We start from the raw sequence: 72089 nt of genomic DNA on the forward strand, positions 1-72089 counted from the left end.
GGTGATGCCTGGCACCAAGTCGGCGTTCCTAAACATCCCGAAGGTGTTCTATAGGATTAGGTTCAGGACTCTGTGCAGGACAGTCCATTACAAGGATGTTATTGTCGTGTAACAACTCCGCCACAGGCCATGCATTATGAACAGGTGCTCGATCTTGTTGGAAGATGCAACCGACTTCCCCGAATTGGTCTTATACAGTGAAAAGCAGAAAGGTGCTTAAAACATCAATGTAGGCCTATGCTGTGATAGAGCACGCAAAACACAGAGTGTAAGCCCCTTCCATGAAAAACTCGACCACAACATAACACCATCGCCTCCGAATTTTACTGTCGGCAATACACACGCTGGCAGATGACGTTCACCGGGCATTCGCCATACCCACACCCTACCATCGGATCGCCACCGTGATTCGTCACTCCATACAACTTATTTCCACTGTTCAATCGTCCAATGTTTACGCTCCTTACACCAAACGAGGCGTCGTTTGGCAGTTTGCCGGCGTGATGTGTGGCTTATGAGCAGCGGCTCGATCATGAAATCGAAGTTTTCTCACCTCCCGTCGACGAACTGTCTGTCATAGTACTTGCAGAGGATCCTGATGCAGTTTGGAATTTGTCTGCCTGTCTGCCTATTACACATTACTACCCTCTCCAACTGTGGGCGGTCTCTTTCAGTCAACAGAAGTGGTCGGCCTGTACGCTTTTGTGCTGTACGTGTTCCTTCACGTTTCCACTTCACTGTCACATCGGGAATAGTGGACCTAGGGATGTTTAGGAGTGTGGAAATCTCGCTTACGGACGTATGACACAGATGACACAATCACCTGGCCACGTTCGAGGACACTGAGTGCCAAGGAGCGCCCCATTCTTCTCTCTCGCGATATTTAATGACTGCTGATGTCTCTGATATGGAGTAAGTGGCAGTAGGTGGCAGCATAATGCACCTAATGTGAAAAAAGTATGTTTTTGGGGATGTCCGGATACTTTTGATCACGTAGTGTATATCTGAGCATTGTGGGAACGTAAATGCTTCATCAAATTCAGTAGCAGTGTTTTTCAACAGTTCTCCCTTATCCATCCTATTCATTGCACCTAACTGTTTGTGTATGGACCCTACTACATCCTTTCTTTGACGTCGTTTTACAGTCGCAGCGAACGTGAGCAATAGAGTTGGTTACTAATAACCAGAGAAGGAAAGGAAAAAAAAAAACGAATAAACCGACGATCTGGAATAGTGAAGGCCAGATAAATGAAGTTCCACTGCACATAATAGTTCTCTCTCCACATTTAAGAAGTATACAAACGAAGGGCTTCTGCTAGTGTTCGCGAAGATATCAAGAAAGAGGATGACAATTATATAATCTTTCAAATTTAACTGACTCATTAGAAGTACGTGCTGGATAAGGACTCGAACCCGGAACCTTACTTACCCGTCTTCACAGGTTCAGATTTTCCAGTACCTCTCTACTACTTTCCAAACTTTCAGATGCGCTCCTGCATACCGCACAGAAGAATTGCTTAACCATAGCCCAGGGCACTCTTTCCGAAACGAATTTTCCACTCTGCAGCGGAATGTACATTTCGAAACCCTTGGACACTTGGTTGCAGCGTAAGAGATCCAGAATGAAAGTTCCAAGTTTATGCCCGCAAAATTTCCAGATTTGGACTGTACTCTTGACTTGTCGGCAGCGATGAGAAACTTCCAACTTTCCTTCACTCAGAGGCATCTTGTATAAGCGTTGGGTATTCAGGTGAACAGATGAGTCTTGAAATACAAGAGGTATTAATATGCAATCACGCGGCTTTCCCTTCCACAGCGACCATTCGCTTATGCTTCCGCCTGGCCTCCTAACAAGTCTGCTTTTTGCTTCTTCCTGAACAACATTCCCGCAGCCACGACTGTCGTGCCCACCTGTCGATGCTGAGACTCGTCTTGTAAACGCATTCTCCACCATATCCTGTCTGTGTGTCAGGTAATTTGTGTCCAGTTTAAAGGCGTAGGAGAGACATACTGTCCAACTGCAGGCTGTAGTCGAGTCCTGGAGGTACTTTGACGGAGGACTCAGTAGTCATGGCTCCAGTCGGAGAAATCAGCTGCTGTGACTACCATCCAGCACAATGCTGTAAGATGAGGTTTCTCAATTTCCAAATGAAATGTGTACTATGAACAAAATGTAACTTTGTCTCTTTCGAGGGGATGCTGGGAGCGTAACGGAGCGTAACTACGCTACCGCCGCCTAGTTTATGAACTGCTCCGGGGGCGAAAGAGAGATGTAGGGGAAACAAACTGTGCCAGTTTTTCGCAGGGCAGCAAGAACGCTGGAATGAACATTGCATTAAAGTGTATACTGCAGTGCGGCAGCATGTTGCATAGTTTAGTAGCTAAGGTTGGCAACCGGCGGAAACATTCCGTACTGGCCCGAAGTCACCCGATGCTCACAGATTACTTCGCTCCCAGCAAAGAGCGTTTTTCCTCTCCTTGCAACAACCATCAACTATAAAGAGGGTCCTGCAATCGTTAAACTGCGGATTGCGGAGGCATGTACATGTAATGAAGACTAAAAATATCTGGCAAACACCCGCGTATGTTCTACCAGAAAAAAACACAAATGCGAACTCCACTGGTAAAAAAAAAAAGTTTTAATAATACGGTTGTCACAAACTGTAACATTTCGGCTACAGTAGTCGGTTTGAAATACTTTGCGAACTATCGTCGTGCTGCTCAGTCACACCGTTTAGTAATTAGCACTTCTCTCATACGAAAGTCACTTTTCGGATATTCAGTTGTGCTCGTCGTAATTGGCACAGTTCCTACTAACACTGTCCGCGGTAGCGTTCTCGCTTCCCGAGCACGGGTGTCCCGGGTTCGAATTCCGGCGGGTCATGATTTTCGCTTGCCCCGAGATTACTGGGTGTCATCATCATCATCATCATCATCATCATCATTATTTATCCCCATTACGGTCGGAGGAAGGCAACGGCATACCACCTCCACAGGACCATGAGTAGTACGGCGGTGCGGGTCTCCCACATCATTCCCCTACGCTCTGTCAAGAAACATGGGACTTCTTTAATATTAAACTGCTGCCTATCTCTGTCAGCTGTGTACACGTAACCGTTCAGGGACGCAGTTGGTCGCTGACCTCACAACGCAATACACGGACGGAAGTATCTTCATTCATGAATTTTGATTGCACACAATCTTTAATTTCTCAGAAACAGAAAGTTCACCGACATTTTTTTTGGGGGGGGGGGGGTGAGGGGGGGGGGGCTGTTCACGAGTAACCTTACCGATTGTTGCTTCGGCGACACTACGCACGAATACGCAACGTATACTTTTTCATAATGGCTTGTAAGAACTTATACTGGCGAAGCTCTGGTCTGGCGTAACAATACATATGCGAGTACTGTTGTAAAATTTCTACCCATCTTTTTTGGAATCGCCATGCTTCCGACAATACTCCTGCCATCGTCAATGAAGATACACACTCGCCTCCCTAAAGAGGCAACCATCGCTTCTGAGGAGAGCAGCAATGCTGTTTACACAGTCCTCAGGAACTATCGTTCGTCACAATACAAAGAAGGGCTGCACGTTTGGTCTCAGGCTTGTTGTATGAAGTTAATTCCTTTACTGATGCCTTCCTTTCATTTTCATGACAACTACAAGAGATACGGAAATTATAAAATGACACTGAAATAGAGTAAGATTTCAGTCATGCTCTGTCCTTTTTTCCATGTACTTATAACCAATCGTTACGCACTTTCGCAAATTATGAACAAGAGCCTGTATGCCACACTCCTAACATCATGCACCAGCTAAGGCTGGCTTTGATGACAGCATCTCAGTCTGAAAAATGTTGGCCACATTGTCCATCTTCCATAAATCCAAAAAGGTGGTAGTCTGGAGATCTTATATCAGGACCATACTGCGGATGTGTTGGCCAAATATGGCTATGAGTTCCGTGATCACAGAATTATTGGCCGGCGTGGCGAGTTGCAAAAGCGGAAGTTTGTTTTACTTTCTGGCCTGACTCTGGAAATTCGGGCTTCGAGCCTACTCATTGTCGTCTTGCAGCGTTCTGAATTGACAGTTTCTAAGAGATCCAGAAGAACCACACTCTGGCTGGAATACTGTGCACATCACTTTACTTGTAGATGGAGATGTCTTGATCCACTTCTTTGATGGAGAATTCACATGTGGCCACTCCGTAGACTATCTTCTGTATTCCGGCTCTTAGTGGTGACACGACGACTCTTCTCCAGTGACTACGATATTACGAAAATCGTCACATTCAGCGTCTTGTTGATCCAGCAGCTGCCGAAAAATTTCCATTCCATTTTTTTTTTTTTTTTTTTGTAAGAATCCGTGGGGGCCCGTTTCCGGATAGACTGTGCGATAACTGAGGTTGCACAACAACAGGTGTGTCGCATTACAGCCACTAGTAAACTTTGCACACAACTGCACGGATCAGTTGATCGAGACGCTGGGTGTTGAATTAACTAACCTAATAAGACTATGGCGTAACTGGCTGTGGTACTGTGAAAGGCAGGTTGAGCTGTCTAATTGGAAAAGCTTTTACAATCTTCAGAGCTCTCGGGCACCTTTCCTTTTGCGAAGTCAGGTGCTTAAGTGCACCTTGCAAGTGTAGGTGACCGTGATGCATACAAGATGAATCACCTAAAATTTCCCCGCAAATATTGCGGAAATGGAAAAATGGTTCAAATGGCTCTGAGCACTATGGGACTCAACTGCTGAGGTCATAAGTCCCCTAGAACTTAGAACTACTTAAACCTAACTAACCTAAGGACAACACACACATCCATGCCCGAGGCAGGATTCGAACCTGCGACCGTAGCGGTCGCGCGGTTCCAGACTGTAACGCTAGAACCGCTCGGCCACCAGCGGCCGGCGCGGAAATGGAAAGTACTCTTGATATGTGGTTTTCAGAAAATTGATTAGTAGTCAGGACTGATATTGTTAACCAATCAGCAGATTGTAATAATACTTGGAAAGTGTATTTTTCGTGCAAACATATTTTTTTAAAATGTAACAATTCCAAATGACGTTACAAAATTAAAAAGTGGGGTAAATTAGAATGCCGGTGTTTGTTGCAGGATTCTTTTGCGGGTCGTTTACGAGATATCGTATTTGGAAAAGTTCCCACACGGATACTTTCACGACACTTGTGGTACCACACAGTAAACAACAACAAAAGTGCGTACACCAGTTACGCGGATTCTGACCAGTAACAGGACAATTGACCATCACAGGTTGTGTTCAAAATGACCACTGGCAGTGGCAATACACGCTTCCAGTCTGGTATGGATAGAGTGCTGCATGAGTGCTAGCATTTCAGTGGAGATGTCCGAGAAGGCTGCAGTAATAACGTCGTTGCACGTCATCGAGTGTAGCTGTTATGTGCTTGTAGACAGTGACTTTCAGTTTTTCCCATAAAGAAGAAGACTACAGGCGTCAAATCCAGGAAACTAGCCGGCCAAGGCACAGGTCCTCTGCGTCCAATCGAACGACTTGAAACAATTACATGCTGTAGTACTCAGTGCACTATCGGCAAGACAGCCATCACTTTGGTATCACAGGTTCCTTCTGGTTGCAGAGGAACGTCTGCTAGCGTCCGTGGAAGATAGTCTGTTAGGAGGCTGCCATACTCGTGCACATTCACTGTTCCGTGTATCAAAAACGGGATATGAGCTGATGGTTAATTATCCCACACCACACGTTCACACCCACGGACGTTGACGTTCCACCGGGCGAAGCCAACTGGAATTGTCAACAGACCAAAAGTGCATGTTTCGGCGTTTTACGTGGCCATGACTGGTAAATGTGGCTTCATCACTAAACGAGAGTCGTGATATAGCTGAAGTGTCCTGCCCATGTACGCAAGTTAACGCGATCCTCATAATCGTTTCCATGCAGCTTTTGGTGGAGAGAGAGATGTGGTAGGGGTGGAAGCTATGCCGATGGAGATTGCGTAACACACTTGCCTCACTCATGTCACTTCCTCGTGCAACTGCGCGGGAGTTCCAGTGCGACTCAGCTGGAACAGCAGCAAGAACATTAATTTCCCCCTCTTCTGTCACTTGTTCCCTTCTGTTACGTTGTCTAGGTGTCGCGCTACCACTTTCGCGTAACTGTTTGCAGAGGTTAATAGATAATTGCCGAGATGGTTGACGTCTATGGGATATCTTGCCGCATGCACGGTACAAGAACGAACTGCCTTTTCCTACACTCTCCGTAGAGCACATTTTTTGCGTAGGTAAATCCCATCGCAGAAGCAATGATGGAAATAAAAGAAAGGTTCAGGAGTGGAATTAAAATTCAAGATGAAAGGATATCAATGATACTATTCGCTGATGACATTGCGATCCTGAGTGAAAGTGAAGAGGAATTACATGATGGGCTCAATGGAACGAACAATCTAATGAGTACAGAATATGGATTGAGGCTAAATCGAAGAAAGACGAAAGTAATGAGAAGAAGCAGAAATGAGAACAGCGAAAAACTTCTGAGAATTGATACTCACGAAGTCATCGTTAAGGTATTTTGCTACCGAGGCAGCAAAATAATCAATGACGGACGGAGCAAGGAGGACATCTAAAGCAGACAAGCACTGGCGGAAACGGCATTCCTGGCGAAGAGAAGTTTACTGGTATCAAACATAGGCCTTAATTTGAGGAAGAAACTTCTGAAGACGTACATTTGGAGCACAGCATTGTGTGGTAGTGAAACGTGGACTGTGGAAAAACTGGGACAACAGACAATCGAAGCATTTGAGATGTGGTGCTATAGGCGAATGTTGAAAATTGGGTGGACAGGTAAGGTAAGGAATGAGGCGGCTCTGCGTAGAATCTGAGAGGAAAGTAATTTGTGGAAAAAGACTCGCAAGGAGAAGGGACAGATTGATAGCACATCTGTTAAAGACATCAGGGAATGACTTCCATGGTACTGGAGGGAGCTGTAGAGGGAAAAAACTGTAAAGGAAGACAGAGATTAGAATACATCCAGAAAATTATTGAGGACGCATAAATTCGTGGCGGGTCGCATCAAATGTCAGAAGACTGATAAACAAAAAGAAAAATCCCGTCGTCCATTCACCACTTACTGCTTGTACTGCCATACACTAACTGACCAGCAAGTCGCAGTACACTCAGGGGACACACAAGAGCACTGTAAGCAAACATAACAGCATCGTACCTAGCAACTACGCACGTAGAATAGCACAAACAAGTGATACTATGGAAACTTTTAAAAATACCATATCTCGGGAACAACTCGCACTAGAATCCGGCAAAAAACACCACTGCCGCTACTTTTAATACGTCAATTTCAATAGGCATTGTTCCCCAAAATTACTCTTATTGCGGAATTTTACGCGGGAGTTAGTCTGAGCGGTCCCAAGTTTGTCTAGTGCTTTACTTGTTTTAACGATATGTATCATCAGGGACGGTAAAACGCGAAGGATAACTATTACTCTAGCTGGGACGATGCATTGCTGCTGCATCGTGGTAACAGTGAGCCCGGGCCGGGGCGATTCTGTCGCTACTGGACTACTGCTTATTCTTCGTGTTACACCGTCCCTGCCAATACATATCGATAAAACGAATATCGCACTGGACTAATTTGGGACCAATCAATCGAATGACTACTCACAGGTCAAACACGATATAGTGTGTGTTGCAGGAGGTGGCTGATGGTGATGGTGCGGGATGGGACAGGGAATACCTGCTGCCGGCACATAGCTTACCCCTCTCGAATAGCACCATGGGAGCCGCAAGACGAATCACCATCAAGACATGCACTTACTCCATGAGACACTGCGGAAATATCTGGAACTGAATGCAGGGCATCGGCACAAAGACTAGCGATCTGGGATTCACCGTCAACATCTGACTGCCCATCGGCCGTAACTATAAAGGGAAAGCCACCAACGGCACGTTGCGTCGGGCGGTTAGCCATCAAAGTACTCCCTAGACTAGACGTTGCTTAAGTTGGACATTGGAACCTGCTTGCTTTTTTTCGGTAAGTAGGCGATACTTTTGTTGCTTGATTTCATAGGAGTGACACTTCGAACAGCTTTATAGAACATACGAATTCAGTACAACTGAATACTGACTTCACTGTGGAGATGGAAAGAGTGGTGGCATTACCTTCCTTGATGTGTTAGTCAAAGGAAGGTTGTTGATTTAGTTGGGACCCGCGTTTGTAAGAAGCCAACTCATACATTTTAGTCTGCAGGCTGGTAGTTGTCAACTTCTGGCTCAGCATCAATGGGTACTTGGGTCCTTAATTCATAGGACCCACATGTGTCAGCTGAGGTAGCCCACTTCGAAGTGGCTTTTCGCCAGAATGGTTACAGTGTAATACAGATCAGACGCGCGTTGTGCTGTTGACCCATTGTTGATTGTATGAGTGATGAAAATTGTGTGGCACCAAGTGTACAACCTTTGTGCTTTACGCAGGTAGCATTTTCAGTAGGATTGGTCATATTCTTCGAAAACCAGGTACCAAATGTGTTTTTCAAACACCATGCAATTGTGGAACACTTTTAGGATTCGCAAGGGATGATCCTGTCTCATGCAGTCGTGGCATGTCATATACACACATCAAAAAAAGCTTTGCATAACCCCGGTTCCCAGAACTCCTGAAGATAAACGTTGACTGTGGATATTGTATTACAGACGCAGCCGTTTTGACTGTTCAGAGAGGTCACTAAACTCCCCCAAAGATGTAAACAACCATGCGTGAACAGCGCCTGTTAGACGGAGGGGGTCGGACAGCCTATCAGTTCCAGTCATTCCAGCAGGAAGGAGGTAAATACCGCGGTTCTATCGCGTCCGCATTGTTACTTTGTGCCTGGAAAGGCTCTCAACAAGGGAAGTGTCCAGGCGTCTCGGAGTGAACCAAAGCGCTGTTGTTCGGACATGGAGGAGATACAGAGAGATAGGAATTGTTGATGACATGCCTCACTCAGGCCGCCCAAGGGCTAGTGCTGCAGTGGATGACTACTACCTACGGATTATGGCTCGGAGGAAACCTGACAGCAACGCCACCATGTTGAATAATGCTTTTCGGGCAGCCACTGAACGTCGTGTTACGACTCAAACTGCGCAATAGGCTGCATAATGTGCAACTTCACTCCCGACGTCCATGGCGAGGTCCATGTTTGCAACCACGACACCATGCAGAGCGGGACAGATGGGCCCAAAAACATGCCGAATGGACCGCTCAGGATGGGCATCACGTTCTCTTCACCGATGAGTGTCACATATGCCTTCAACCAGACAATCGTCGGTGACGCGTTTGGAGGCAACTCGGTCAGGCTGAACGCCTTCGACACGCTGTCCATCGAGTGAAGCAAGGTGGAGCTTCCCTGCTGTTTTGGGGTGGCATTGTGTGCGGCCAACGTACGCCACTGGTCGTTATAGAAGGCGCCGTAACGGCTGTACGATACGTGAATATCATCCTCCGACCGATAGTGCAACCATACCGGCAGTATATTGGCGAGGCATTCGTCTTCAAGGACGACAATTCGCCCCCCCTCCCCCTCACCACCCCACCACCACCGTGCACATCTTACGAATGACTTCCTTCAGAATAACGACATCGCTCGACTAGAGTGTTCTGCAGACATGAACCGTATCGAACACGCCTGGGATGGAATGAAAAGGGCTGTTTATGACGAACCACTCTGAAGGATCTACGCCTAATCAAAAAAATGTTCAAATGTGTGTGAAATATTATGGGCCTAAACTGCTAAGGTCATCAGTCCCCAAGTTTACACACTACTTAACCCAAATTATCCTAAGGACAAACACACACACACACCTGTGCCCAAGGGAGGACGCGAACCTCTACCGGGACCAGCCGCACAGTCCATGATACTCCTAATCGCCCTTGAGCAGTGGGCCAATCTGGACCAACAGTGCTTTGATGAACTTGTGGAAAGTATGCCACCACGAATACAGGCATGCATCAATGCAAGAGGACGTGCTACTGGATGTTAGAGGTACCAGTGTGTACAGCCATCTGGACCACCACCTCTGAAGGTATCGCTGTATGGTGGTACAACATGCAGTGTGTGGTTTTCATGAGCAACAAAAAGGGCGGAAATGATGTTTATGTTGATCTCTATTCCAATTTTCTGTACAGGTTCCGGAACTCTCAGAATCGAGGTGATGCAAAACTACTTTTGATGTGTGTACATCTCAGACCGTCAGGACAGTGGAGGATCGGTAAATATAGCATTAACTTCCTTGCAACGGCCGAGCAACTCTGCTGTAGCACAATATTGTTTTCGTACTGGTCATCCTATGGAATCTAACAACACAGAGATTCTGCTGTGTACTTGCAGATACAGTATAGCGTTATTAAGGAAGCAGTTACATTAAATTTGCGAGGGACCTAAAAAACCGAGGAGAATGTTTGCGCTTACATTCTGCTTGGAGTCCTGCTCTGTACCTAGGAAACCAATAGAGACAGAGAATTAATCCTGTATAGTCACCCTTCGGTGGTTATAAGTATTGATTAACGGTAACTTTCGACGGTATTCATCTGTGGTGGTGTGGTTGCGTTAGTTCACAGTGTGCGTGTGTGCTTGTGTGTGTGTGTGTTCAGGGGATATGGCGAATTGGTTTGCGTAGCCCCATATGCTGAAGGTTTAAATTTCGTTACCCAGAGAGCTTTCTTGTGGTTTTGTTTGTGTCTTGGAAATGACGGGGGATTTCACCTGTCGAAATATGGACGCTTGTCAAAGACGACGCCCGATTGCATTCCCGTAAGTTGTCTGGACCTTAACAAGGCCGAGTGCAGTGGTAAGTACCGGTCACTCTGTTGTTCGCGTCTCAGAGGCACGAGGAGTTCGACCTCTGCCGGCTCCTGGCAGTGCGCTGGAGGTGTCGCGCGCGCCGCCTCCCCCCGCTGCCTGGGGTAGCGCATCCTGTCTGCGCCGGCGTGCCCCTGACCTTGTTCTGAGTGCTGTTCGAGGCCAGCAGGAAGCTGAGCTGGCTGCAGCCGGCGTTTCCCCGCCCCGGGCGCTGCAGTGGACAGCCGACAGCTGTGCGTGCCTGCGTGCCGGGCTGCGGGTCAGTGGTGTCATTCAGAAACAGACTAAAGCTCTGTATTTCAATAACTTTGCACAGATGGATGTCCTCCAGCGATATTAGGGCCTTCATAATTCCACCCTGATCAGACAAACTAGCTCTGAAGTTCAAGACAGCCACACCGAGATGGGTGCTCATACACTAAGAAAAAAAACGCAACACAAGCAATGATTGATTTCGTAAATACAGTTCTCTAGGATCGAGCGGGTTAGCTCAGTTGTTTGCAAACTGGAATCACAGTCGGGAGGATGACTGTCCAAACCCGCGTCCGGCCATCATGATACAGATTTCCCATGACTTCCCTAAACGTTTAAGGAAAATTCCGAGATGGTTCCTTCGAAAGGACACGGCTGCTTTTCATTTACATTCTTTCCTAATCCGAGCTTGTGCCCCGTCTCTACTGACTTCGTTGTAGACGGGACGTTAAACAATAATCCCCTCCTCCTCCTACATTTGTCGAGGTAACAAAATGGTTCAAATGGCTCTGAGCACTATGGGACTTAACATCGGAGGTCATCAGTCCCCTAGAACTTAGAACTACTTAAACCTAACTAACCTAAGGACGTCAAACACCCCGAGGCAGGATTCGAACCTGCGACCGTAGCGGTCGCGCGGTTCCGGACTGAAGCGCCTAGAACTGCATGGCCACACCGGCCGGCTGTCGAGGTAACATATGTGAGTGATAAACATTGCAAGACCACAGATCAAATCAAGTGCGAGATGAGTCATTACAAATGTGAAAATGCTGGTTCGATAACAACCTCCAGAAAGTTGAATGCAAGCATGCGTACCTGCATGAGTTCTGTTGTGGATGTGCCGCTAGGACAATATTTCGAGACCAGGGATACTGTTACATTGTTCAGAACGCAGGAAAATTATTTTGTGAGATAGGCGTTTCATTTATTCTGTTTTAGATTTTGTCACAGATGCAGCTGCTGAAGACATCATTAAAGTTTAAGGAACTTTATCAGCTGTGACGGTGCGCGTGAAATTATGACCACTGTCCGGAAAAAAAAACCGCAGTGCCAAGGATGAGCTGTGCGTGTTCCCACATCTCAGAGATGATGTATATTCAAATTACGCGCCAGTAGCATAAGAGTAGCGCTAGCAGTGCCACTATGAGCATGGAAATCAAGCTTGGTTTAAATATACACTTTAGTGGTCGTGAGCGTTAGTTTCCTTTGAGATTGGATGTGGTGAATTGATGTTAGTCAACAGTGCTGTAAGGCGGCAAAGGCGCCATTGTCAACACATCACTGAGTTTAAACGAGGTCTTGTAATAGGGCTACAAGAAGTCGGATGGTATGGATCTCCCTGCGTGTTGCACTTCATCGGTCAATACAGGGATGGATAATGCTGATTGCGTTTGACGCTGGAATTGTCGTCCGATGATGCCCCATATGTGCTTTATTGGAGACAGATCTGGTGATGGAGCAGGTCAAGGCAACATGCCGACACTCTGTAAAGCATGTTGAGTTACAACAGCGGTATCTCGCGTGCGTTATCCTGTTGGAAAACACCCTCTGGAATGCTGTTCATGAATGGAAGCACAACACCACGAATCACGAGACCGACGTACAGTTTAGCAGTCAGGACCTGTGGTATCACCACCAAAGTGCTCTTGTTGTCTTATGAAACCGCAGCCCAGACCATAACGGCAACTGTGTAGCTCGCAGACAGATTGGTTGCAGGCCGTCAGCTGTCCTCCTTTTAACCAACACACTGCCATCACTAGCATCGAGGGAGGACCAGCTTTCACAGAAAACACGACAGACCTCCACCCATCCCTCCAATCAGTGCCCGTTTTATACAACTCGCAAATGGGTGATATGGAGTCATTGTAATGGACGCTGGCTAAAAACTGTCCTTGAAGTATCCGATTTGTAACAGTTCGTTTTGTCACTGTGATGCCAACTGCGGCTCAGATTGCTGCTGCAGATGCATTACGATGCCCCAGGGCCACTGCCGAACTAACTATTCTCTGATGGCTCAGGATGTGTACTGTCAATTGGTCCCTTCTTTTGGCTAACTCGTGCCGTAAACTTCTCTTCTCCCCGATTCAATTCAGTATCACCTCACTTGTTATTCACTTCACCTCATGTTTTATCCACTCTGCCCGTCCAATTTTCATCATTATTCCGAAGCATCAATTTCGCTACGTTCAGTAGGAAATGTGCGTGTTAATTTACTTACAGCATAGAAGCACGGCATAATTTCAGTAGCTGCTGCAGTATAGATAATCATGTTCAGCTGACCGATTCCCCGCCATTCCTTCAAAATTTATAAAAAAAATCACTTCTTGGTTTTTTATTTAGCGGATGGGATATTTTAAAGTTAAATTTATTCTTTATTTTAGAAAATATAGTAAGCTGTTCATAGGTAAAGGCACCAGCCAGATAGTCACTTCTGACGTTGCGGTTGATATTGGAAGCAATATTTCATAGGACTTTTCGACCTGGAAAAACCGTTCGACAATGTAAAATGGTGCAAAGTTCCCGAAATTCTGAGAGAAATAGGGGCAACCTGTGGGGCATGGTGGAAAATATACATTATGTACAAGGCCAAAGAGGGGACAGTAAGAGTATAATGTAAGACTATAATGTAAGACTATACAATGTACACATCGAAGATGCAATGATAGAGATAAAAGAATGGTTCAAGATGGAATGTTAAGATTCGTAGATGACATTGCTGTCTTCATTGAAAGTAAAGAATTATTACAGTATCTGTTGAATGGAATGAAGAGTATAATGGGTATGAAATATGGATTAAGAGTAAATTGAAGACAGATGAAAGTAACGAGACGTAGGGGAAGTGAGAACAGCGAGAATCTTAACATCAGAATTGATGACGAAGTAGATGAAGTTAAGAAACTCTGCTACCTAAGCAGCAAAACAGCTGATGCCGGATGGAGCAAAGAGGGCATAAAAAACAGACTTGCACTAGCAAAAAGAGAATTTCTGGCCAAGAAAAGTCTACTAGTATCAAACATAGGTCTTAATGTGAGGAAGACTGGCGTAACTCGCGAATTTTTTAATGGATCTTTTATCACCTGTATCTTCTCTGGTATTGGAATAAGCCCCTACTACCGTTAAACGCTTTGCTATATTGAAAATTATAGCCCAAACATAGTGAGCACATCATGTTGCTTCACGTCTGTATCACACAGGCTTTCCGGCTTTTACTTTGACTCCAGAGATTACACTTCTAAGCAACTGTTTTGCATCTGGGATGTGATATATTAATCAGGAAGTATTTTGGTACGTAGAATCCGAATCTACGTTTCAAAACGATCTAGCACGTAAGATACTTTAGCTTATAATGGTTTTTTATTGTCTTGCACTTCCCGTGTTTTGCTGTCGATTGTTCTTTTGTATAGATGTCTAAATTTTTTGTTGGTGTTTCTTTTTTGGAACTCGAGTGCTAGAAGAGTAGGAAAAAAAAAGAAAAAAAGTATCAGGTGTTATACAAATTCTAAACTGTACCCAACTAATATCATCGTAATCCTTTGTGCAAAAGAATCTACAATAATCTAGTGCACGTTGTACACCAATGGTGCAGTTCTCAGGATACTTACCTCGCCCAACAGTAAACTTCGAGTTTTTGTTAGCTCTGTGAGTGCTTATTGTGAAAGATAGTGGAACGTTGGTGTTCAAATCTTACAGTTGGTCCTCCCTTATCCCAAAAATCAAAGAAATCCAGTGATTTCATTAAAAAGATATACAAACTATACCTCGATTGTCCTGTTGGTGGCCAATATAACAATTTTGCGACACGTATTGGTTGTATAACCTGTACTACCACTTTAACCGAATGGTTGAAAGGAAAAAAGGAAGCCATGCCATTCGCTGTTTCAGTGGGTTGGTATAAGCCTAAAGACTGTCCCTTTTGTCTCACAAATATTGCAGGGCATTCAAGTCAAACTAGAAGTAAAATAAAGTATCCAGATGTTCTTCAGCGCATTTTCCTATGCCCCGAGACGATGCGTTGCCTATTCTTATTTGTAGCTTTCAAGCCGTGGTGGTTGTTGTTGTCTTCAGTCCTGTGACTGGTTTGATGCAGCTCTCCATGCTACTTTATCCTGTGCAAGCTGCTTCATCTCCCAGTACGTACTGCAGCCTACATCCTTCTGAATCTGCTTAGTGTATTCATCTCTTGGTCTCCCTCTATGATTTCTACCCTCCACGCTGCCCTCCAATACTAAACTGGTGATCCCATGATGCCTCAGAACATCTCCTACCAACCGATCCCTTTTTCTAGTCAAGTGGTGCCCCAATTCTATTCAGTATCTCCTCCAAGCCATGGTATCAGACCGAAATTAACTGCTTGATCTTCGTCCAGAACAACGGCGAAGGGCTTTTTTAGCAACAGGATAGATGCAAACTATATTTCCATTGTGAATGATTTGTTACAACTAAAATAATACGGATACAGCTACAAGAATATGGGGTGTAGAATGTCGTGGAAAATTCAGGGGGACTCTTCGATGGTGGACGAATACTACTGGGATCTTGATAGGAAGAATGACGTAACGTCAAACAAAAGAAGCCACATTTTTCGAATACGAAAGAAAATTAAACTTGAAAATATGGTATTAACTGCTTTAGACCTACCATTGACGTCATCTCCACATATACGTCTTAAATGGAATTGCATTTAAAAATTTTGAATTTATATTTCTTGTGTGTTTAATTCGGTCTGTGTTTGCCAATACTGCTTTCAACTCTGCTACGTTTCTAGGAAATATGAAGTCTTAGAAAAAAAAGATTTTACCAGTGATTCAACACCCCAGAATTTGGCAGATCTACCTATTTACGAACTAGATGCATAAAAAAAGCTCAAATTTGTTGACTATTGTTAGTGTAGTTTGCTACGTATGCAACGCCTAGGTGTGTCCATCGACACTCACTAGACCAGATCGAAACATTTATTGTAAGTTACGTGGAGCAAGATGGATGCTGTTAATTTAGCGTCAAACTTTCTGAATCACTTAGATTGTATAAGCTACTATAAAGTGTACAGTATTGTCAAGAGGGAATGGAAGCGCACATTTATCCCGTAAGACACGATGATTTATGGAGGAACTTGGCCAAGAAAAGCAAATGTAACGGAAGTGAGCAGTAGAGGTGAAGGGCAGGCGCAGGTGAGTGCGTCCAAAAATACGTTGTGAGGCATTAATCAGGGGGAAAGCAAAGACTGAGAGCTGCCAGCTCCCGTTACACGGTGCAAACAGCTAGCTGGACATGGCGCGTGAAGTAAGTTATTGCGGCCGTAGCCAGTTTATTTTTGCCCTTCATTTATAATCTTCATTGGCTGGCTTCCTCTATGAGGGCGGCCCATTCAGATTCCGGCTGGACTAATTCTAACCCCCACTCAGCTTTCCCCCTACCACATCGTATTTCGTACCAGACGCCCTCTGCTCGAAAGAATCTTGCTGAATACGGACGCTAGAACAATATTTCGAGAGCAGGAATACTGATACATTATTCAGAAAGCAGGAAAATGTTTTTGTGTGATAGTCGTTTCATTTATTCTGTTTTAGATTTTGTCGTAGATGCAGCTGCCGAAGACATCATTAAAGTTTAAGGAACTTTATCTACTGTGACGGTGCGCATGAAATTACGACCAATGTGCGCTACCTGTGTCTGAATATGGCCGAAACCCATCATGTTAATAGACACTCACGGAAAAGAAATCGCAGTGCCAAGATTGAGCTGTGCGTGTTCCCACATCTCAGAGATGATGCATATTCAAATTACGCGCCAGTAGCATAAGAGTAGCGCTAGCAGTGTCGCTATGAGCATGCAAATCAAGCTTGGTTTAAATATACACTTTAGTGGTCGTGAGCGTTAGTTGCCTTTGAGATTGGATGTGGTGAATTGATGTTAGTCAACAATGCTGTAAGGCGACAAAGGCGTCATTGTCAACACCTCACTGAGTTTAAACGAGGTCTTGTAATAGGGCTACGGGAAGTTGGATGTTTCTCTGCGATATTGCGGAATGTCTCGTAAGGAATGGAGCCACTCTACATGACTGCTGGCAGCGGTGGTCACGAGATTGTACAGTCGCAAGACGACTGGGATCCCGACAACCACGTGGCACTATCGAGAAGGAAGACCATAGTGTTGGACATACGGCTCTGGCGCATCATGCTGAATCTGCATCAGCAATCTGAGCAGCAGTTGGCACCACAGTGCATAACGATCTGCTACAAATCGGTTACATCAAGGACAGCTCCGAGGCGGTTGCCCTTGCATTCCACCGTCCCCAAACCGCCACCATTTGCGACTTCAGTGGTGTCAAGCGATGGCTCGTTGGAGGGCAGGGTGGAGGTGTGTTGTGATTCCTGATGAAAGTTGGTTCCACCTCGGTGCCAGTAACGGTCGACTGTTGGTTAGGGGGAGGCCAGTTGAGGACCTGCATCCAACCTGTCTGCGTGCTTGACTCAGTGGACCTACAACTGGAATTACGATCTGGGGTGCGATTTAGTATGACAGCAGGAGCATTCTCGTGCTTATCCCAAGTATCCTGACCTCAAAACTTTGCATCACTCTGTTATGCTGAGATTCATAAATAGCATTACAAGGGGTGTTTTCTAACAGGATAACGGTCGTCCACATACCACGTTATATCCCAACTTGCCTCTGCTGTGTGTAGACTGTTGCCTTGTCCTGATCGGTCACCAGATCTGTCTCCAATCGAGCACGTGGGGGAGATCATCGAACGATAATCAGGCATCAGCCACAAACGGCATTAACCGTCTCTGTGTTCGCAGACCAAGTGCAACAGGCGTGGAACTCCATCCCACAAATTAACATCTGGCACCTCTACAACATAATGCATGCACGTTTGCTTGCTCGCATTCAGCGTTCTATCGGTTACACTTGTTATTAACGTGCCAGCATTTCATATTTGCAGTGACCTATCTCGCGCTTGCATTAACCTGTGATTTTGCAATGATAATTACTTAAATACGTTATCTAGACAAATGTATTTCCGAAATTTTATTATTGTATATTAATTGGTTTTTAGTGTGTGGTTTTTTCTCCGGCTGGAAATTTCTTTCCATGAAACGAGTTATATGGAGTGATTGTGTTACAGTTATGTACATTAGCAGTTATTATTTTCTTACGGATATTCCTTTACAGCAAAGTTGACACTTTACCTACAGGTCGTTAATGTGCAGTGCAGCAATTCACCGTATTATCAATAAAAAACCACATTTCATTCACTGAATTGTACAATACAATAGCTCTTGCTGTCGAAATCATATAACAGCACCATTTGCCAAACAGAACTGGGTGTATCTCTCTTGTCCAAGTAACGTATTAGCTATAACGCATAGTATAACTGAAATCATATGCTGGCTGAGAAGATTTTTGCCTTTCCATGAATGTAACGTTAAAGAGATTGTATAGTGACCACAAAGAAACCAAAGGAGGCTGGTTGCTGAGATACATGTAGATAAAATATGCTGTACGAATATGGTTTTTTTTATTTGCAGATGAAACAAGCATTACTGTCATGTTGATCTTAAGGGAAAATAGTAAATGATGTGTTTATATTAAAGTTACTAAATGGCGTAGCTTTAAACCTCGAAACAAACTCATGTCATCCAGTTATGTACTTTAGAAAACATCCCACGTACTACGAATGTAGTTCAGCAACAAAAAATAGTAAACTGGATAGAAAATGCGTGGATTATGCAAGGTGAATAACTGAGGGTGTAGAAAAATATCCGCTACCAGTAACAATAAAAGGTTATTTATTTGTCACACGACCGGTTTCGGCCTTGCGCCCATCCTCAGGTGTTTATACATTCATGTGCATGTTTATACTGTTGGAGATCACTGTATAAATACAAAAAAATTATTTGCTGGTGACTACACAGGTACAAGTGGGACAGTTGTAAGTGGTAAGGCAGCATTTGACGAAAATATATCTGTACTTACATAAAGATGAAGCACCATTATTACAATTATGCTGTGGTGATAGTTTTGCCACTTAGTTACACACTTATTGTCATTTTCACGTCCATATTTCAGTTTTATCAAGTATAGCTTCATATTTCACTATCATGATGTGCACTCGTGAAATATACTATGTTTACATACAAACATGTCCGCTGTGGTCAAAGAACTTAGATGTAGCAGATGTAGCCGCTTTATAAAAAGGGAGAAAGGGATAATGTAGACAATTTTAGACCTATTTCTATGTAGTCAGCGTTTGCTAAAATTATTGAAAAGGCTGTGTATGTAAGGATAATTGATCATTTTATATCACACTATTTGCTATCAAATGTACAGGTCTGCTTTAGAAGTCGTTTAACAACTGAAAATGCTATATTCTCTTTCCTCTGTGAGGTATTCGATGGGTTAAACAAAAGGTATCGAACGCTAGGCATATTTTTTTGATTTAACTAAGGCGTTTGATTGTGTTGATCACAAAATGTTACTCCGTAAGTTGGACCATTACGGAATACGTAATTGGTTACTTACCAACAGACAGCAAGAGGTCATTATTCAGAATGTTGAGAATGGCTGTGATGTGGGATCTGAGTGGTGTACAGTCAAGTAGGGGAAGGGGGGGGGGGGGTGCCACAGGGAAGAGTGTTGGGGTCACTCCTGTTCCTTATTTATATAAATGATATGCCCTCTAGTATTACGGGTAACTCTAAAATACTTCTGTTTGCTGATGACACTAGCTCGTTAGTGTAGGATGTTGTGTGCAACATTGTCTCGGTTTCAAAAAGTGCAGTTCGTGACCTAAGTTCATGGCTTGTAGAAAATAAACTAACGCTTAATCACAGTATGACTCCATTTTTTTTCAGTTTCTAACACACAATTCAACAAAACCTGGCGTTTTAATTTCACAGAATCGGCATATGATTACTGAAACTCAACAGTTTAAATTTCTAGGTGTTTAGATAGATAGTAAACTGTGGTGGAAAGCCTACGTTCAGGATATTGTCCAAAAACTTAATGCTGCCATTTTTACTATTCGAGCGGTATCTGATGTGAGTCATCGTTCGACACGAAAATTAGTCTACTTTGCTTATTTTCATTTGCTTATGTCGTATGATATTATATTTTGAGGTAATTCTTCCCATTCTAAAAGGATATTTTTGGCTCAAAATGGGTGGTTGGGGCAATAAGTTGTGTAAGTTTACGAAACTCTTGTCGACCCCTGTTCACGAGTCTGGGTATTTCTACGTTGGCCTCTCAATATATATGTATTCCTTACTGTCATTTCTTGTTAACAATATCAGCTTATTCCCAGTATCAGCTTATTCCCAAGTATAAGCAGCTTTCGCTCAGTTAATACTCAACAGAAATCATACCTGCATTTGGATCGGACTTCTTTAACTCCTGTGCAGAAAGGTGTGCAGTATAATGCTGCATCCATTTTCAGTAACTACCATTAGAATTCAAAAATCTTAGCAGTAATCCACGCTCTTTCAAATCGAAACTGAAGAGTTTCCTCATGGGTCACTTCTTCTATTTTGTTGAGGAGTTCCTTGAAAAATTAAGCTGATTCTTGTTGTATTGTTGATTGTGTTTGCTTAAACTTATGGCTTGACTTTTTCGGGTTCATAAACATTTTATTTTTATCTGTTATTACATCTCTGTTTTAATTTCATATACTGACACGTTCAATGACTTTGGAGATCTGCTCCTCAGTTTGGTCCTACGGAACTTGACGTGTAAATAAATAAATAAATATCTGGGCAAAGCCAGGTTTCTCAGTCAGCTGATTAGTATGTTCGCAAAGATTGCAACATTTTCATTCACTAATTTGCTACACGATAATATTTTGCGGTAACTCCTCACTTAGACAAAAAGTAGTCGTTGCACAACAAAAAGTAACTAGTATCAGATGTGTTGACACACGTACTTCTTGAAGGTATATCTGCAATACCTTCAAGTGAATTTACCATTAGCAATTTTCATCTATGAAATTCTCTGATATTTCGCGTATCGATGTAAAATGCCCGACAGACAGGAAGGTGTTTCCAAAACTAAAGTTCTCATTTACAACTTATTCAGTACCATTGAGAAATTATTGAAGACAAGCCAGTAGTCAATTACAAACCTGTAAGTTACCAGCAACGTGAATGTGATATGCTTGATGTGGAACTAACTGAGTTGGTGGATCTTCCTGTCGCAGGGGGAACCTGTGACTGAGTGGCTAGTGTTGGATTCTTAACTTGGTGAGCGTCAGTTCCTCCCAACGGAGTGGCTGACATAAGGTCCGCCACGCCTGGGTGGTCGATCGACCGCAGTTTCTTTTCAACCTATTCCAAGTACTTCTCTCCGCACTGACACGTGACAATGAGGTGGCAGCGTGCAGGGCGACGGCACGCTAAAGCTCTTCCTCGGCCGCTGTGTCGTCTGGCGCCGCTAAGTGTTTATGTCGGGAAAGATTTCCAGAACGAAGGTACCCCCGCATGAGATGTGCTGTTGTTGTTGTTGTTGACTAATTTAGTGTTGGGGCAAGACACGCAGCTGCAACAAGTAAAGTTGGCTGCACTGTAAATTGTGGTATTTTAGTGGAGGATCTTTTGTGCGACAGTGCCTCGGGATGCACACAGTAAAGTTACGTGGGACTTTTATTATACACTACTGGCCATTAAAATTGCTACACTACGAAGATGACGTGCTACAGTCGCGAAATTTAACCGACAGCAAGAAGATGCTGTGGTATGCAAACGATCAGCTTTTCAGAGCATTCACACAAGGATGGCGCCGGTGGCGACACCTACAACGTCCTCACATGAGAAAAGTTTCCAACCGATTTCTCATACATAACCAGCAGTTGCCCGGCGTTTCCTGGTGAAACGTTCTTGTGATGCCTCGTGTAACGAGGAAAAACGCGTACCATCACGTTTCCGACTTTGATAAAGGTCGGATTGTAGCCTATCGCGATTGCGGTTTACCGTATCGCGACACTGCTGCTCACGTTAGTCGAGATCCAATGACTGTTAGCAGAATATGGAATCGGTGGGTTCAGGAGGGTAATACGGAACGCCGTGCTGGATCCCAACGGCCTCGTATCACTAGCAGCCGAGTTGAAAGGCATCTTATCCGCATGGCTGTAACGGATCGTGCAGCCACGTCTCGATCCCTGAGTCAACAGATGGGGACGTTTGCAAGACAACAACCATCTGCACCAACAGTTGGACGACGCTCGCAGCAGCATCGACTATCAGCTCGGAGACCATGGCTGCGGTTATCCTTGATGCTGCATCACAGACGGGAGCGCCTGCGATGGTGTACTCAATGACGAACCTGGGTGCAGAAATGGCAAAACGTCATTTTTTCGGATGAATCCAGGTTCTGTTTACAGCATCATGATGGTCGCATCCGTGTTTGGCGACATTGCGGTGAATGCACATTGGAAGCGTGTATTCGTCATCGCCATACTGGCGTATCACACGGCGTGATGGTATGGGATGCCATTGGTTACACGTCTCGGTCACCTCTTGCTCGCATTGACGGCACTTTGAACAGTGGACGTTACATTTCAGATGTGTTAAGACCCATGGCTCTACCCTTCATTCGATCCCTGCGAAACCCTACATTCCAGCAGGATAATGCACGACCGCATGTTGCAGATCCTGTACGGGCTTTTCTGGTTACAGAAAATGTGCGACTGCTGCCCTGGCCAGCACGTTCTCCAGATCTCTCACCAATTGAAAACGTGTGGTCAATGGTGGCCGAGCAACTGGCTCGTCACAATACGCCAGTCACACTACTCTTGATGAACTGTGGTATCGTGTTGAAGCTGCATGGGCAGCTGCACCTGTACACGCCATCCAAGCTATGTTTGACTCAATGCCCAGGTGTATCAAGGCCTTTATTACGACCAGAGGTGGTTGTTCTAGGTACTGATTTCTCATTATCTATGCAGCCAAATTGCCTGAAAATGTAATCTCATGTCAGTTCTAGTATTATATATTTGTCTAATGAATACCCGTTAATCATCTGCATTTCTTCTTGGTGTAGCAATTTTAATGGCCACTAGTGTATTTCGACGTAGGTGGCGGATCAGTCAGATTATTGTAGCTAACACGTTCGTCGTATTACAGACCACAGAGGATGACGATATATCAGTGCTGCCACTTCAGCCGTCTGTGTAACGTACTGTCTGGCTTTACACCTGACAATTATGTCTCAGGGGTATTGTGCTATATTTGGTTCTCGCTGTTCGAAACCCCCCTCCAGTGGGACACCTCGTTTTCTGTCTGGCCCAAGACGCCGTTAATCAGGACAGAGGTGCTTAATTGCCAGAGTGTTCCATAGCGCGCCTCTGTGACATGCAAGCGCCTGCTACCGCAGCAGCGGAAGACGTTTAGTGCCACTTAAATAACCGCTCCTCTCTTCCTTTGAATCGCCTTCCCTCTGTGGCTGATGTTAACGACATACTCAGTCACCGACATAAACGTACTTCGAGCATATGGAGTACACCTTCAATGTAGGGTTTCACTCTCCAGTAATTAAAAAGAACTGTGACAGACCAACTAACATACTAAATGAGAAATAAGGAACTGTTGACGCTTCCTTCACCACTTCATGTTAATTCTAGCTGCTAGGTCATGCTTTTGAACAACCGATATTTCAGTTGTACTCACTAAAGAAATAACACAATATTTTTCTTCAGTGTTTGCTCGGCTGAACTGTGACACATGGTTGAGTCATATTGTGATCACTTCCTAAGTGTGACACGCGCATGTGTCTCGTTGCTGCACACCAAGTGACAAACTTCATGGATTGGTGGATCAAATACACACATTCATTACTTGTTAAGCAACATTTCTTTTTAACCCTAAGATGGGACTATACTCGTCAGGCTTTCATCATTTTCTAATATGTAAAACAATAATTACAGACAAATTACACTTCTAATACCATATTTCAATAATTTTACAGCAAGTCTTCATTCTACCCTGAACCTCATCACTCGCTTGATATTACTGCAGCAATCACTGCCCAGCACATTTCTGTTGCGAAACGCACCTCTCATGCAGGAAATCACATCCTCTCTTGTGGAAGTATTCACAGCACTTTTGACAAACTCTCAATGAAATATTCAAGAGGTGTTGAATCAGACGTAAGCACTAGACACACAACAGCTCCTGGTCTATCAATTGTTTAATCCCCATATCTAGCTGTAAATTGTGCTGGACAAACAACGAAATGTGCTGCGGCTCCATCAGTGTATGGAAACTGGTCCGGTCACGGTCGCCAGTTTTAACATTCAACACATCATCTTTCGTTAAGAGCGGCTTAATGTTAATCGTTGTCCAGAAATCCTCTAAAACTCAAATGACAACCTAATAGCATCTGAATAAAAACAGCTGTGTCAGTTACATAATCCACCAAGACCATTTATTCTTCAGTGTTGGAATCGGCGTTACTTGAATCAGTTATTCAGGTGCAGTACAAAAGTGGCACAGTTTTCTCTACGACACACTTCCCTTTAATATTTTTGCGCATACAGTTTCACATAACGAGAGTAAATCACTTTTTTTTTTTTCCAAATCTTCACACGTGTGTCGACTACTTGGACAGGACACGACAGAGTGGGTGATTGATCGAAACAGCAGGTGAGTGCTGAGAACTTAATGACGCGAATCTAAGTTACTGACGCAAAATTAGAATGACTGCTTTACGTAGTCGCCTGGGGGAAGTGACGTTACAACACTTTTGTTGCTGCGCGCAGTAAGCAGTATTCTATCGCGCTATTTGATAAATGTGGTTTGCAGAAACCGATGGAAAGTTGAGTGCAGGAAGGAGGACTGCAGTTCATATAGGAGTACCATACGCTCTAACTCAAACATTCACGGAAAAACTTCGATGAACTCTATCAAAAATCAATGCAGATCTTTATAGCCCTAATTACTACTGCTTGTTACCGGGAGGTGTTGAAACTTCCCCTTTGAACAATTATACATGACTGTGCTTAACCTGACACACAATATTTTGTTAGCGCAACGCAATCTGACTTTCAAAAATCTCTACAAAAGAATGGCCCTGACTAACATTAAACTATACCTTTCACAAATCACTTACCTCACAAAAATCTTCGCTGCTCAAGCTACTGCAATACAGCGAGCGCCACTACTGCCAGCTAAATAAAAGATTCAAACTACTGAAGGCACTAACTACTGATAGGGATAGTTAGCAAATGAAAGATATTAATAGAGAGCAAACAATGTATTTACCTTAATATCATCACAAGTCATATATATATCAGTTCATGACAAATTACAAACCTCCGCCATCTCTCTCCCCACATCCACCACTGCTGGCGGCTCACCTCCAACTGCGCAACGCTACGCGCTGTTCACAGCCAGCTGCCTAACACTACAATGGCAGACAACAATGCAAACTAGCCACAGACTGCACACAGTACAGCCAGTGATTTTCATACACAGGTGGCGTTACCAATAAAAAAACCTAAACAGCCTACTTACATAGCCCCCATGCTCCCCACAAAAAATTTTACAAATTTTTTTTTGGGCAGTGGCCAATAATGATTTGATAAAATTTTTCATAATTACAATAACAAAGAAATCAAATGCACACACTTATTGATACAACGCTGGTCAAAAGCTAAAATTTTGTCACAGTCCATAAAGACAGTCCTGATCATTCATTACGGTAAAATATAGTGTTTTTCTCAAAGTCTGAGCAGTAGAAGAAAATGCACACGGAAGTAGTGGATTTCCATGCAGTCTTGAAGAAGTAGTGTTGTCCTTCCAATGGAAAGACAGTGCTGACTCGTGACATGCAGACAGGTAATGGGCCACAACAGAGCAAACCCACCGCAGAGTCAGTCGAAGTTTTGATGAATATTGGTAGGTAGGTCATCACAGAGCAGACCCACTGTAGTCCTGGTAGAGAGTATGGTATTGGTGGGCCACCAGAGGTGCAGACCCACTGCAGTCCTTGTAGAAATAATGGTATTGGTGAGTCATCAAAGGTGTAGACTCACTGTAGTCCTTGTAGAGATTGCCAGCAGCCATCTGTTGCGATTGTGCAGGTGCACATTCACCATCGAAGAGTCTTGCGGAGAATATAGCAAGTCCATAAACCACCACTTGTGCACTCACAAAGTTTTTGGAATTGTCCTTAGAACCAGCAATGCTGTTATCCAGTCCCTTGCTGAATTATTAACACACGTGCAAACACTATCAGTCCCTACTTCTCACATATTGTCCATATACTATGACCAACAGAAACGTGTGCAGTGAAATGTAACTTACAAGTTACTTAATTTGATGAAGTGGTCTCAATTACAATATTATAACATGAGAATACAATAACAAAGGTACAAAACACATCATTAAAAACATAACAATACAGATAACATTTGTAGTAAAACAGGCGTTACAAAAGAATAGAAATAGACATATACGTCAGTGTTACAGGAATTATGACATGAGTACATACATGAAAGATCAGAATAACTTTCGAAACATCAACTTCACACCTGAGCATTAAACAGAACGGAATTAATAATGTCTAACATCTTTACAAAGTAAATAACATATTATTAATGCCAATTATATTTGAGGATAACAGTATTCCTCATCATAGTGAATGTAGCTTAATATTAAAAGAAGAAAAAATTCTATGAAACTACACAGAGACAGGAAGAAAACAAATACACAAGGGTACACAAACATATAGTGGGATAACACCAATAGGAAAGGACAGGGTTCGTTTTCAGTGTAACATGTGGTACTGCAGTCCAACCCAAAACTTCATATATCTTTCCTCTTATTTCATCCTTTGTTTCCACCAAAAAAATTCTATCTAAGCATGCTTTCTGTATTTATATGTTCACACATTTCTTACCTCAACATTTATTTCCAAGAAAATCCTACCTAAACCTGTTTTCTCAATGCATTTCTTCCACTTCATCGCAACTCATTCTCTTAGAGGCTACCCCCTCTTAAGCTAACTTAAATCTACTGAGCTCAGATGCTAAACTAAGGGACGAGGCAATGCAGCATCACATAACAAATCAACACAAACAGCAATGCAAAAAATGCAAATTGGCAAAGATAGCAGCATAAATGAGCAAAAGTCAAATTCAATAACACTATGCCTGGCAAACAGCAGCAACTTATACCTAAACATGACATAGCGCAAGCAGAAAAAATATTACACTAAAATGGCCATGTCTAATACCTATGTCACATCTTAACATTAGAGTGATGCATCACAATTTATTCTACAAAAGAAATTACCAAGTACTTGAAAATAAAATTATGTGTTACTGTTATTAGTTCCTTCTTATTGTTCTTTCCTTTCCAAGTGCTCCTTTTTTTAAAGAATGTGGATCATAAAATAATTATTTAATAGATCTGTTGACAGAAAGTGTTCACATTAGCAAATGCATTTCATTTTATAAAAGCAATGCTGCAACACAGCTGAAAAACAGGTATCAAATGAAATAAGCAATTACGCAAACCAAAGCATAAAAATATCATTCAATAGTCATGTGGCATTTCGTAAGTCAGTAGCTCTCAACTCTCATAGAAAGACACTTGTCATAATCAGGTGTGCAGATATACGAATATTTCCGATCAATTCATAAGCATTTCAGTAATTAGCACAAAGTGCGAGTAATCATATGTTTTCAAGTAACGAGGGTGTCGCATTAGCGATGAAAGGCACACCCTAATGGCTTGTTCTCCAGGTGTTTGACACAGCTGTGTGCCCACAACGCATTACAAAAATCATATGTTTTCAAGTTCGACCGTGTCGTTTTTGCGATGCTTTCTACAAAGGAATGTCGGAAGCGAGGTTAATGGCGTCCCCTTTTTTTTCTACCTGTGCCGCTGAAAAGGGCTCGCAATAATGGCTTTTTCTCCAGGCGTCTGACACAGCTGGGTGCCCGCGACGCATTACGTGCAGGTGGTCACTTAACTTTTTTACGGAAATATTTACCGCTACAGTGACAGTCTCACATAAAAATATTTCACAGGTCGAGAATTAGCGTTGCAAATCTGTAGAAACAAAATCCTATGAATATAACAGTGTCCAAAAAATGTTCAGTGGCATTGTGATACATTCACACATGATTCACACGTCATAACTCTTAAAGTACGATTCTTGGTTTCCAACATCCTTTTTCACAAGTCAAGAGTCCCTACCCACTATTCATTACTCCTTACCTTATTACACATATACGTATCCATCGACACTCGTCAATATTTCGTCATTATAAATATGAAGCATAATCAAATAACTCATATAGCCTCAGCCTATTAATCGTAAACATACCTCAGCAGCATAATACACATCGTCGTCGTAATAATATCACAACATCTTAGTCAACTCTCAAAATCGTCGTAGCTTTCTGCAATAATTTCAAAACCTAAAGAAAATTCTCTGCTCATGTCAATAGTGTCATCTACCTCAAACGTACTTTAAAAATCATGATCTCATACCAAATACATCATTCAAAGCTCTCGTAGTATCACAATGGTTCCGAAAAATATGAGCATTTCTCAAAGTACAGACAAAATACAATTTCGTAGGTGTGAAGTTATCCAACTGCGTAATTGCGTAAACATCTGTCACTGATGTAATAAAAAAAATGTTTGTCTCTCTCAGTTAAATGATCAGATAGCTGTGTAATTCTGTCTTAGAGAAATATGGTACCGATGTGTAAAGTTGTATAAGCAAATACCATATTAGCTAGGGTTCCTTGTGGTTGCCACACAAATGGTACACAAAGTAAGCGTGTACCCCCCTGAGGATTAATGTAATTATACCCTCAGGTGTTACAGATTACACCAATGGAATGAAATATATCACGGAAAACTTTCTTTGTAATTCAAAAATCTTTAAAAATAAATGTTTTAAGTATAAAATTGATCACTGAAATGCGTGTCCTGTAGCGCTAAATGTGCATCTTGTTGTAAGATAATCTCTGTGGAAGTGTCGTAGTTATCGTCCTCCGAAAGCTAAGTTCTGCAGAAGTCAATGTACTTACCACATGATAAACAAAAGTGAAATGCTTTGCGTAGAGATATCTTAGTTATTACGCTTATTGTTGTGATGATGAAAGTACTGTGCTGTAACGTATTGTTGTGCTATGGAAAAGGCTGTCTCCTTGTAGCTATACCACAAAAGTTACTACTAAAACCTGTTTTACTTTCCAGAATAATTCAGAAAAACTGTGCAGATATAAAACAGAAACACCGCAAAAGCAACATTGTAAATTGTCACTCATTAGTAGCGTCGTGATAAAAATCGTGTAGCTGTCACATAAACTAACCACTGTGTCGTCTGGTATCTCACAGAAAGTACTTTAAACCCAGAATGTGTTTTCAAGTAAACCAAAATGTTGCATTAAAATCTCATTAGCAGTACCAGTATATGTTTTAAGTATGTGAGCCTTATGGTCGTTACGTAATCGTGCCACTAACACGCAAGAATGTACACACACAATAACGCTGTGTCGTCAGTTCACTATAACAATGCATTCGTAATTTCTGTTTAAATAAGTTCTCTTGGTTCTTGACTGGATATTTAACTTCAAACATTGTTGCATGTTAACAGTTTCTTAAGTCTGACAAAGCATACTAGAAATGTGAAGTGAAAAGTTTTATACCAAAGACTAAGTTAAAAAGCAGATTATCTTTCAATAAACGGTTTTACATGTGAAATGTGGTGTAAACCTTTACTCTTCCTAGTACGCAGAGTTTCAACTTCAACCCAGTTATCGTGCGGTATACGTCGGTAAAGAATACTGGAATTTTTCTCAAGGTTAGCGTCTATGTTATTTTTCTCTGAGCCAGCCGGCGCACGCGGATGCCTGCGGTGCGAGTCATTGTCTGTTCCTTTGTTGGCGCGCGTCGTTATTGGGATTAGGAGACCTAACTTCTACAAATTCACCTTGCCGAGAGGGCCCAGCTCTGTTTAAAGCTCGCCAGTTCTGATGGAATTCAGGTCTGTCGTTTTGTCGGTAGTTTACACAGTTTCTTTCGTGTCGGTCATGTGGTGGAGAATTTCTCCCTGAATCGTAACTGCGCGCTGAACTGTTGCGTCTGAAATTATTCTGTCTCCCTTGATAATAATAGTTCTGATTACCATATTGTCTGTTTCTATGGTAATCTCTGTCATATTCATTACTACGGAAATGCGATCTTTCTCTGTAACTATTACTCTGCCAATGGTTGTCATATGGGTGGTGTCTGTTTTGGTCACGATTTGGGTTGTAAGAATAGACCTGTCGTGTCCAGTTATTGTTTCTGTCGTCACGGAATTGTGACGGAAGTGACCTGTAGTGATTGTTTTCCTGTTTTCGCATCCCGCGACTGTCTGTGTCAATTTCCAGTTCTTATAACAGTCCCTGAAAAGCCTCAATGTCTTCTTTACAACGTCCTGCTAAAATAATATGTCGTAAATGTTCAGGCAGTTTGATTAAGCAAATGCGGATGAGTTCTGAGGGGCTGTATGGGTTTGAAAGATACTGATTCTTATGCAACATGTCTTCAAAATATTTCATAAGACTGGAAAATTCAGATTGTTCGAAACGTTTCATCATTATGATGCTATGTTTTAGTCGTTCTTGTGTAGTTTGAGACCAATATGCAGAGAGGAAGGCATGATAAAAATCTCCTTCACTGTGACAATCGTGAATGACCGATCGCATTCTTACAGCTGGTTCATTCTCTAAGTAGCCACACATAAATTCTAATCTGTGCTCTAATGACCAGTTGGGAGGAAAACAATGAGAGAATTGATGGAGCCATGCTTGTGGATGAATGTCGTTGCCAGAATTCTTAAATGTTTTGAATTTACGTGTAGTAATGAACAGCTTATAGTCAAAATCGTCATGTCGGCGAGTCGCATATCGGTCATTGTTAGGTCGTGTCGGCCGTTCCATCTCAAAATTCGGTGCACATTGCCAATTTCTTTCATAACTTCCGAAATGCCCTGTGTTATTATTTTGCGGCTTTTCCGTATATCTAAGTCCCTCTTCCCGTGTTGGAGCGCGAGTGTCCTCTGAAATACGTAATTCTTGTATTACCTGTGTCAGCTGATCTTGTACTTCCCGGATTTCTCTTTGGTGTTGTGTATTAATTTGATTCTGATTTTGTTTGAATTTTCTTATTTGTTCATACTCTTCTGTGTCAGTGAAGGCTACGGGTCTTGTGTCATTCAGATCATCATCTACCTTTGTAGATAAGTTAGTGACCTGATCCGAAAGTTCGGCTACTTTCTCCGATAGTGTACTTATTTCCTCCATGTGTCTTTCTGAACCAATTTTCAGGGTATCTACTGTGTTCTTTAAGTTTTCCTGAGTTCTTGCAAGTTGCGTAACCGAATCGGTAGATGCAACTGAGTCAATTTTAGCTTGCAAGGTCTCATGATTTTCATGAACAATAGTTTGCAGTTCTTTTATGGCTGCTTCGTGCTTCTGTAATACATTTTCATGACGCGAAAAAATAGGTTGGAAATGCTCACAAATTTGTGTTTTTACGTCATTACAGACTTTTTGACATTTCGATTCAATGTGATGTAACTCAGTAGTTAAATCTTCACGCGTTTGTTCAAGAGTTTGTTCCAATGAGTCTAACTTTTGAAGCTGTTGCTGTGTTTGTCTCTGATTTTGTTCCATTGTGTCTAACTTTTTGAGATTTTGTTCCACTGTGTCTAACTGTTGCTGTGTTTGTCTCTGGTGTTGTTCCATTGTGTCTAACTTTTCAAGCTTTTGCTGTGTTTGTCTCTGATTTTGTTCCATTTGTTGCATTAATTGCAATAATAATGTATTAGTGTCTGGAATCTGTTTCTCTACGCTTTTCGGCAGTGCATTTGCACCGGCAACATTCACATTTTGACAAGCAGAAAATGTGTCTTGACTTATTTGAGAAAACGGTGATGACCCAAAACCTGAATCTACAGTATTTGCGAAATTGTGTCCTGTCATTTCGGATTCCTGAGGCGAGCTGTTGCCGACCGATCGATCGATAATGCTTCCCTGTTCACTACCTGTTTCACTGTCTACACCATTGTTTGCAGCCCGCTCCATTTCCCTATTCACAATTACCAAATTACTACTTTGAACATCAGTTAATTCACTACTCGGTGGGCTAACACACTGCTTTCGTCTTCACTGTCATTTCTCAGTTTACTTTGGAGCCTAGTATTACGTTTTTCACACGCCATAATTGTCACAATATTTCACACGACAACACAGAAAAACACAATTTGAAGAGCAAAAATAAGAGAACACATTAACATAGAACTGAAAATAATATCTAGTTAATTGCAGCTGCGAAATACTTGGTGCAAATCTACATGCATGCCACAACTGTTTTACTGTACAACAGTGAAAGGCTACAACTACAAAGGAGATTCTCTCTACAATTACGCGCTAGCAATAAACAAAAGCTACACTAAATACACAAACTACAAGAAAAAATCAGAAGATTCCAGTGAGGTATCCTCGGTTAAGGGTCGACATATGAAACTTCCCCTTTGAACAATTATACATGACTGTGCTTAACCTGACACACAATATTTTGTTAGCGCAACGCAATCTGACTTTCAAAAATCTCTACAAAAGAATGGCCCTGACTAACATTAAACTATACCTTTCACAAATCACTTACCTCACAAAAATCTTCGCTGCTCAAGCTACTGCAATACAGCGAGCGCCACTACTGCCAGCTAAATAAAAGATTCAAACTACTGAAGGCACTAACTACTGATAGGGATAGTTAGCAAATGAAAGATATTAATAGAGAGCAAACAATGTATTTACCTTAATATCATCACAAGTCATATATATATATCAGTTCATGACAAATTACAAACCTCCGCCATCTCTCTCCCCACATCCACCACTGCTGGCGGCTCACCTCCAACTGCGCAACGCTACGCGCTGTTCACAGCCAGCTGCCTAACACTACAATGGCAGACAACAATGCAAACTAGCCACAGACTGCACACAGCACAGCCAGTGATTTTCATACAGAGGTGGCGTTACCAATAAAAAAACCTAAACAGCCTACTTACAGTGTAACGTTGGCGTCACCTATAAATAGCATGGGTGTGTAACCCATCACGTTTAGGACATCGATCATAAACAACTGCAAAAACTCCCTATCAAATGCGAAATAGTGTAGTCCTAACGTCGACATCTTATGAAGGTGGTAAACATGTAAGTTATAGTCCCGCAGTATCTTCCCCCCCCCCCCCCCCCCCCGCCACCCCCAAAACGATTACATATCCTCGTTCATAGAATGTGCTACAGCACGCTTACCGATGCGTTGGAAGTGCGTTACTAAACGTCTCCATCATGGCATACTGAAAATGCGGTGTTCTCACATCAACTACTCAGAACGAAGATCCCCGTTACTAGAAGCGGTTGAGAAAGTGTAGCAGAGCAGATGTGGTAATACAATTCCCACTTTTTCACTGTTCACCGGATGCAAACATCTAACGGTGTCGAGCAGTTGAAATATTCTGTGATAATGACAAAACGTGAACCTGCGACAGGCGGGAGAACTTTATATACAATGCAGATGGTCAGCAGAATTTGCGTACTACAGGATGTCTTCACGTTCCTTGTCGTCAGGAGCTGGATGGACGTTTTCTCCTTGACGTTTATCAAAGAACAGAGCAACATTCAAGAACCATTTCTGCGTGAACACAAAGTGTGGGCAGCGTTATGATCTGCAGAGTATTTTGTGTCATTCTGTTTGACCCTCACTTCACGAGATTCTCTTGACTGCTATGCTTACCAATCCTGCCTCGAAAGTAATATGTATCCACGTACGATGACAGTCATCCCTGAAAAGGACAGTAATTTCAACAAGATTATATACAGGGTGTTACAAAAAGGTACGGCCAAACTTTCAGGAAACATTCCTCACACACAAATAAAGAAAAGATGTTATGTAGTCATGTGTCCGGAAACGCTTAATTTCCATGTTAGAGCTCATTTTAGTTTCGTCAGTATGTACTGTACTTCCTCGATTCACCGCCAGTTGGCCCAATTGAAGGAAGGTAATGTTGACTTCGGTGCTTGTGTTGACATGCGACTCATTGCTCTACAGTACTAGCATCAAGCACATCAATACGTAGCATCAACAGGTTAGTGTTCATCACGAACGTGGTTTTGCAGTCAGTGCAATGTTTACAAATGCGGAGTTGGCAGATGCCCATTGGATGCATGGATTAGCACGGGGCAGTAGCCGTGGCGCGCTACATTTGTATCGAGACACATTTCCAGAACGAAGGTGTCCCGACAGGAAGACGTTCGAAGCCATTGATCGGCGTCTTAGGGAGCACGGAACATTCCAGCCTATGACTCGCGACTGGGGAAGACCTATAACGACGAGGGCACCTGCAATGGACGAGGCAATTCTTCGTGCAGTTGACGATAACCCTAATGTCAGCGTCAGAGAAGTTGCTGCTGTACAAGGTAACGTTGACCACGTCACTGTATGGAGAGTGCTACGGGAGAACCAGTTGTTTCCGTACCATGTACAGCGTGTCCAGGCACTATCAGCAGCTGATTGGCCTCCACGGGTACACTTCTGCGAATGGTTCATCCAACAATGTGTCAATCCTCATTTCAGTGCAAATGTTCTCTTTACGGATGAGGCTTCATTCCAACGTGATCAAATTGTAAATTTTCACAGTCATCATGTGTGGGCTGACGAGAATCCGCACGCAATTGTGCAATCACGTCATCAACACAGATTTTCTGTGAACGTTCGGGCAGGCATTGTTGGGGATGTCTTGATTGGGCACCATGTTCTTTCACCCACACTCAGTGGAGTACGTTATCATGATATCATACGGGATACTCTACCTGTGCTGATAGAACATGTGCCTTTACAAGTACGACACAACATGTGGTTCATGCACGATGGAGCTCCTGCACATTTCAGTCGAAGTGTTCGTACGCTTCTCAACAACAGATTCGGTGGCCGATGGGTTGGTAGAGGTGGACCAATTCCATGGCCTCCACGCTCTCCTTACCTCAACGCTCTTGACTTTGATTTATGGGGGCATTTGAAAGCTCTTGTCTACGCAACCCCGGTACCAAATGTAGAGACTCTTCGTGCTCGTATTGTGGACGGCTATGATACAATACGCCATTCTCCAGGGCTGCATCAGCGCATCAGGGATTCCATGCGACGGAGGGTGGATGCATGTATCCTCGCTAACGGAGGACATTTTGAACATTTCCTGTAACAAAGTGTTTGAAGTCACTCTGGTACGTTCTGTTGCTGTGTGTTTCCCTTCCATGATTAATGTGATTTGAAGAGAAGTAATAAAATGAGCTCTAACATGGTGAGTAAGCGTTTCCGGACACATGTCCACATAACATATTTTCTTTCTTTGTGTGTGAGGAATCTTTCCTGAAAGTTTGGCCGTACCTTTTTGTAACACCCTGTATACATCACCTTGCCGCTGGAGCTGTTTGGAAGAACGAGCTCGAAACATGAGTACATCCCTGCTGGGCATAAACATCTTGGCTTGTAACCCAGTTTAACACCTTTGAGTGCACCTCCATCGTCTTGTGCCCTTTGTGAATCATCTGTCACTCATCACTTAACAGCTGTGGGAAGACCTGCAGACAGCACGTTTCCTAATAGTCGTGGAGAGCTATTAGCACCTGAATGAGTCACTTCCAATACCTCTAGTTACTTTGTGTGCTTCAAATTGGGGGTAGTATGAATACTTCAGGAATTTCCAGCGGACACGACGAATTTAGGCTCGCTGTGGTCATGTTCTCAAGGCTTCGACTTGATGACAAATATGTTCCGACGTAACAGCATTCGATAAGCACTTTTCGAAACAGAGATGGAGGCACACTCCGCAAGAAGTGGAGCAAAAGCCTGGTGAAAGTAGAATTCATGCATCAGTTACATGAAGGTCTTCGAAAGACACTGTTTTTACTTTTAACTGACTCGTTGTAATCCATTCTAGTTCATCTCCTTGGCTCTGTTGTCCAGAAGACAAACTGTTTCAACTAAGCTAGAAAAAAATATTCGAGGTCTGCATCTGTGAATAATATTTACACGTTTTTCAACTTAATTATTCCATTTTGACCGAAATTTTACTCCTATACTGCTTCTACATTACTACTTAGCACACGCCTTAGAGGTTAGCTCAATACAAGAATAATTAAATAACACAAAAATTAAGCAAAAGCGGCTATCTTGAAGTACAAGATAATGATGCGTAAATATCGATCCTTAACATTCATAGGAATTTGTCAAAGGAAAGGTTAATAGGTTCTTACAAATGTTTTGTTGTTTTCCAAAAAAATTATGGAAACAAAATAATGATAGTAATTTAACATATCATGACTAAATTTTGAAATTCGTACAATTTATTGTATCACATTTTCTGTTTACAAAAATACAGCATCTTGCTAGTTAAGAGACAAAAACGACACTGAACGCAAAATTACCTTTCGTATATTACAGAAACATTCTAAGAATTAATTCTGTGTATCATATTCTTGAGTACTTGACGTGGTAGGTGTACTCACTCATTCCATTTCAGAAGCCATTTTAGAGACCGGTCTTGGAGTGATTCGAACATCCGTTCTTTGCGGCGCACGAGATGTTTTGCGTTTCCGAAATAGTCGTACTACACTGGAGTTGTAGTTTTTGATAAACTAAACCAACTTTTGAAAATTTTCCCATTCTGATCCACCTGTCTGGCATCATACAAAACGTTTTCAGTGGAAAGAGCTGTTGTTTCGCACATGCAAATCATTGAGTAAGCAAACTGTTGGGGCAGAGCCGTGGGATTAAATCCACAATTAATGCCGGTGGTCGTGTGAATGCTGAAGGTTTTTGCATAGGCAAGTGAGAGGGAGGAGTTGCTGCAACTCAGAAAGGACTGACAATTAGCCAATTAACTTCTCTTGGCAGCAGAGTTCCCTAGAAAAAGCGAATGGGCCGTAAGTTACCCGGCGGGAAGAAATAAACCTCACCGGCACCACGAGAAGAGCTTCCCGTCTTTTTGAAAGTGACGGGAATCTTCTCTGTGTGTAAACAAAGAACGGGCGAAACCCAGACTTCAACGTTTTGTGTGAAGCCGTAGTGGGTCTGACGTGGGTAGGATGGACGCACTCGAGTTGCAGAAAGGGGGACTGCACCCCGTGGCAACGAAAACTACGTTACCGATTGGAAGTGCAGCAACTTCACATGCTGACTAGGTGATGTTTCTATCAACTGAACACACAACTCGCCGTCAAACTGCGAAAACTGAATGCCACCGTAAGTAAAACCTTTTATTCTGACGAGACTTTGGTATATTCTTTATCATTCGTGTCAGGTGTGGTTTAATGTGGATGTCGTAGCGCTTGTAGATTCTCTGGTAATTTCAAACCAGCTACGCCTTTCGAGTGGAAGGACATGGTCAGCTACCGGGAAGTCGGTCTGTAGAGTGACTGAAGGCTGCACGCTTTCTCCCAGACTGCCAATAGCGAACACTCGACATCCACAGACACTTTTACTTCCAGTCTTTTGTGTTGACTGACTCAGTTATCCTGTAGCGAAATGCTCCAGCAGTTAAGTGTTATCAGGTGCGCACTTTTACGTTTCTGCACAACTCCTCTCCCGTCCGAACAGGCTTCAGAAGGCGCAACAGTCCCGACCGACCGCCGTGTCATACTCCGGCAGTAGGCGTCACTGGATGCGGATATGGAGAGGTATGTGGTAAGCACATCGCTCTACCAGTCGTAGTCAGTTTTCGTGATCGGAGCCGCTACTTCTTTTATCAGTCGGCGTCACAAGAGCCAAGTGCACGCCACTTGGCAACAGCATTCGGCAGACTCAAACGGTCACCCATCCAAATTTTAGCCGAGCCCAACAAAACTTAACAACATTGGTGATCCGACGGAAACCGGTATTAATACTGCTGCAAGGCGGTTGGCAGCGCGTATAGCGTGTCTTGAAAATAATGATCGTGCAACATTCTGAACATGAAATGTGCCTGTGCAACGCTATGAATGTCCAGTGGTACAGAATTTTCTAAAAGAATGTTCTGAACGTAATAGGAAACGTGAGCTAGCATCTGTCACTGATAACATTTCAACAATCGAGATTTTGATACTGACTGGCACCAGAGCAATCATGCGCAGTTACTGATCTAATCAGAATCTATATAGAACGTATAATTATTCACTATTTCCTGAATGATCCTAAAAAATGTTTTGTCTTGGCCCTACTTCTAATTCTTACGTGCGCAAAAAACAGTAACTAAGTTGAGCTCGACTCTACTACTGTACCTGTAATGAAACACTTCGCTGCACGCTGATGCGGAATAAATCGTGCAGCTTTTGCTAAAGGCGCTGATGAAAAATGGAAATGTCGTGTGGCTAGGTCCTCCCGTCCGGTAGACCGTTCGCCTGGTGCAGGTCTTTCGATTTGACGCCACTTCGGCGACCTGCACGTCGATGGGGATGAAATGATGATGATTAGGACAACACAACACCCAGTCCCTGAGCGGAGAAAATCTCCGACCCAGCCGGGAATCGAACCCGGGCCCTTAGGATTGACGGTCTGTCACGCTGACCACTCAGCTACCGGGGCGGACAAAGAGCTGATAAGAAATCGTTATTAAATAAATCACGCAACTGTGCAATGTGAGCATAGCATTACCCAGTGGGTTTTCAATCATCAAATGGGAATATGAAGATCCGGGATTTAGTAAACCAAAACCATATTTCAGTGTAGTTCACGTTTTTTAACTGACAAAGGCTTGGACGGTTAAAAGATTAGTCTTTGAAAGTATAAACATGTCGTTAAACACTGTCGATCAATCATTTGAACCAACAATCACCAATCACTTGGAAACAAGCACGGAAACATAAAACTTTTTTAGTAACATGAACAATTTTAAATGGATATCGGTTCTGCATTAAGTGCGTTTAAAAATATGAAGAGTGGTCTAATGTTGTCCTGAATATATGCATGATAATGAAGAAATAGTTAATCAGACAATGGTCTGTTCACCGAGAGTCGAATCTCTGCATTGTGACTCGCGAAATAAAAATATTTACTAGCCACATCACTCAGACATTTGCTATCGTACAATTGCGTTAGCTACTGCAATTGTCCTGGCGGATATAACCTTACCTATGGTGCCCCGAGACGGAGAAAACGGCATCCCGAAAGAGAATCTGCACACCATCACGGCCATCAGTACTAGCCAAAGTGAAAGGCGTTGCGGACCAGAACCAAGATAACCAGAAAGAGATGTCGTCTACACGCAACAGCATTAACTCTGGTAGCCCAAGAACATCTCTTCCACACATGTGCTTAGGAACCAAGCTTCCTGGCACAAATATTACAAACCTAAAGCCACTTCCCCTCATACAGACACCGTCCACCTTAGGTGCGTAACATTGCATCTGGGGTAACTTGATACATTTTTTTCAAATGACTCTGAGCACTATGGGACAACTTCTGAGATCCTCAGTCCGCTAGAACTACTTAAACCTAACCAAGAACTACTTAAACCTAACCAACCTAAGGACATTACACACATCCATGCCCGAAGCAGGATTCGAACCTGCGACCGTAGCGGTCGCGCGGTTCCAGGCTGCAGCGCCTAGAACCGCTCGGCCACTCCAGCCGGCACGATACATTTTTTCCTTTCAAGAAACGTTCAGGAAAATATCAGATCTGGTGTGATACCTCACAATAAATCAAAGCCCTTTAATCTGTCATAAGCCATAGTGCTTCAACACAATATCAGCATATGTAAATTGAAGTTGGAAGGGGAGAAAGGAAAGGAAAATAAAGGAAAGGAATGGGATTACTGACGCCAGTTGCGTCGGGGACATTACGCGGAATCAGCGGAGACGATTGAAAATTTGTACCGGACCAGGATTGGAACCCGGGATCTCCTGCTTAGTAGGCAGGTGCGTTATCCACTGCGCCATCCGGGTCACAGTGTTTATCGCAACTGCACGGACTATCTCACCACGCCTCACGGCCGACCCACATCCCACCGAGCGCCACATATTCGTAGTCCTAGTCCCTGTCCATTTCTTCCATGCTCTTACTCTGAGATTCCTGCAGGAGGTCGGACGCACTTATGAATCCGCACTGAACAAGGTGGATCCATTGCCCATCTAGGCGAATCACTTACATAAACGCGTGTTGTTTGTCCATTCAAATATGTCCGGAAGAAAAGATACCACGCATTCACGTAATTTATGCCGCTAAAGACCAGTAAACGTGGAGGTAAGTGACAAAGAAATTAACTTTTGGACCGTAAGAGTGATAATTGGAATAAAAGAAGTAGGGAAATGAGTACCCACTGGCAGTGTAGAGATGCTGCGATGGTTTGGTCCTTTGTAGTGGGAAGACAAGAGGCGGCGACAGCCTGCCGTGGAGCCCCTCTGCTGTCCACGCTAATGGCCGCCAACTGTGCCGGACGTGGCGCCGGAACTTGCTGAGGAGCGCTTGTCCTGCTGCAGCTACTGTTGGACTCCCATCCTGAGGACGGCACAGCCAAGGCGAAACACAACTACTGCAGCTGTCGACTCCAGCGCAACAACAGCTTCACTGTGCTTCACTGTGCCAGGATGTTGATAATCACGTTATTAGGAAGCAACAGAGTAAGGAGCTGAATGAATGCTTGTATAGAAAGGTGGGTTACTATTGATTCGAACTACAATTGTAACATGCCCGGGAATACGAATGGATGAGGGGTACCTTAAACTGTTTGTCGTTTCGGACTGTTGCTTGACCGTGCGTCCTGGTAATCCCGCGGCGGTCGTACTGTTCTGCTCCACACTGCTGCTGGCTTGCATGAAATTATTTATCGAAATATGCAAGCGAATAAGGGGAGCCACTCAGCGTTAAAACACGACACTGTTCGACGTCTGGTATGAACAACTATATTCTGAGACGATTAAAGGAAAATCGCAGGTTGCACTGTTTACATTCTAATTCAGAAGTGTTATCACAATTAATGGATGATTAACAGTCCACAAAATATCATTTAGACGAGCGTACGCGTAACCGACACGACGCGGGTGACTGTTGATGATGCGGAAGCCGAATGATCGAACGAAAGTTCTTACGCTCGTCACACATACAGACACCTGGTAATAGTCCTCCTTGTCACCAGTAATGATATAAAACTGTTCGTAAAGTTAATTTTTCAGTTCTCAGTTCTCATTTGTACGAGCGTGCGCGTAACCGTCGCGGCACGGCTGATTGTTGATAATGCGGAAACGCGATGACCGAACGCACGTTCTCACTCTCGCTACAAGACACTGGCACTTGACTGCACTCTTTTATGGTAACTAATTTCTACTGATTCACATCAGGTCATTCTGGGACACCGAACACGGCGCGGATGATTGATACTGAGCGACACGCAACGAGAGGAAACACAAATACGTTATCGGCGGCACTGCTCATTTTTAATTACATCTTGACGCACTTTCCTCTGAATTACTTCCATATTTAATCCCTTTACTGTAATACAACTTGTATCAACACTTCAACCTGAATACTAACAGTGCTTCTACATGAAGAGCTACACACTACACAACATAACAGTTCCGTGTCCCGTGCTCGACTCACTACAGACGCGGCCGCCCGCAAAGATACTCCACAACTAAGCCAGCGATATGACAATACGATTACACAATGACTGGAAAAAATTCGCAACACCAAAAAATAATTAATGTAGAGTTATGAAAGTTTAGAGCCGGCCGCCGTGGCGCTTCAGTCCGGACCCGCGCTACGGTCGCAGGTTCGAATCCTGCCTCGGGCATGGATGCGTGTGATGTCCTTAGGTTAGTTAGGTTTAACTAGTTCTAAGTCTAGGGGACTGTTGAGGGAATACATTTGTCAAGGAAACATATTTAAGTGATCAACATTGAAAGATCACAGGTTAATGTAAACGCGAGATAAGCCATTGCAAATGTGAAATGCTGGTGCATTATTAATCGATGCTACCGCCAGAATGTTGAATGCGAGCTTTCAAATGTGCGTGTACTGTGTTACACAGGTGCCGGATGTCAGTGTGTGGGATGGAGCTGCATGACTTTTCACTTGGTCGGTCAACATAGGGACGGTTAATGCAATTTAGAGATGACGCTGGACTTCTCGTCCGATGATGATGTCCACGTGTGCTCGATTGGAGATTGATCTGGTGGTCGAGCAGGCCAAGGCAACATGTCGACACTATGTAGAGGAAGTCGGGTTAGAACAGCAGTAATCCTGTTCATGAATTGCAGTAAAACAGTTCGAAACACCATATGGACATACAAATTTGCAGTCAGTATGCGTGAAGAACAAACAAATATGTCCATCGGAAAGAGGGTACACAACATAGTGCAGTCTGAATCCCCTAACATGTCCATTTTACAGATCTCCACCCCCTTAACTTGTTAGTACCCTCAAATCCTTCGTCCTTCCTCCTCCTCCTCCTCCTCCTCCTCCTCCTCCTCCTCCCCCTCCCCCCTCCCCCCCTCCCCCCCCAACTCCCATCACCCACTTTTCTTTTGCCCTTTCTCATTTTTTCCCCTGTCATAAAACTCCGCTCCCATAGAAACTACGCTCAGGGCACGCACCGCTGTGCCATACCCATCCACTAGACAAGGCCGCAAAGTGTCGCACAATTACATGATGGAATTTATCGCGTCATAAAGTTAGGCGTGCATCAGAAGAATAGACTTAAAAAAAACTAAATAAACGTGATCAGTTATTCAAAATGACAGTCACAGCCGGCCGCAGTGGCCGAGCGGTTCTAGGCGGTTCAGTCTGGAACGGCGCGACCGCTACGGTCGCAACCTGCCCCGGGCATGGATGTGTCTTTAGGTTAGTTAGGTTTAAGCAGTTACAAGTTCTAGGGGACTGATGACCTCAGATGTTCAGAGCCATTTGAACCATTTGACAGTCACAATCGCATTATTTAATTTGTCGCCAACCGGTTTCAACCCGCGATGGGGTCATCTTCAGGTCAATTTACACCATTTGGTCGCTCGCTGGAGTAGTCACCCTGCCTGTGCACGGTTGGTAACTAGTGATTTCGCATCTGAAGGTTTAAAACGATCCCACAAAGTGATATTATTTGAAGACTTTGATTAGGAGCTCTGGCGGTAATATTGTACGCAATTGAGACGGATTTTTGAGGGCAAACCTTTTACTGCTCGAGTTAAATATGAAATGGATCGTTGTATTGTTTTTCGTGGGCCTGTTATATGTTTTTCTAATAGATATATTGGTGACTATGGTTATGATAGACGCTTGTGTACAGTTTTTGTATACAGTTTCTTAGTTACCAACCGTGCACAGGCAGGGTGACGACTGCAGTGAGCGACCAGATTGTGTAAATTGCCCTGAAGATGACCCCATCGCGGGTTGAAACCGGTTGGCGACAAATTAAATAATGCGATTGTCACTGTCATTTTGAATAACTGATTATAAGTATATCAATCGCTGTTATCTCCACACAACTATGTTGTCAAAAAATTTATAAATAAACGTGAGGTTAGAGAACTTTGTGCTTATTTCACGCAGTATTGCTTGTCTGCCAGCACTGACAAATCTGCATGAAGCCGCTGCTCTCGCTCGTTATGAAGGCTATCGGCCACTTCACGATCCATGGTGAGAGCTAATGCCTGAAATGGGTTACACTCTTGAGACTGTGGATCTCGGAATATTGAATTCCCTTACAATTTCGGAATTCGAATGTCCCAGACGTCCAGATCCAACTACCTTGCGTTCGGAGTCTGTTAATTGTCGTCGTGCAGCAATGGTGGTCGGACACCCTTTCCCATGAATCATCTGACTACAAATGACAACTCCCCCCCAAAGCACTACCGTTTTATACCTTGCGTACTGCTTTGTTTATTTGGTAAATTTGAACAGAGCGTAGCTTTTTCTGCTAAATCTAATTTTTATTCCAATTACAAGCTTTTTAACGAAAGGGGAGAGCCGTACGGTTTTCGTTTAAAAGTTACAAACGTTCGCGAGATTTTTTTTGTAGTAATATATAGCATGTAATAGTACAAAATTTATTTTGAATTACGTATGAGAGTCTGTATCGGGTAATCTGTAGCCTCTCTCTCTCTCCCTCCTCCCCCCCCCCCCTCTCTCTCTCTCTCTCTCTCTCTCTCTCTCTCTCTCTCTCTCTCTCTCTCTCTCTGCTGTAGCATGGCGCCGGTTTCCAGTATAGATTCAGAATGTTTTCAGCATCAGAACTATTTGAGACAGGTACCAATTAAACATGAGGGTCAACTGTTCAGTAGCTACCTATTCATCATTCATATAAAAGGGGTACGTTGCCTATGTTTATATGTGAAATAATATTAGCTTCGACTATAAGTTAATAACTAGGTTAGTGGCGGGTCATGCGCTCCCTCCCCCACCCCTCTGCGTCACCTTCGTCGTCCTGGGGATGAGTGGGCCCCAGTTGTTGAAGGCACGTACCATCGAAACGCATTGAAGTTCGTGGTTTTGCATTGTCGGGGGTTGAGCATAATTTTGGAAAAAAAGGTCAAATGTTTTGTGAAATGGTTAGTCTAGAAGTAAGAAATAAAATAGATTTCTGATTCACAAAACATTGGAGTGTTTTTAATTTTTTAATTTTCAGTGTTTTCTTGAGAAAAGATGTTTAATAAATGATAGGTATTCTATTAATATTAAAGAGTATACAGACCAAGAGAAAGCATAGAAGTCTCAATTTATGCTGTAATTCAATATCTATTTTATTTTTTGAATGTGAAAGAAAGAATTCTATAATTTTCACAACATTGTAACCTTTCATGCGCGAAATAGCTGGGCTTTGAAGAGATGAACTTCGTCATTTAATTTGCATAGCTAGCAGCACCTGTTCGTGAAATACTTGAATTTTATCTGAAATCAGCACGTAATTTTGAATCCAAGCAATTTTTTTTTCTAAACTAGACCTCATGCCGGTCAATTTAGTATGTCATGTGTCCGTTTCCCAATCTTCGTCTGGCTATGAAAATTTGGACAGAAATCCCTATCTATGGGGAGTCCTTGTTTCCACTTTCTCCAACGTCTGACCAAAAAAGTACGACCTTAGATTGAACCCTCGATGTGGACTTAGTCCGACGTGCATAGAAACCGATGGAGTTGTAACGAATAAGTGGTTCAAAGGTGTGCAATATGTGAACGGACGTGAGCCGAGGCAAATGCACAAAGAGCGCACTGGGTAGCAGCGTTGTGTTCGTTGTTATCAACAGAACGCGGCCCGGCTTTGGCGAGAACTCCCGCGTCGCTATGCTCGGCGCGCTCCCCCCACTGTCAGGGGTAGAGACAGACCCCGCCATTGAGGGTAGGCGGCGCGCCCACAGCATGCGCCAGTGCAGCCGCCTCTAAACATAGCAGCAGCAGCAGCGGCGGCGGCGGACGCAGTCGGCTGCCCTCGGCCGTGAAATCCCGCGCTGCACCTGCGGCCGTGGGGCGTGAGCGACGCGCCACACCCCTCCCCTCTGACGCACAGTAGTCATGCCGCCCAGCCTACGACTGGGCACACCTGCCTCTGCACAGAGAGAACTACAGCGAGCAATTCTACAGGGTGATTCAAAAAGAGTACTACAACTTTAAAAATGTGTGTTTAATGAAAGAAACATAATATAACCTTCTGTTATACATAATTACAAAGAGTATTTAAAAAGGTTTTTTTCACTCAGAAACAAGTTCAGAGATGTTCAATATGGCCCCCTCCAGACACTCGAGCAATATCAACCCGATACTCCAACTCGTTCCACACTCTCTGTAGCATATCAGGCGTAACAGTTTGGATAGCTGCTGTCATTTCTCGTTTCAAATCATCAATGGTGGCTGGGAGAGGTGGCCGAAACACCATATCCCTAACATACACCCATAAGAAAAAATCGCAGGGCACTGGGTAGCAGCGTTGTGTTTTGTTGTTATCAACAGAACGCGGCCCGGCTTTGGCGAGAACTCCCCCGTCGCTATGCTCGGCGCGCTCCCCCCACTGTCAGGGCTTCTTGGAGGCCAGTGATGAAGTGCTCTGTCACGGGCTGCCTGGCGGCAGCAGACATTGTGACGGTTGACTTTCCCGTTAGTGTGGAAAGTTGCTTCATCACTAAACACAATCTTTGAAACGAAAGATTCATCTGTTTCCATTTGAGCAAGGATAAAATCACAGAAATCGATTCTTTTAATCTTATCAGCTGCAGACAGTGCTTGAACCAATTTCAGACGATAAGGTTTCATAACTAACCTTTTTCGTAGGACTCTCCATACAGTTGATTGTGGAACTTGCAGCTCTCTGCTAGCTCTGCGAGTCGATTTTCCTGGGTAGCGAACAAATGCTTGCTGGATGCGTGCTACATTTTCATCACTCGTTCTCGGCCGTCCAGAACTTTTCCCTTTGCACAAACACCCATTCTCTGTAAACTGTTTATACCAACGTTTAATACACCACCTATCAGGAGGTTTAACACCATACTTCGTTCGAAATGCACGCTGAACAACTGTCGTCGATTCACTTCTGCCGTACTCAATAACACAAAAAGCTTTCTGTTGAGCGGTCGCCATCTTAGCATCAACTGACGCTGACGCCTAGTCAACAGCGCCTCAAGCGAACAAATGTACAACTAAATGAAACTTTATAGCTCCCTTAATTCGCCGACAGATAGTGCTTAGCTCTGCCTTTTGTCGTTGCAGAGTTTTAAATTCCTAAAGTTGTGGTATTCTTTTTGAATCACCCTGTACTACTTCGCCGTGAAATCTTCAGCACCACATTTACTGGCGTCCTAAGTGTATTAACCTATCTATGTCCCCTAGACTTTTATTTATTTATTTATTTACTTGTCAAGTTCCGTAGGACCACATTGAGGAGCAAATCTCCAAGGTCATGGAACGTGTCAGTACATGAAATGACAACACAAACGTAATAACATATAAAAATAAATGTTCATGAACCTTAAAGTCAGTTCATAAGTTTAAGTAAACGCTTACAATAAAAATCAGCTTAATATTTCAAGGAACTCCTCGACAGAGTAGGAGGAGTGACCCATGAGGAAACTCTTCAGTTTCGATTTGAAAGCGCGTGGATTACTGCTAAGATTTTTGAATCCCAGTAGCAGCTTATTGAAAATGGATGCAGCAGTATACTGCACACCTTTCTGCACAAGAGTTAAGGGAGTCCGATCCAAATGCAGGTTTGATTTCTGCTGAGTATTAACCGAGTGAAAGCTGCTTATTCTTGGGAATAAACTAACATTGGTAACAAGAAGCGACAGTACGGAATACACGTATTGAGATGTCAATATAACCACACTCGTGAACAGAGGTCGACAAGAGGTTCGTGAACTAACACCACTTACTGCCCGAACCGCGCGCTGTGAGCCAAAAATATCCTTCTAGAATGAGAAGTGTTACCCCAAAATATAATACCATACGACAATAGCGAATGAAAATAAGCGAAGTAGACCAATTTTCGTGTCGAACGATCACTCACTTCTGATACCGTTCGAATAGTAAAAATGGCAGTATTAAGTTTTTGAACAAGATCCTGAACGTGGGCTTTACACGATAGCTTACTATCTATCTGAACACGTAGAAATTTGAACTGTTCAGTTTCGGTAATCATATGCCCATTCTGTGAAATTAAAACGTCAGGTTTTGTTGAATTGTGTGTTAGAAACTGTAAAAACTGAGTCTTATTGTGATTTAGCGTTAGTTTATTTTCTATAAGCCATGAACTGCGGTCATGTACTGCACTATTTGAAACCGAGCCAATGTTCCACGCAACATCCTTTGCTACCAAGCTAGTGTCATCAGCAATCAGAAATATTTTAGAGTTACCCTGAAGACTAGAGGGCATATCATTTATATAAATAAGGCAAAGGAGTGGCCTCAACATTGCAATAAGAAAAAATTCTGCCACCTGTTAGCTGAAGAAAAAGTAATGTACTCGAGACCGGTCGCACACATAAGTGGAAACAATTTACTTAGCATATCACAGTTGGGATTCCAGAAAGGTTGCTCGGCTGAGATAGCTGACATTAGACTGTACAAATCTTAAATAATACAATTTCGCCAGTTCTATTTTTTGTGATCTCTGCAAGGCCTTCGATTGTGTAGATCATGACACTCTACGAGAAAAATTCAAGTTTCATGGAATTCATGGCTTTTACACACAGCTGGTCTGGACTTGTCAGTTTCCCAAGGATGGTACCCCTTCTCTTGTTTATCGTCGGGCATGTGCTGCGCTATGCGCACAAATGAAGGATGCCACATTTATTTACACTGATGGCGCAAAACATCATTTGGTGTTGGGAGTGCCTATATTGTTGGCGAAACCCCTAATCGATTTCGGCTTCCCGACCAGTGTTCGGCTTTTACTGCGGAGCTTTGCACTGTTCTCCAGGCTGTCCAATACATCCGTCGCCATCAGCGGATACAGTATATTATATGCTCAGATTCGCTCAGCTCTCTCCTCCGTCTCCAACCTCTCTACCCTGTACACCCTCTGGTCCACCGGATTCAGGACTGCCTCCACTTGCTCCAGGGGGGGGGGCGTCTCTATGGCGTTCATCTGGATCCCAGGACATGTTGGTATCTGTGGAAACGAGGCGACCGATATAGCGGCCAAGGCTGCAGTCTCTCTTCTTCAGCCTGCTGTTCGCATGGTTCCCTTCGTCGTGTTGCTCTTTTATGGCACGCACATTGGTCGACACTTCCCAATAATAAATTACGGGATGTTAAAGCTCTTCCCTGTGCTTGGACCACCTCCTCCCGAACTCGTCGTCGGGAGGAGGTAATTTTAACTAGACTCCGGATAGGGCACTGTCTTTTTAGCCATCGACATCTTTTAAGTGGCGACCCTCCCCCGCTTTGTCCCGACTGCTCCCAACTGTGGACGGTGAACACCTTTTACTTGAGTGCCCCTATTTTACTCCGTTACGCGCCCGTCTACAGCTGTCGCCTGATATATCTTCCATTTCAGCAGATGACAGGCGCTCAGCCGATCGCGTTCTCGAGTTTATTAGTGTCAGTGAGATGACGTCAGTCATTTTGAAGCTATTTTGGGGACACCCCCCCCCCCTCCCCTTCTATACTGGTTTTTAAGCTTTTCTTCTGTTTTTAGTTTCCCCACTTTGAGTTTCACTCCCATTGCTGCTGGTTTCCAGTTCGGTTTTTTTACCTTTCCTAAGTCACAGAGGGGGCGCTAATGACCGTAGCAGTTTTGCGCCCTAAAACCATAAAAAAAGCTGGTCTGGATCATACTTGGCAAACAGAATGCAGAATGTTGTGCTGAGCAATTCAGAAAACGTCGGAAAGGTAGAAAGGTTTAGTGACTGAAGTAAAATAACGGTTTCCCACAGGGTTAATTTTTGGGTCCATTCCAGCTACTAACGGATGTGAATTACCTTCCACTTAAAATTCAACAACAAAATTCTTGCTTTGTTCAGACAACACTAGTGTTATAATAAATCCCATTAGAAAGCAAGAGAACAGTTAGTTAATGGTATTTTCCAAAGAATTATGAAGTGGTTCTCTGAAAATGGTCTCTCTATAAAGAAACACCCACATTATGTTCTGTGCAACAGATAGTCGTATCAACAACTGAGGTGCCATTGCAGGTGTCAATAAGTAGGGTAGAATGCTCCAAATTTTTGATGAAAACTTGAAATGGAAGAAGCATATTATTGAGGTTCTCAGTAAAATAAATTCAGCTACTTTTGCTCTTCGTGTAATTGCTACTCTTCGAAAAAAACGTATCAACCTCCTGACATATTTTGCATATTTCCACACAGTAATGTCGTATGGCATAATTTTCTGGGACAACTCATCGCTTAGAAACGAAGTATTGATTGCGCAAAAGCAAACAGTACGAATAATATACGGTAACCACCCAAGGACATTTTAACTGCAGCGTCACAATACATATTTTCGCTAATGAAATTCGTCACTAATAATTCATCACAATTAGAAGTAGTAGTAGTAGTAGTAGTAGTAGTATATGCTGTTGTAACAATGCTAGTAGTCGTAAATGTAAAACTGTAAAATTAGTCAAGATAAATAGAAACATCGAAAACCTCTCTCTTTCTCTCACTAAAGCAAAACACATTTGAGAGTTGAAGACGAAGCCTTAGGAAATCTTCCTAAACGTCAGCGCGATATTAGTACAAAAAGATAAAGATAAGGAAAAAACGGAAATTTGTGTAAGTTCCTATGGGGCCAAACTGCTGAGGCCATCGGTCCCTAGGCTTAAACAATTCTAGTATAAGTTAATGTAATTTAAACTAACTTACACTAAGGAGGACACACACACACACACACACACACACACACACACACACACACACACACACACACACACACACACGAGAGAGGACTCGAACCTCCGACGGGAGGAGCCAGGCGACCCGTAGCGAGGTGCCTGAGACCGCGCGGCATAGAGACGAAACTTAAGTCTTTTTCTTTCCTTATTTTTTTTTCTGTTCCGAGATCGAATTAAGTTCATCATGAAAATTCTGATGCATCTGATTCTATTTGTAATGTTAGATTGTTGTCATGTAGAAAGTGGACTGACAAAAAAGTTCACTCTGGCCAAGCATCTTTCATTACGATCAACACAATGTGAACTTCTCGTCGTCTACGGTTACAGAGTCAGCCTTAAGGGCCCCACCGCTATAACAGCACCGAACTCCAAACCCGAAGGCAGGGTCGTCAATGAAGCATAACACTTACCACTGAAATCAAGTTTCTTACGAACACCAGTGTACAGCCAGAGCAGAATTGAACTAGTGGACGGAAAGTGCTGGTATTTATACAAACACCGAATATTCCAGAATACACAAGCATGAGAAATTTCCAGAAACTTCCAGAAATGAGAAATGCTAAATTAAATATTTGCCGTTGGTCCGGTTTGAGCTGGTAACCCACAGATCGCCAGCGAGCGACACTGACCGCTGCGCCACACTGCATGCACAACACCTCGGAGTAAAGTACAACAGTTAACATATCAGTAATATCTATGCTTGCTTCAGATTACTTAACCATCAGATACTGCATTACGTTGCATCCCTTATAGGTATCACACCTATAAATTTCAAATTCATGGTGGTGGTGGTGATGGTGGTGGTGGTGGTGGTGGTGGTGATGATGATGATGATGATGATGATGATGATGATGATGATGAAGTCCCATACTCCTTGACAGAGCGTAGGGGAACGATGCGGGAGACCCGCACCACCCTACTGGGCAAGGTCCTAGTGGAGCTGGTTTGCCATTGCCTTCCTCCGATCGTAATGGGCATGAATGATGATGATAACGATAACGACACAACACCGTCATCTCAAGACAAGTGAAAATCTCTGACCCCGCCAGGAATCGAACCCGGGACCCCGTGCTCGGGAAGCGAGAATGCTACCGTGAGACCACGAGACCATCATCATGCATAGATTTCAAATTCATGGTATAGCGGGAGATTTTTCACGCACCAAGTGTAGTGAGAAGTGGAAGGTATCTGTTGTGTAAGAGGACTAACGCAAATCATTCGTATATAAAAGCTGACACTGACAAACGAAGTGTGTGGTTCATGTTGTCATGTGGAGTGTATCTTTCCAATTCCCTAAAATTTCCCATAGGAATGGGAAGATGTTCGATCGAAGACAAATTGGCTGCTGCGCCCAGTGATGTGCAACGGCGGAGCAGTTTCCCAGTTTCACAGTCGGGATGAAATGCCGTCACGGACTTCCGGTAGAGCGTAGCACAGTCGCCGGAGCGTGGCGGTCGGCGCGCACGGGTCGCTGGCATTTTGTGGCGGCCAGCGCGCGCTTCGCCGGCTCCGCGCACAATGCGTCTCATTCCGAGGATGCGCGCCGAGTCTAGAAACGCTTGAATGTGACGTGGAAGGTGAGGCGAGAGAGGTCCCACTATGTTGTGCGTGGGCCTGAGTGATCATATTATTGCGTGGTAGTGCTCCTAACGTAGAGAAATGGCAAGTTGTGTATTTCAGAAAATTTAAAAGCTTGGTGTTCTTTGATTGCCAGTTGCCAGATTAATGAATCACAGATACAGTCTGTCGTGTTTACTAATAATAAACTCTAAAACCGTCGTGCATGCCTGCTTCAACAGGCTAATCTCCAAAACTACATCACCAACTATCAGGCAGACACGTAAGGGCAGCTGACGATGACCTGTTGGAAAGATACAAGGAAACTGCAGTTTGTCTGTAAAACTGTGGAGGACACTATAGGGCTGCTCAAGTGTGTGGGACCCTTATTTGATTGGACTAACAGGAGACATAAAGTGTACAGAAAGAAGGGCACTGCAAATGATTGAGTTCTGTTGGACAGGAGACAGATGGTAATAGAAATCGTGCAAAACTTTCAGATGCACGAATAACGAGGCCTTATACCCCTCGAGAACGTGCTTGGGAAATATCAAGAACTGTCTTTCAGCAAAAGGGCCAAATCTTTCTTAACTCCTCCCTGCATATACCTCAGAGATCCAGTGGCTAGCACACTGGACTCGCATTCGGAAGGACGACGGTTCAATCCCGCCTCCGACCACCCTGATTTAGGTTTTCCGTGATCCCTAAATCGCTCCAGGTAAATGCCGGGATGGTTCCTTTGAAAGGGCACGGCCGACTTCCTTCCCCTCCTTCCCTAATCCGATGAGACCGATGACCTCGCTGTCTGGTCTCATCCCTCAAACAACCGAACCGTACCTTAGAGATCGTGCAGATGAAATAAGGCAAACAAAGGGAGTACAAAGGCACACAAGCAGTCATTGCTCTGACTTTCCAACTGTGGATGGAAACAGAAGAAAACTTAAAAGTATAGTACGACAAAAAGTACGCCCTGCCCCCAGTTCAGTGATTTGTAGTGTGTAGATGTAGGTATCGAGTATTCCTATTCCGCCAGGGTACTGCCTTGTGCTTCAAATATCCAAGTCATCTCAGAAGTTGTCTTTCTACCTAGTCTTCTATTGCCATAATGTTTTTCAGAGTGGCACAAGTGGTGACCTGTTCTCTAGTATCGTGCTGCCCAGTGCCATCTTCCAAGAGCAAAATCCTTAAAAGCTTGATGAGGTCGTATCCTATAGTGATTGATGGACTGCTCGTTGGGTGTGGAGGCTGACTTCCTCAGACCAGCCTTCCGTATTTCAGTTGCTTAACTTTTGACATTTTCTTTCCGTCCCTCTGCTTTTCACCTGCCCCTCTGTCTCAGACGATGCAAAGAACAATTGGCAACCCATTATTTTCTTCTCCTGGAAATCTTAAGGCTTCAGTAAATTAAGGAAAAACGGGCTGACGTCGTAGCTTTCAACCTCCCCAAAAATTAAGTATATAATTCATTCTTTCTTGGCGCTGAATATTATTATCCTGCCTGGGACATTAGTTTGACGAAAGCAGATTGGGAGCCCTCCGCGCAAAAAACTTAAAGGTATAGGAGAGCCAGAACAGTTTCTGTGCGATTCTGTTCTTCCACTATCCCTTCATCTACAGTTTTCAGAGTGACTCACGACGTAATATGGCCCATTCCTCTTCGTGACAAAAAAAAGTGAGTCGCTCAGAAGGGGAGAGGAATCGAAACCCGTTAAGGCTTCAGGGATTATGTGATTTAATTTCAGCGATTACAAAATCGACTCAAATTTACGGAGAACTTGGCAGTTAGAATCCGTTTATGGGCTGGGAAACGTATCATAGAGTGGGCGTGTCCTCTCTTGAGGCAAGCTGGCTCACAACTGTTGTAACTGGTCCTTCATTCCATGGATACTGTCAATAGTTGACTTCCGAGCTGGTGCCATACATGTTGATCGGGGAAAGATTGGGAATCCTGCGGTACATGTTGATCGGGGACAGATTGGGAATCCTGCGGCCCACGGGAGTATCTCAGTATCACGTAGACAGTTAATAGAGGCACGCAGCATGTGTGGTCGAGTATTGTGCTGTTGAAAAATGGCACCACGGTACTCTACCACGAGAGATAACACACGGTGGACGCAGTATGTCCGCCAGGTACCGCTGTACCATTAGAGTTCTCTCTATCACTGCCGCTGTGACCTGAAGTCATATTCGATGGCTCTCCCCACCAACATGCCAGGAATTGGGAGGGTGGGAGGTCTCCTCAGATTTCCACAATACTCGACGATGATGCTCATCCAGAGTAGTGCAGAACTGTGACCCCCCGATGAAAACAGTAATCTTCGTGGTCACGGCATCACTCCAAACGCAGTCTTTTGTCTTGTGGTCTTAACGGCAGCCTACGCTTGGGATGGTAATTTCCTAATCGCGCTGCTGCTAGTCCTCGACCAATGGTCCGGGATGAGACACTTTGCTGCAGGGAGTTCATTAAGTGGTCTCGGATCGCAAGTCCAGTTATGAAAGGATGTTCTTGGTTTTCATGGTTATCGATTGGAACCTCGACGACGAGAATGCCTTCCCATTGCTCGCATGCACTCCAACATCGCGCCACTATCACATCTGAATGCCCCACAAATTTGGATATTGCACGATTCGACCAGCCTGCCAAATGGAGCCTACAAAGAGGCTACTTCCAAACTGTCAGGCGCTGATAACGCTTTACTTCGCGAGTACGTGGCATCTGCGTGTCATTCATAGTTGTCACTCTACATGGTAACAACACTAAAAACAACGAAAACTAATGAACCTTGGTGGCCGTTGTATGTCACAAGGAGTTGCAACTGTAATCATTTACATATCGGCTGATAGTGTGTACAGGTACGAAGTTACACTGACCTCCGACCATATCTTCTGGTCGTGGGTGTTTTTACGCAGTTCATGTTCTTCTTTAGGCATTTGTTGACTTGTTGACTTGTTGCATTACGTCTCCTCATTACTCCATTAGTACACCTGATCGTCGATACTCACTTCCAACGCCACATTTCAAGGGGTAGTTCGTTTCAGTTCTGCCTTCCCAGCTGTCGAAGTTTCGCATTCATACAGAACCGTTCTCCAAACAGAGCTTTACAAGAATGTATTCCTGGTTTCAAGAGTATATATATATATATCAGCTGTTTAGTTTTACATAGGATCGCCCAAATCTGTGGGATGGAAGTTAGTGGTGGTAAAAAGGCATAAAAGCGAGTACTTGGAGATGTGGAACCGGTGGTCTGAAATGAATCAGATGGTGAGTGGTTTGTCAGCGATGCGTGCGACGCGCGTGTCTGTAAACTGCTTGTGTCTCTGCTTCGACGTTGCTGGAGTTACGTTAAGGAATAATAGACAATAATCTGTGGCTTTTTTTCGTATGTCATTAAATGAAGCACTCGGTTTAGGAAACACCAATAGTAAACGAGGACGAACCAGCTACTAGGGCCCTAACTAGCTGTCCTATTGTACAACAGGCAGCAGGGATAATTGAGAGAATGCAGAAAAAGTTCATGTGTGTTTGTAGTGCATGCGTTCAGACGATGTAACAACAGGAACAGTTGGTATCAGCTTAAGATGTTATACTATGCAAGTCGTTTATGTTAGGAAAAACTGTATATTCATTTCGGTGCAAAATTTTCGTGTGTGAAAGTTCTCTGTTACTATCATGTGCATTTGTAGAGAGATTTGGGACGCCTTATAGAAGGGTGTTTCGCCTCATGCAATCCTTGCTATTAGATCTTTATTGTGCATACTTTAATTTTCTGTTCTACTTCCGAGATAGCAAAATTCGTCAAAATCTAGAGCCTTTTACCCCTCTAGCATGGGCAGGTGCTAAGCACACCATGAATTGTTTGTTGGTTTTGGTACATACTATGGCCATCAGTAGAAAAAAGGAGGAAATTTGCAGAGAGTTCAATTACAATCGGAAGAAATGGAAAAACTCCGCTTGCTGATGACAGGGCAACTCTGTCAGCGAGCGCGAAAGAACTTCAGAGTTCATTTGGACAGAAGTTATAAGATGGACATTAACAACTATAAAATAATGGTAATGGAAGACTGACGAATGAAATGTTGACGGTATTAGTTTAGGTAATGAGTCACTAAAAGTAGTGGACGAGTTTTCCTATTTGGACAGCAAAGTAACACGATGGGAGAAGTAGAGCGCATATAAAATGCAGACGAACAATATCAAGGAAAGAAGTTCCTGAAAGGGAATTTCTTAAATCATTGTAATATATAAAGACAATTGTTGTTTAAGTTTGTTGCAAAAATTTTGAGAAATTCTAGATTCATTTACTTAAAAATTTTCGTTATTTTTATAAACGTTCGTACGGACAAAAGCTAAATATTTTTTAATGTACGTGGTATAAAGAGGAAACATTGTCAGCAAAGTTCTGGAACAGTTGTTGACGCTTTTACTTCAATTTTTTACACGGTGTTTTAATAAACGTTCGGAAAGATGTAGGCTATATATTTTTAATATTTACTATCCTCACAGGTGCATTAGCATATCCTGTATAATACCAATGATACCAAGCGATAAACTCATTCATTTTAAGTGACATCAGTTCCCAATGAAGGCTTCTTTAGCGATGAGAATGAACAAGACTCAACGTCAGAGAGATGCGGGGAGAGAAAATGGACGTAGAGAGGGGAAACGAGGAGATGCGTAGAGAGGGTAGAGGAAAAGGTGGATAGAGATAGGGGGATGAGATTGACAGAGAGACGGAGGGAGGGGTGGGGGGAGATAGACAGGGAGAGGGGAAGACGAAGATAAAGACGTACATTCAATTTCCAAACATATTTAGCAGTTGCTAAGCATTGCTTGGTTCGTTAGTGGAATATAAATTAAAGGTTTAGTAAGTCTTTCCTGAAGATACGTGTCTGGATTGTAGCCTTGTCCGCAACTGAAACGCGGACGATAAGCAATGCAGGCAATGAGAATAGATGGTTTCAAAGGTGCCTAATCGGACTGGGGAGAAAATAAATGTGTGGTACAACCTGACTACAAAGGGGGATCGATTGAGAGAAGGCATTCTGAAAAATCAAAATTTGGTAATAAATGGAAGTGTGGGAGTTATAACTGTGGAGGGGAAACCACACGTCGATTACAGTAAGCATGTAAATGTGGATGTGAGTTGCTGCTGCTACAGCATAGATGAAGAGGCTTGCACGGCATAGAGAAAGAACGGAGAGCTGCATCAAACCAGTCTTCAGACTGAAGGCCTCAACTGCAGTAACGACGTAACCGGCTGCTGTTCGGTAATGGATACTTATCAGCTATAAATGTTTTGGTGTTGCCTGTACGAGTGAGTCTGCAGATGTCCAGGGCACAAGGACCGTCGCAGTGCGGTCGCCAGCACCTGCTATGACGCAGCGGGAGTCGGCGCCCACGCCGTGACCTCTGACCCCGCCGCACTGTTCTAGGCGACCGCTGACGTCACTCGGCGACCTGTCTCCAGCGGCTGCGCGTCAACAGTCCTGCAGGCCGCCGGAGTAGACGTAGCTGCGGCCGCCATCCCCAGAGTCTGGGAACGGAGTGACGATGAACGGTCCCAACGTGGTCACTTCATTGTTGGATAAAGATGGCAAAGGCAGTCAACCGTAGCCTGTTCTAAGGAAGATTAGAGATTGGAACACTCGCTCTTAATTTGGACAATGTGTACGGTCGTCTGAAGTGATGTGGACAAACGATGGTTACAACTAAGCGAGGGATGCTGGACAGGAATGTGAAACCATTTTCTCCACAAGTCGAATGTGCAATCTTGATAACTTCGCTGCCTTGCTCCGATTCGATTCGGGGCCCATCGAGCAAGTAAATCGAAGAAGAAAGCTGCTATCGACGGGGTCATCGTTTGCCTGAGGATATTTTTGCACTGGGTGTTGAAAAGGGAAGACATGGAGATATAAAAGCGTCGTGGGCAGCGTGATCATAGTCGTAAAGTTATCTGCAAAAAGAAAGGAAAGTTCTGCTTCAGCGTCCCGTCGGCGACGAGGTCATTAGAAATGGGGCACAGTAGCGCATGGGGAAGAAATCGACCTTACCCTGTCCAAGACACAATCCCAAAATGGCTCTTAGCAACATGAGACTCAGCTTCTGAGGTCATCAGTCCCCTAGAACTTAGGACTACTTAAACCTAACTAACCTAAGGACATCACACACATACATGCCCGAGGCAGGATTCGAACCTACGACCGTAGCGGTCGCGCGGTTCCAGGCTGTAGCGCCTAGAACCGCTCGGCCGCTACGGCCGGCGACACAATCCCGAAATTGCTTAAGCCGCCGGCACACGGACCGTGCTGTCGAACGTTAACGTTGAGCGTGCCGAGTTCAACGTGCTGCTGAACGTTCAGGAACGATGTGACTTGTGCATACGGTACGTGGGCCCCAGCGTGGTATGCGCGATCGCAGCGCACTCCAGCGGCAGTTGTGGGATGTTTCTAGTTTGTAAATCACACTGTTTACTCAACAAGGTGCGTCAAATTCCCACGTTAGCTCTATTAAAACGCACATTTCGTCCATTGTTCATATCCTAGTCACGTTCTATATGTAATATACAAGAATAAAAACTTCAATATCGATGTAGATGCTTTAAGACAAAAAGGAAAGTACCGTGTCCAATCAATAAGGACACAGGCTTATAAGAGTTCCATTACAAATAGTGGGACACAAATTTGCAGTAGTTCTCCACAATAGATAAACACTATTTTATTTTCCCCACATTTTAGTAAAACCCTAAAGTTATTCTTACTTGATCACTGTTCCTACCCAGTAGCAGAAACTTTACAACATGTAAATCACGAAACTCAAAAGAAAAAGGAACAAAATATTTTTATACAAGTAGCGCAAGCTGTCCTGTAGATTAAGCCAATCGAACAAATTCCTCAAAAAAAGGTGAACTTATATTTACATAACATCAAATATTGTAGTATATATTTACAGTATACTAACAGTAAAGGATCAGAACCTATTATATACACGAATATTATGAAAAAAATATTTAGACTTTAGAGAGATGCGAACCATCAATACATCGCGCACTTTTTTTTAAAAAAATCTCATTTTGTTCGCTTTCGTTCGTTGCATCTGCTCGGGGCGTACGTCGTAAGACACCCGTTTAAGTTCGTTGTTGATCAATTAATTCAGTTTTTTTTCATTACAGAAGGCAGCTAACCCTCTGACCGAACACGCTGAGCTACCGTATCGGCATGTACTTGATCTTGAATCATCAATGCTACTCACTACGCTAAAGTGATTAACGATTCATTTAGAGCCCTCTTATAAGATGTAGCCTTTGCTAAAAGCTTTAATCGTATCTATGTTATTAACTGAAATTTAATTATAACAAATTGTACCAAGAACAATGTGTTTTTCGTGGATCCTCAGTGTGTTGCTACCTTCAAATGATATACTCGCATAATACGCAAGTTACAATAATTCTTTAGCCACGATTATGTCTCTCATTATTTTCTTGCTACGAATCACGAAGTCAACAACAGGTTTTCGAATGATTCCCAATTTTCTGGTGCTCAGAAGCGACATATATACGTGTCGGCTTGAACTGAATGCCAATATGGCGCCTCACAGATCAGTGCTGAAGGGAGATTGCGTGCATGAACCATCTGATTGGTCAACGCTCAGACGCACGCTCAGGATATCTGACATGCCAGATATTGCTCTGCACGTTCGGAAAGACTCCCGAACGTGCTATTCCACGCTGTGACGTCAGAAACTCGGCACGCTCAACGTTCGGATGCACGGTCCGTGTGCCGACGGCTTTACAGTGGTTTAGAGAAATCACGGGAAACTTGTCGTTTTTGCAGTGAGGTGTACCGAGGGATCAAATCAACAGTGTATAATAAGATTTTGTGGTATTAAGCTTAGATTTTCGTCTTATGTACAGAGGTAAACGTACGTTAGGTGTAACCGAATGAGGCACTGCAACCACTGGACTCAGATTCGATAGGATGGATTTAGCTTTTCCGTTTAGGCAAATGGTTCGATGAATAACGCCACGGCCTACCTCATGTCCTATCCTATCTCCTCCCCCTCTCCCCCTCTCCCCCTCTCCCCCTCTCCCCCTCTCCCCCTCTCCCCCTCTCCCCCTCTCCCCCTCTCCCCCTCTCCCCCTCTCCCCCTCTCCCCCTCTCCCCCTCTCCCCCTCTCCCCCTCTCCCCCTCTCCCCCTCTCCCCCTCTCCCCCTCTCCCCCTCTCCCCCTCTACTCTTGAATAGGACGTGGGGAAAAATGAAAACCTAAATCTTTCTGTTCGAGCTCTGATTTATTTTATTACTATGGTCATTTGCTCTCTGTAATTTCGAGTTAACAAGGTATTTTTGTATTCGGAGAAGAAAGCTAGCGACTAAAATTTCGTGGAAAGATCTCGCCGCAAAGAAACGTCTTTGTTTTATTGATTGTCACAGCAACTCCTTATCATATCCGTGACACTCTCTCGTCTATTTCGCGATAGTATAAAACGAGCAGCCGTTGCTTTGACTTTTTCGATGTCCTCCATCAATTCTCTCTGTTAAGGATCCCATACCATGCAGTAACATTTCGAGAAAAGACGGAGAAGAGTAGTGCAGTGCAATAGTGCAAATTTTTGATTCGCTTCCCATACAAATTTTCATTCGCCTTCTAAATAAATTTTCTATGTAGTGGTTCAAGTTGCTCGTAGTGGTAATCCCTTGGTATTTAGCTGAATCGAATACCATTAAGCCAGCCGCTGTGGCCGAGTGGTTCTAGGCGCTTCAGTCCGCAACCGCGCTGCTGCTGCAGTCGCAGGTTCTAATCCTGTCTTGGGCATGGATGTGTGTGATGTCCTTAAGTTAGTTAGGTTGTTCTAAATCTAGGCGACTCAGTTGCTAAGTCCCATTGTGCTCAGAGCCATCTGAACCATTTGAATACCATTAATTTTTTGTGATTTATCGCGTAACCGAAAATTAAGGTTTTCTTAGTGCGCATGTGGAGGTAGTTACACTTTTTTTATTGTTTAGGGTCAGCTTCCAATTTTCGCATCATACAAATAACTTGACTATAACATTTTTCAATTGGTGTTGATCTTATGGTAAATTGACATCATCCGAGAACCATCTAGGAAGACTGCTCAGATTGTCTACTAAATTATTTTCTTCAAACCCCGTATTTGCCTGCTATTGCGACGTAAAAGTTTGAAATTTTTCTCAAAGCTGCTTACAACCTTCCTCAGTAAATGTGCAAAAGCTTGACGCCCTGCGACGTCATCCTCGGGTTCGGCGAAAAAGACCACATCTATGAAGTTCGTGTGAGCTGTAAGGTGGCTTATGATATCACATTGGCACCAAACTGCACAACGACTCTGGTCCACGCACCGTGAACGTGTCACACGATGAGAAGGTCGTGACAGTCCCTCTCACTTCCATCTCTCTCTCCTTCTTTTGACGTCTCGGCGATGGAGGTTATAACTGCGACACTCGACGTTGAAATCACGCGGGAGTGCAACACTGACATGTGCGTGGATAAAACGGCAAAGACTCCCTCTAAGATCCTCCAGTTTGGCTGCTCCTTCGGTGCCACCCAAGCCCATTTGTTGAGCACGCCGCAAACGTACCTTAGGAAATTACGACTAATTTAGCCTTGCAGCGGCTCTAACGCCTGAAGGAAGGCAATCCCCACCCAAGAGTAGTCGAAGGGGTTGCCTGACCCTCAGGCGCTATAGAGCAACCACGAGGTTCAATTGGTGTCGGGAGTTTCTGACAGACATGTTTTTAACGTGCTGAACAAAACTGCGTGGGCGGTCATAGGTTCGTATTTTGCTGATTTATCCACGCACATGTTAATGTTGCACTCCCGCCTGATCACGCCACAGATGGTCAGTAAACAGGAGGCTCGAAAAAGCATAAGTACCGTTTGCTGTTCCGAATAACGTGCAACTTTCGTTGAATGGTTTTGAACGGTCCTTAGTGGTTCCAACATAAACACGAGAGCAAAAATTGCGGTCGCCCTGCACTCCCCAAAGCGGTGCAATCGTGTTCAGTGGGGCTGCAGCCCCACGGTGTCCTTAAATAAAGGCTGAAACTTCCGAGGGTGTCAGCGGTTTCATAGATTCTCGCGAACATCTTCCTGTTGTTCATTGTACTGCGAACTGTCACTTTCCACCAGCGAAATGTGCGGGAATCAACGCCCCAGCGAAAGGGTTGCTTTAATTGATGTCCTTTATGCCGCCCCCTGAGGCCATTTCGTGTAGATTCTGAGCGGCGATTTGTCCGAAATGTTTTCCACGGCCACCCACAAGATAACCGCGTGATTTCAATGCTGGGTGTCGCAGATGTGACCTCCATCGCAGAGACGTGAAAAAAAGGGGTGAAATGCGGGTAAGAGGGGCTGTCACAACCTTGTCATCCTGTGACACGGCCAAAGTCTCGTTGGACAGAATTATTGTGCAATTTGATGCCAATTTGACGTCATGGACTTTGGAGCTGTGGCCTTTTCCCCTTACTTGTCGACACTTGCTGTTTGCTTTCGTCTCCGAGCTAGAGGGCGACGTTGCGGCGTGCCACGCTGTGCACAATTACAGAGGAAGATCGTAGGTATGTTTGAGACAATTTTCAAACTTACACGTCGCAATGTTTGGCAGTTACCGGGTTTCCAAAAAGTGATGCTTTAATTTTGCTGCGTAGTGTACATAGGCATGAAATTTGATTTGATACTGTTTTCTAGGAATGGTATCAAAAAGTATCTGGAAACAGGGACTCAGGATCCCCTATCGATAGTGAAATAGGAGTGTGAGGAGAGTGGTAAGATGCCAAGCCACTGTACAAACACACTTTAAAACAGATTTGTTGTTTGTTCTTCAAACCTTTAAGAATGAACACAGATGGTCAGTTCAGAAAACTTTAAATAACTCTGACAACCAGCATTAAAGAATATTATTAACTTCACAGCTCTGATTGTCGCCAGTAAAATAAAATTTACAATGAACAAGTGCACAAAGAATTCCAATAATCTCAAAGTATGACCTTTCTCCTTAAAACAAATAGTTAAAACTCACAATTTCACAAACGGATGACTCGAGAAATTACTCAAGACAATTGGTGAAACAACAGATACAATTCTTGCGAATCCATTGACAACCAAGGATAAAAGACAGTGCTTAACATGTACGGGAGGAGGAGGAGGAGGAGGAGGAGGAGGAGGAGGAGGAGGAGGAGGGGGAGGTTATGCGCCACAATATTTGTATTACTGTCACATATGGTAGGTTCTTCAGTGCACTTGGTGACCTTTCTCTTTACAGTAATCCACGTCTTGGCCGCCCTGGTTAGACTTAACTTCTGATACCTGTAACATAAACCTGTTAGCACCAGACATAGATCAGAAGTCGCAGCGCTCAATGAAGATGTTTAATAACGGCAACAAGCAGACGTAACCCCATACATACACACAAAGAAAAATTTCAACGAAAAGCAGTTGCAAGCATTAGAATTATCCCTTGGCATTAAACGCCACAAACCCATTTAATTTTAACATTTTAATTTAGCCATTGTGAACTAAGCCAATAGATGATCCCTCCCTCTCATGCCAACTTCACAAAGCAACAAATTGAGTGACTTCTAGACACACAAAACTAAGAAGTAATTATTTGATCAGTGCAAGCAAGAGCGCTTTACTTTATGAAACAATTCCGGATCGACAGCAGTGCCAACAGTTGAAGACAGTTACTCGTATTCCATACACACACAGTAAAGCAGTAGCTAATTCACAAACACCACCTCGGTTTACGAGAAGCAACGGGCTCAGCCCACTTAACCGTACTAGAATTCTAAGCAATTCACTGATCATCCACCCAGATAATCTTTACGCAGTGGTTGAGTGAAGGAAACTCCCTTCGACGCACAAAATATCTTAAGTACGGCAAAACAATAACAGCAGCAGCTCATCCTGATAGTTCTTTAAATATGAACACCGTACTAAATCACAGCCAACAGAAGCCAAGACATTTCTTAACGAGCGAAAGAAACTTGAACAGTAAAACATGTAGTTGTTGTTGTTGTTGTGGTGGTCTTCAGTCCTGAGACTGGCTTGATGCAGCTCTCCACGGTACTCTATCCTGTGCAAGCTTCTTCATCTCCCACTACTTACTGCAACCTACATCCTTCTGAATCTGCTTAGTGTACTCATCTCTTGGTCTCCATTTACGATTTTTACCCTCCGCGCTGACCTCCAATACTAAACTGGTGATCCCTTGATGCCTCAGAACATGTCCTACCAACCGATCCCTTCTTCTGGTCAAGTTGTGCCACGAACTTCTCACCAATCCTATTCAATACTTCCTCATTAGTTATGTGATCTACTCATCTAATCTTCAGCATTATTCTGTAGCACCACATTTCGAAAGCTTCTATTCTCTTCTTGTCCAAACTATTTATCGTCCATGTTTCACTTCCATACATGGCTACATTCCATACAAATACTTTCAGAAACGACTTCCTGACACTTAAACCTATACTCGATGTTAACAAATTTCTCTTCTTCGGAAACGCTTTCCTTGCCATTTGCCAGTCTACATTTTATATCCTCCCTAGTAGTAGTAAAACGTGTGCAAATTACTAATATCAAATCACTTAGACCAACCAGCTGTTTCATAACATAAACGCTACGTAGTACAATCTGGTCAGGGAACAGTATGTAATAGCTTAACTGCCGACTGCTGTGGTCGAATGGTTCTAGGCGCTTCAGTCCGGAACCAGGCGGCTGCTACAGTCGCAGGTTCGAATCCTGCCTCGGGGATGAATGTGGGTGATGTCCTTAGGTTAGTTAGGTTTAAGTAGTTCTAAGCCTATGGGACTGATGACCTCACATGTTAAGTCTCATAGTGCTTCGATGATGACGATGATGATGATGATGATGATGATGATGATTGGTTTGTGGGGCGCTCAACTGGGCGGTTATCAGCGCCCGCACAAATTCCCACCTTTGCTCAGTCCAATCTCTCCACTTTCTTGAATGATGATAAAATGATGATGACACAAACACGCACAGTGCTTAGAGCCATTTGAACCATTTCAATAGCGCAACTGTACTCATACTTTACTGTAACCAGGCTGTGCTACATACTGTTCTAAACAACCTTTTAGCCACTAAACCAAGCAAGCTTAGAAACGGTTACCGTTTGTTTGTGAACAACAGTGTAAATTGGCCCCTGAGACCAGGGTCTCTCATTGGAAGACTAAACCACTGACGAACTATTCTGGCAGCGAAGCCAGTGCGCACGGCTCAGATAGCACTCTTTACTTCGTGGGAATAAGGAACCAGTTGGGTTTCTCAGAACCCATTTTCTTGTAAACGCGTATTCACCACTCTGTAACGTGTGAGCAGCGGCTGACTACGATAAGCGTGTGCTGTACCATCCTCACCTTGAGTCGGCCGATAAACGAAGTGAGTGACCGCGTGACGTAAGTGGGTGACGCGCAGTGGCGGTTCTATTTGTGCGCCAGACGGCGCGGCGCTCGTGCCGGAGGCGGGCAGGCAGGCACCTGCAGACGTCTCGGCCGGTGCCAGTGGAAAGCTCCGGCAGATGAGGCGTCACGCGCCGTGCCTTGGTCACCGTGTCACGGTCGCGCGCACGATGCGGGTCCGCACTCGCCCCCAATACCTGAGCACCAACGGCGGCAAGGTCGTCGTGTACGCTAGTCAAGGCCTTACCCGGAACCCTCGTCCACAAGACTCGGCGCTGGGGACCACTCACTGCATTACTGAGAAAGTTTACCTATCTGACGTAAGTCTACATGTTTACATCGACACTCCGCAAACCAGTAAAAGTGCGTGGCAGACGATACGTCCCGTTGTGGTAGTGGTACGGTTTCTTCTTGTTCTTAACCTACGGTGCGCGGTAGGAAGATTGTTGAAATTCGTCTTTGCACTATGTGACGTCCCCCCCCCCCCCCCCCCCCCCCCCTCCTTCACTCGGCGGGAGGAGACGCGACTCGTAACGATGTTCGTCCCCGTCGGTGTGACGTGGAACAGCACCTGTAACTCTCGCAAGAACACAAGTCCTCGCGTGGTTAACAAATATTCTGTTATCTGTCCGCAACAGTCTTCTCAGTTTGTGCGAACTGGTAAACTCCAATCGTTTATTTTTATGCCCAGTTAGTTCCGCGATTAAATAAAATCTTGATTCTTGATTTCATCATTACGGTCATTTTTCACATCATACATAGCGAGGATGAAAATTTTCTGGCTATTATTCCGTTGCTACGACCAGTTATTAACAACGGTCCGACGTAATACTGGTTTAAACTAATCACTCTTCACTGTCCATTATTCATGTACTCACTTAGTCACTTAAAATGTTTAAAGAGTTAGGCGACACGTAAGATTTGCCTTTTGACTCAGATTTAATTGTTCTTTCTGTAATTAATTTTTTGTCCATACAACAGACGCACACCGATATGTCATTCGAGATTAACTTCTGTTCAGTTCAGTAATCGTGACGCTGACGGCAACTTTTGACTTATCGGCGTACTTGTCTTTCTTCGTGTATTCGGCTTATTGTGTCCTACTCAAGACTACGAATTGTTTTTCTGTCGTTGATCCATTGCTCTCAAAGTTTGTAACTGTTCATCAGTACGAAGGCTAAGTCCGATGAACCAATATCACTCAATCAAAGTCTAACACTCGTCTTACTTTACCGTCGCGTTGAGAACGGTAAACATCAACTTTCATCAGTCGAATGACTGAGGAATACTTCAGTCTCTACCTCACGAATTGTCAAACTTCCAAAACTGAAACAATCTAATAGCGTTTGCGTCCAGACAACTATCGCAAAAGTACTATAGAGCGATTCAAGACCAACGAATTAACTGAACATTTCCATATCCGAGTTGCACTGTTGTCGCATTAAATTTCCTTTTCAATGCGGGTGCAACTCCCTTCCATGGTAAATGTTATCTTTGACTGAATTACTTTCTTGGATTTAACCTTCGTTCATATGATTTTGAATTTATTCTATAGATTTTTGATAAAGTATCTATGATAATCCTTTCCTTTTATCTGCCCTTTTTGTATGTTGTTCTCAGTATTTGAATAATATAGGTGTTAATCAAAGTATCACTAGTGTAGATTTTAGCGTCAATAGTTGCTGTCACTGTCAAGATGACTCACTTCCCTACTTTAAGTTCCCACGAAGTTTGTTAATTGGGGTTTTCTGTCCTTGGGGCGTTACGATTACAGTTATTCTATTGTCGTCCACGCATCCTTACGGGAGCGACGCTTAGGAGGTTGTAGTGTAAGTTGTTCCTGGAGTCATAATCTGAAGCTGATAACTGAAGCTTTGTAAGTACTTTTTCGCGTGATAGTTTCAGCTATCGACAAGTGTCTGCCAGTTTCTTATCTCCGTGACAGTCTCCCACGAGTCACACCAGCCTGAAACCATTCGTACTGCCCTTTCCTGTATGGGTCCAATGTCTCGTTAGTCCAGTTTGATAGGGGTCCCACACACTTGAGCAGTAGTCTAGAATACGTCGGACAAGTGATTCGTCGGCAATCTCCTTCGTAGACTGATAACATCTCTCTAATATTCTACCAATAAACCTGTTTTACCTATGAATAACTACGCGATTGTTCCATTTGATGTCCGTACCAACTGCTGCCGATTCCAGTTGTAACTCGTTGGTATTAGAGTAACAGTGAAGGGTGCAATTATACAGGTATCAACACTTCAAGCAAGTTACCAGTTTGCAAAAACAGACATAATGTCTTATGGGATAACAGCAATCAGTGATTTTATAATGTTACTTAAAATCCGTCTTGACTGCAAGTTTTTTTTTTTTTTATTATTCATATGACCGGTTTCGGTTCATTCAGAACCATCTTCAGATCTGATATTTCAGTTACAGGAGTAACCCGTCCAAATCCAGCAACTTTCACATGCTACGTCACATATCTGAAATATCAGATCTGAAGATGGTTCTGAATGAACCGAAACTGGTCATATGAATAATAAAAAATAATAAAAAAATTGCAATCAAGACATATTTTAAGTAACAAGTTACCAGTCTTTGCACTAATTTGAAATCTTATTAACAGCCAACTGAATAGTTGTCCGTAATTTTTCATGCATTATTTCGTTGTAGATAGCAGCATTACCTACGAACATACATATTTTGGCTACGTGAGAGGTCCCCCATGAGGAACGAGTGGTCACTTTTTCAAACCAACAGCTCAGTTCATGGAATCAATACTAGAAATAAGAATAATCTTCACAAGGATTTAAAGTCACTTAGTCTTTAACAAAAAGGTGTGCATTATTCAGGAACACACATTTTCAATAACTTGCCAGCAGCCATACAAAGCTTAACAACCAATGAAATTCAGTTTAAGAGAAGCCTAAAGGATTTATTGGTGGCCAACTCCTTCTACTCCATTGATGAATTTCTCATTAGAACCAACTGATTTGTATATATAGAAGTACAATCTAACTTCTGCACCATTTCAGTGCAGTAACGTGTTCATTGTAAATAAGTATTATAGTAGTTGTATTACACGTTTATTACCTTATAAATAAATAAAAAACTTTTTCTATTTTAAATTCAGTGCATTAGTATTTGAAAAATGATTATTTCATATAGTGTTCATTAAAAAATGACGATCATTCCACTTGCGACCTGTGGAATGTTACTTTAGCTTATTTGTTTGAGTTGTAAATATTTGTCATGTATTGTTGTTTTTCTGACACGTTCTACATCCTGGAGGACCTCCTCACTACGGATAAATTGAAATGAAAGTAAATCTAATCTAATCTAAAATCGTAGGACAGTGAAACTGTGTGGAAATAGTAAGGACATGGAGAAGAGAAATAACGACTAAACCAGTGAAAAAAGAAGTCTTACTTCCCACATAAGAGTTTAGCATTTGTTAATTGCGTATCATTTTAACGTTTCAGCTTACAAACGTTGCTCAATGTGACTACCATCTGTATCTGCGACAGCCTGGAATCGCACAAGAGATTGTTCACAGCACTTTTCGAACGGTGGACCATGGAATGTTCAGTTGTTGTGACACAGTTCGTCCTCTACTTAAAGATCGCGTATTGAGTGTAACATTGTCAGCCAAGGAAACAGGTACTTATTTTTCACTTTGTGGCATAATTCGCCGTCGGCCTCTCCCAGGAGCAATTCCCAAATCACTGATTTATTCAAGCTCCCGAATCATGTTCTCCAACCCCAGTACGTAAAAGAACACGTTGATACTAGCAAGGAGCAAAATTTGTTCTGATGAAAAAAGGACGCGCGGAATGGCCGCGTGGTTTAAGGCACCATGTCACGGATTGCGCGGCCCCTCCCGCTGGAGGTTAGTCTTCCCTCGGACATGGGTGTGTGTGTGTGTTGTTCTGTATAAGTCTAGGGACTGATGACCTCAGCAGTTTGGTCCTTTAAGAATTCACACACACACACACACACACACACACACACACACACACACACACACACACACACACACACACTTTTTTTTTCTTTTTATGAAACAGCTTTACTAGTAAAGCCTTGCTCACCTTGTCCAAACCCATGGTGACTCTCAAATCCTGCAGCGTATGGTCTAAACATCATTCCCATAAGTTGGGTACCCTACAGTTTAACAGTTTCCCGTCTGCACTAGCTCAAGCAGCAACAGTGTAAGTGTAACCACCCTGTACAACATGAATAGGAAGGGTCCGTACACACTTCCCTGAGGCACACCTGAAGTTAGTCTGTCGATGACTTTTCATAGATACTGCTTCTTAAATCGTGTTTTTCTATACAACTTAGAAAATAATAAGTGCTAGAAATACTTATTAATATAAGTAAAAATAAGGAACACTGTTTCTGCTGTGCTACGAACATTATTTAGTTTTTTCCAGATAGTTCAAGCAACGAGCTATAATTATTCAAATAGGGCATGATTTTTTTTTCTATCAAATTTAGTTAAGAACATAGAAACGTTCAGAGCTTAAGAGGTGGACGCAACACCCTTGTGCATAAAGTTGCTGGTGTTGCGGAGCGACGAACTTCCTAGAAGAACTGAAGTCACCATGGGTTGTAGCATCAGAGTCTTCCAAGTATTAGGCTCTTGCCGTTCCGAACTCATAAACAAACAAAATCGTGCCCATTTTTTCGAAGTTTTCCGATCTCTTTTTCCCATTCGGTTTCTAGTTCAGGAACGTCTGGGGGATTCTCTGACTAGAAATTTTCATGAGATGTCTGCAATCTCCACCATATTTTTGAATTTTTTCATTCATGTTGAAAATATTTAATCCTGTTCTAATATCGCCATCCTCATGGAACTGATCTATACTGTTTGAATTACTTTTTTTATTTTTGTGGTAACCCAGCTTTCGCTTCCATAGGACAACAGAGGAAGTGTCATAACGTTATAGAATTTCATGATCGTCTCTTTGTGTACGTTATGGCCCAATGTTCTTTGGGTATCCCTGCAAAAATAAACCTACTGGTGGTGAATCGGGTGACTGTACCTGTAGTGTACAGAGCTGGCTGGGTGACCATCGTGCTGCATTCACATACTGCCTCTAATGTCCAAATTGGCATTTTCAGGACAGCTCCTGAATTGATGACGTTAAACGCTTGATGTAATTCATTTGTCACAGTACTTGCGAAGTAGTATATATCAATGTTTTCATCTGCAAGGACTCTACACCACACATTAATGGACCACCACTTGCAAAGGATATTCTGTGGCTCAGTAATGCATTTTATGATGGTTTACTGTATCATAATTTGTGAACTTGGATTTATCAGAGAACATAGCACTTTGTAAGGCGTCCAGAGCGAAATTATTAACGGCTCATTTCGCGGGAAGTAGCTGCGATAGAGACCGTTAATATGAAGTGCCTTTATCAGTGATAAGTTTTAGATATCAAACTTGTGACAGTGTATTATTCGCCCTCAGAGACGTCTTACACCAGTGACTCGAGCAACTTCTCGTAGCCTGATATTCAGATCGTAGTGAACTGCAGCTAAAACACGAAAACTTCCTTGTCCTAAACCCCTCTGACCTTCATCCATTACGACCGCGCCTTCTCAAACTACTTTTTTTCTCAAAATCGTTGTTCAGCACGTAAGAAAATAATTGCTGATGGAGATTTTCGACCAGGACACCTTACGGCATAAGCCACGGTTGCTTCATTGGCATCGTGTCGGTATTCGCCGAGCGACAGCAACATCGCCAATATCAGTGGCAGACCGAACCTCGTTTGCTTGTGCCTTACGACATTCCACAATCTGAGCGAACATGACTTTAAACAGCATGACGACGAAGCTTGCCGTTCCACGACGCCAGAAACTTAAATCTCGTCCGCAAATCGTTCAGAAAACTTCTTACGCTGTGCTTCAGGAAGATGGGCAGTCGTTTGAATACCTCACTTAAATGAGCATTCCACCACCGGAGAATCCATGTGAACACGGCTAGTTACATGCAGCATGTTGCATCCACCAGTAAAACTGGTATAAATCTGATTGAAATTAATTTATACACGATCATTTGAATACAGCACAGGAAAAATGATTTTGTATTTAAAAAATTAACTCGCTTTTATACCTCTCTGGAAAATTGCAAAATAAATTGTTTGTAGCTCCGCAGAAAGAGCAACGTTTATTACGTTTATCTGTTTATACAGGGTGTCCACCGAATGGTCAATGTTTAGGGATATGGCACAGTGTATCCATTTTAAATCCCCTTACCAGGTATGGGCACTTCCTCATCTTTGATACTGGGAAACAAATCTCTTCTGTTGCTACATCTTTGCTGTCCATATTGTGGGAGGAGGTAGTATGGACCAAAACAAGAAAACATTGCCTAATAAACATGGGCTGTAAAATGCGTACCTTATGTGCTTTGAGCACTTCTTCAGAAGGATAGACGTGTTTCACAGTAGCAAAGAGGAACAAGTGCTTGTAGCTCTCAGGTTATGTATTTCAGAGCCCTACGTTCACTGGACATTTCCTTCTTGTTTTGTTCCATGCTACCGCCTCAAAAGGAAAGCAAGGAACTTGCCGTACAAGAGATTTGTTTGACGGTATCGAAGATAAAGAAGTGCATACTTTATAGCCTATTTTCACTA

The sequence above is a fragment of the Schistocerca serialis genome, chromosome 1, assembly GCF_023864345.2.
Source record: "Schistocerca serialis cubense isolate TAMUIC-IGC-003099 chromosome 1, iqSchSeri2.2, whole genome shotgun sequence".
Lineage (NCBI taxonomy): Eukaryota > Metazoa > Arthropoda > Insecta > Orthoptera > Acrididae > Schistocerca > Schistocerca serialis.